The sequence below is a fragment of the Lactuca saligna genome, chromosome 8 (assembly GCF_052625555.1).
Source record: "Lactuca saligna cultivar CGN05327 chromosome 8, ASM5262555v1, whole genome shotgun sequence".
Taxonomy (NCBI): domain Eukaryota; kingdom Viridiplantae; phylum Streptophyta; class Magnoliopsida; order Asterales; family Asteraceae; genus Lactuca; species Lactuca saligna.
This window is the reverse complement of record NC_136424.1, coordinates 232,019,572-232,091,660: the sequence shown is the minus strand read 5'-3', so window position 1 is coordinate 232,091,660 and position 72,089 is coordinate 232,019,572. Positions and strand designations below refer to the sequence as shown.

Genomic DNA, 72,089 nt, shown 5'->3' with positions numbered 1-72,089 from the left:
ACACTATTGGTGGCCTAACATGAAGGCGGAAATCGCGACCTACGTTAGTAAGTGCCTTACGTGTGTAACAGCCCGGAATTTCAGGTATTGTGTTAAAACTATTTTTGGGGACAATTTAGGAAGGGACACGGCAAGTTGGTGCCTGACTCGCCGAGTAGGATTGCAGGCTTGGTCGCGGATGCGCGACTGGACTCGACGAGTCCAGATATGGACTCGGCGAGTCGACGCTGTTCAGCAGAAACCCTAGCCGTTTGATTCTGGATCGTATATAACGTCCTTAGGGCTGTCATTGCTCGTCTTTTGGCCGATTGAGGAGAACCTAAAACGTCTGTGGGCATCTGGAGCAGGAGTAAGGGCTAGTGGAAATTTGAAGGCTTTGTTAGACAAGAAGAGGCAAGGTTGTGGTCAAGAAGGATCAAGGGGATTGGGCTCTGAAGGTTGGGGACACAGAGAACACGATTCCAGGTAATACTCGGACCATTTCTGTCGTTTTGGTGTTGTACACGAATCTAGGGTTATGAGACCCATTTGGGGATTTGATAGATTATTGTGTGTTACCCAGTCGTTTATACCCCAGTGATAGGATACTTAGATGTCCAGAAAGTCCCATGGGTGCATGTCTCGGGACCATGCATATTTCAGGGAGCAGGTGATCGACTGCATGGCACGGACTCGCCGAGTCCAATGATCAGACTCGGCGAGTAGCTTGAAGATTTACAGGGACTCGCCGAATTGTTCTTCAGACTCGGCGAGTAGTTGAGGATTCATTGGAACTCATCGAGTCGCCTTCGGACTCGGCGAGTGGAGTCGGGGTGGCCCCACGATTCTTCCACGAGGACCTCGTCGAGTCAAGAGGGATACTCGACGAGTAGAAAGGGAAACAACAGGGGAAGTTGGGGAGGACGTCTAGACTCGTCGAGTCGCCTTTGTACTCGACGAGTCCGGTCAAGTTGACCGTTGACCAAAGTTGACCTGCATGTAAGTTCTTAGGGTCAGTTGTCTTGAATGATAAGAGTATTAATCAGGGTATATGGTATTATAGGGAGTCTGCAGATCGGCGGATCGAGTGCGAGTAGTTTCAAGAGTTGATAGCTTACATTACCACGAGGTGAGTCTTCTCACTATACTGTACCCGGAAGGGTTTGACTGTGTGACCGGAAGGTCGGATATGTTATGTGTTTATATATGCTATAGTTGAAAGGAATAGTTGCTATGCATGCTATGTATGTCTCTATGGGCCGGAAGGCAATGTATTATGTGACAGGAAAGTCAGTTATGATCTAAGATATATGTGATATATGTGTTAGAGTAGATGTATTATGTGTTATATATGTTTATGGGCCGGAAGGCAATCATGTATGGGCCGGAAGGCAATTATCTTATGGGCCGGAAGGCAAATATCTTATGGGCCGGAAGGCAATCATCTTATGGGCCGGAAGGCAATTATCTTATGGGCCGGAAGGCGATTATCATATGGGCCGAAAGGCATTGTACTGTGGACCGTAAGGTCCGGGCCTAGAAAGGCGTATATGTGTAAGTGGTATACTGGGGAACTCACTAAGCATTTATGCTTACCAGTTGTTATGAATATGTTGCAGGTACTAGCGAGGACCGTGGGAAGGCGCCGGCATGATGCATACACACTGCTGCTATTTGAGATCTTGGGGTTTTTACATATGTATTTGTTTTGAAACATAAAATAAATATTACCGGTTGAATGAAATCACTTTATTTTGAATGAAAAATTTATTTGAAAATTTGCGTTGTTACAATTGGTATCAGAGCCTTGGTTTGAGGGATTTGGGTGTACCTTCGGGTGTAACTGAACTCAAACCGAGGATTTGCGGAAAAATCTTTTAAAAATAATAAATACATAAACTTTTATAAATGGAAAAGTGGTAAACAAGAAAGACGCAGTGTGTACGATCAGCCAGCGCCCGAACGGTAAAGATCCCCAGAATACCTTACAATGTTATGTTATGCACTGAATTATGAATTGTTATGCATGCTAGTAGACTAGGTATACATGATAGGACTAGAATGGCCTGTTTTGTGATGCCTTAGTCTAGGGAAGTTGCTTGTATGAGATATTCGGTAGCGTGCAGGTAGATAGTGCATACGAGAAGTAGAGTACTCACTATTCGGGGTTTGGAGAGGAAGATTTGGGACGAATACTGACACGGTGTGGTCGGTAGTATTGGGCCCGTACTACCGAAGACACCGGGTAGGTGGAAGACCCAAGTAAGAATCCCCGAATATCGGAGACTGAGTAGGGTTGTGTTATCGAGTACGAATGTACTTGATGGAGTCTCTGATAATTTTATGTTGTATTTCATAGACATCATGGTTACGACACGCCACGGAGCGAGTTCGAGCAGTATGAGTGACGAGGAGATTCGTCAGATGATTCAAGAGGAGGTAGCTGCGGCAGTTCGGGCTGAGATCCCGGAGATGTTTGGGTCCATTAAGACCACCCTGATGGAGGAGTTTGAGGAGCGGTACGCCGCATTGACTGAAGCTGCAGTCGCTGCCGCTACCGCAGCTGTGGCCGCTGCTAGGCCGCAAGGGGGTGATTCGTTGCTATTCCGGGAATTCAGCAACACGAAACCCCCTGAGTTCGATGGGACGCAGGATCCGATTGCGGCGATGAGGTGGATCGCCGACATTGAGGGGTGCTTCTATACTTGCTCATGCCCGGAGCACTTGAGGGTACGGTTCGCCTTGAACCAGCTCCGTCTGGGAGCGAAAGATTGGTGGAAGTTCGTGACGGCGAACTTCACTCAGGCGGAGATTTCAGCGGTGACATGGGAGAGGTTTACTGAGATGTTCAGGGACGAGTACGTTCCCCCAGTGGAGAGGGAACGATTGATCCAGGAGTTCTTGACCCTTAAGCAGGGTACTGATTCCGTTGCGGTGGTTACACGGAAGTTTCATGAGAGGGCGATGTTCTGCCCCGAGCTAGTGTCTACAGAGTAGTCACGGATGAGCCGGTACTTGGGCGTGTTGAGGAGGGATATCCGGGAGTTTGTGTCAAACTCCACCTATCGTACTTTCACTGAGCTTCAGGCGAATGCCAGGAAGCGCGAGATCGAGTTGGAGACCCAGGCCAGGGAGGAGGCCGAATCTCGGCAGGTGGACCGGCGACCGGCTCAGTCTCAGCCGGCAGCCAAGCGGTTCAAGTCCGCTGATTCGAGGATGGGAGGTTCGAAGGGCCGCACTTGCGGAAAGTGCGGCAAGAGTCATGAGGGGGCGTGTAGAGCGGGTGGTTGCTACAAGTGTGGCAAGGAAGGACACATTGCCAGGGATTGTCCTAAGGGGTTTATGGTTTGCTTTCATTGCAACCAGACAGGCCATCAGAAGGCCGAGTGCCCGCAGCTTCGTCAGGGATCTACACCTACTACCAGGACTACCGAGACACGACCGGCGAAGGTCGAGGCTCCGAAGGCTCGCGGGAGAGCTTTTCAGCTGACTGCGGAGGAGGTTCGCGCTGCGCCCGATGTTGTAGCAGGTATGCTATCATTCACGTATTTACTTTAAAGTCGAAATGTTATGCTTATGTTGATGAATGTGTAGGTACTTTTCTTGTGAACTCTATGCCTGCTCTAGTGTTATTTGATTCAGGTGCGAGTAGATCCTTTGTATCGTTAGCTTTTAGTCAGCATATCGGCATTAGTCGTGAGCCGTTAAGTCGGCCTCTGAGCGTTTCTATTGCGGCCGAGAGGGTGGTTTGTGCCACGAAGGTTCTTCGGGGATGCGTGCTAGAGATTTTCGGGGTTGCGTTTCCGATTGACCTAATTCCTATTGCGATGGGTGATGTCTGTGTCATCGTGGGCATGGACTGGTTGAGCCGATTCAGCGTCGTCATCGACTGTGAGCGCCAGCTGGTGACTATACGAGACCCTAGTGGGGGAGTTCTTACGGTGTACGGCGAGGGTACCCGTTCGGGATCAGCTTTTTGTTCGGCCGCTAGGGCGAGGCAATGTCACAGCAGGGATGTAAAGGTTTTGTGGCGTATGTGATGGATATGCGGGAGGCTTCCGAGAGACCGAGGACAGTGGAGGAGGTACCAGTGGTGCGCGAGTTTCCAGATGTCTTTCCCGAGGATTTTCCGGGAGTACCTTCTGCGAGGCAAGTAGAGTTTGGTATCGATCTAGTTCCGGGGGCTGCGCCTATTGCGAAGGTGCCTTATCGTCTTGCACCTCCAGAGATGCAAGAGTTGTCCTCGCAACTCCAGGAGTTGCTGGGGAAGGGATTTATTCGGCCGAGTAGCTCGCCGTGGGGAGCACCGATTCTGTTCGTCAAGAAGAAGGATGGTTCACACCGGATGTGTATTGATTACCGGGAGTTGAACAAGGTGACGGTCAAGAACCGCTATCCGTTACCGAGGATCGATGATCTATTCGATCAGTTGCAAGGGGCATCTTGGTTTTCCAAGATCGATCTGAGATCAGGGTACCATCAGGTAAGAGTGCGGGATGAGGACGTCCAGAAGACAGCATTCAGGACGCGGTATGGGCATTACGAGTTCGTGGTGATGCCTTTTGGGCTCACCAATGCCCCGGCAGTGTTCATGGACCTCATGAACAGGGTATGCAGGCCGATGCTGGATCGGTCTGTGATTGTATTTATCGACAACATCCTAGTATATTCGCGAACTAGAGAGCAGCATGAGAGTCATTTGAGGGAGGTCCTTGAGGTACTGAGGTCGGAGAAGCTATATGCAAAATTCTCCAAATGTGACTTCTGGTTGCGGGAGGTCCAATTTCTTGGACATGTTTTTTAATCAGGCAGGGATATTGGTCGATCCGGCCAAGGTAGAAGCAGTGATGAGTTGGGAGGCACCGAAGTCACCTTCCGAGATCAGGAGTTTCCTTGGGTTGGCGGGGTACTATCGGAGGTTCATTAGGGACTTCTCCAAGATCGCAGTACCGCTCACCAGGTTGACCCGGAAGGGTGTTACATTCTCATGGGGACCCGAGCAGTAGATTTCCTTCGAGACACTTCGGCAGAGATTGTGCGAAGCCCCGGTGTTAGCTCTCCCGGAAGGGATGGAGGATTTTGTCGTATATTGCGACGCATCGATTTCGGGACTGGGTGCGGTGTTGATGCAGAGAGGTCATGTGATAGCTTATGCGTCGAGGCAGCTGAAGCCTCATGAGGCGAGATATCCCACACATGATTTAGAGTTGGGGGCAGTGGTGTTCGCTCTCAAGATATGGCGACACTACCTGTACGGGGTTCGTTGTACTATATACACGGACCATAAGAGTTTGAAATATTTGATGGATCAACCCAACCTAAATATGCGTCAGAGGAGATGGTTGGACGTGGTTAAGGATTATGACTGTGAGATCCTATACCACCCAGGCAAGGCTAATGTGGTAGCCGATGCATTGAGTCGTAGAGCGGAGAGCACTCCATTGCGAGACGTATGTTTGAGACTGACAGTGATGACCCCGATATTGGATGCTATTCGTGGGGCGCAGGCCGAGGCTGTGAGATCCGAAATGTAGAAGAAAGAGAGAGTCGTTGGGTTAATTTCAGAGTTCGTTAAGGATGGACGAGGACTTTTGACGTTTCAGGGTCGGATTTGGGTACCATTCGTGGGCGGTACGCGTACTATATTGATGGAGGAGGCTCATAGATCGAAATTCTCGATCCATCCCGGTGCTACAAAGATGTATTTGGACTTGAGGAAGGAATATTGGTGGTCTTGTATGAAGAGAGACGTCGCATGGTTCGTTGACAGGTGTTTGACTTGCCGTAGAGTTAAAGCCGAGCACCAGAGACCGCATGGTAAGTTGCAGCCTTTGGAGATTCCTGAGTGGAAGTGGGAGCAAATTTCGATGGATTTCATCACCAAATTGCCGAGAACTGCCAGAGGAGTCGATGCAATTTGGGTGATTGTGGATAGGTTGACAAAGAGTGCACACTTCCTTGCCATTAGCGAAAGTTCATCAGCAGAGAAGTTGGCGGAGTTATACGTGAGAGAGATAGTATCTCGGCATGGGGTGCCGATCTCGATTGTTTCAGACTGTGATGTACGTTTCACATCTAGGTTCTGGAAGAAATTTCATGAGGAGCTGGGTACTAAACTGCATTTTAGTACCGCATACCATCCCCAGACCAACGGGCAGAGCAAGCGGACGATTCAGACATTGGAGGACATGCTTCGAGCGTGTGTATTAGATTTCGAGGGTAGCTGGGATGCGTATTTACCCTTGGCAGAGTTTTCCTACAACAACAGTCATCATTCGAGCATTGGTATGCCACCTTTTGAGTTGTTGTATGGTAGGAGGTGTCGGACTCCCATCTGCTGGGGAGAGGTGGGACAGAGAGTGATGGGCAGTACAGAGATCGTACTTCAGACGACCGAGCAGATTCAGCAGGTTAGGCAGAGGTTATTGACCGCCCAGAGTCGACAGAAGAGTTATGCGGACAGATGCCGGTCCGAGCTGGAATTCCAGGTTGGTGATTTCGTTCTCCTGAAGGTTTCTCCCTGGAAGGGAGTGATCCGGTTCAGAAAGAGGGGCAAATTAGGGCCCCGGTTCATAGGTCCGTTTCGGGTAATTGCAAGAGTAGGTCGGGTATTTTATCGGTTGGAGTTGCCAGCAGAGTTGTGTCAGATTCACAACACCTTTCACGTATCACAGTTGAGGAAGTGTATAGCCGATGAATCGGCAGTGGTTCCGTTAGAGGATATTCAGGTAGATGCGAGTCTGAATTATGCCGAGAGACCAGTAGCTATCAGGGATCGGAAGATCAAGGTTCTGCGGAACAAGGAGATACCTCTGGTGTTGGTTCAGTGGCAACATCGGAAGGGATCGGAGATGACTTGGGAGCCGGAGCGTGAAATGCGGGAGCAACATCCTGAGTTATTCGCAGAGTGAGACTTCGAGGGCGAAGTCTAGTTCTAGTGGGGGAGAGTTGTAACAGCCCGGAATTTCAGGTATTGTGTTAAAACTATTTTTGGGGACAATTTAGGAAGGGACTCGGCGAGTTGGTGCCTGACTCGCCGAGTAGGACCGCAGGCTTGGTCGCGGATGCACGACTGGACTCGACGAGTCCAGATATGGACTCGGCGAGTCGACGCTGTTCAGCAGAAACCCTAGCCGTTTGATTCTGGATCGTATATAACGTCCTTAGGGCCGTCATTGCTCGTCTTTTGGCCGATTGAGGAGAACCTAAAACGTCTGTGGGCATCTGGAGCAGGAGTGAAGCCTAGTGGAAATTTGAAGGCTTTATTAGACAAGAAGAGGCAAGGTTGTGGTCAAGAAGGATCAAGGGGATTGGGCTCTGAAGGTTGGGGACACAGAGAACACGATTCCAGGTAATACTCGGACCATTTCTGTCGTTTTGGTGTTGTACACGAATCTAGGGTTATGAGACCCATTTGGGGATTTGATAGATTATTGTGTGTTACCCAGTCGTTTATACCCCAGTGATAGGATACTTAGATGTCCAGAAAGTCCCATGGGTGCATGTCTCGGGACCATGCATATTTCAGGGAGCAGGTGATCGACTGCATGGCACGGACTCGCCGAGTCCAATGATCAGACTCGGCGAGTAGCTTGAAGATTTACAGGGACTCGCCGAATTGTTCTTCAGACTCGGCGAGTAGTTGAGGATTCATTGGAACTCATCGAGTCGCCTTCGGACTCGGCGAGTGGAGTCGGGGTGACCCCGCGATTCTTCCACGAGGACCTCGTCGAGTCAAGAGGGATACTCGACGAGTAGAAAGGGAAACAACAGGGAAAGTTGGGGAGGACGTCTAGACTCGTCGAGTCGCCTTTGTACTCGACGAGTCCGGTCAAGTTGACCGTTGACCAAAGTTGACCTGCATGTAAGTTCTTAGGGTCAGTTGTCTTGAATGATAAGAGTATTAATCAGGGTATATGGTATTATAGGGAGTCTGCAGATCGGCGGATCGAGTGCGAGTAGTTTCAAGAGTTGATAGCTTACATTACCACGAGGTGAGTCTTCTCACTATACTGTACCCGGAAGGGTTTGACTGTGTGACCGGAAGGTCGGATATGTTATGTGTTTATATATGCTATAGTTGAAAGGAATAGTTGCTATGCATGCTATGTATGTCTCTATGGGCCGGAAGGCAATGTATTATGTGACAGGAAAGTCAGTTATGATCTATGATATATGTGATATATGTGTTAGAGTAGATGTATTATGTGTTATATATGTTTATGGGCCGGAAGGCAATCATGTATGGGCCGGAAGGCAATTATCTTATGGGCCGGAAGGCAAATATCTTATGGGCCGGAAGGCAATCATCTTATGGGCCGGAAGGCAATTATCTTATGGGCCGGAAGGCGATTATCATATGGGCCGGAAGGCATTGTACTGTGGACCGTAAGGTCCGGGCCTGGAAAGGCGTATATGTGTAAGTGGTATACTGGGGAACTCACTAAGCATTTATGCTTACCAGTTGTTATGAATATGTTGCAGGTACTAGCGAGGACCGTGGGAAGGCGCCGGCATGATGCATACACACTGCTGCTATTTGAGATCTTGGGGTTTTTACATATGTATTTGTTTTGAAACATAAAATAAATATTACCGGTTGAATGAAATCACTTTATTTTGAATGAAAATTTTATTTGAAAATTTGCGTTGTTACAATTGGTATCAGAGCCTTGGTTTGAGGGATTTGGGTGTACCTTCGGGTGTAACTGAACTCAAACCGAGGATTTGCGGAAAAATCTTTTAAAAATAATAAATACATAAACTTTTATAAATGGAAAAGTGGTAAACAAGAAAGACGCAGTGTGTACGATCAGCCAGCGCCCGAACGGTAAAGATCCCCAGAATACCTTACAATGTTATGTTATGCACTGAATTATGAATTGTTATGCATGCTAGTAGACTAGGTATACATGATAGGACTAGAATGGCCTGTTTTGTGATGCCTTAGTCTAGGGAAGTTGCTTGTATGAGATATTCGGTAGCGTGCAGGTAGATAGTGCATACGAGAAGTAGAGTACTCACTATTCGGGGTTTGGAGAGGAAGATTTGGGACGAATACTGACACGGTGTGGTCGGTAGTATTGGGCCCGTACTACCGAAGACACCGGGTAGGTGGAAGACCCAAGTAAGAATCCCCGAATATCGGAGACTGAGTAGGGTTGTGTTATCGAGTACGAATGTACTTGATGGAGTCTCTGATAATTTTATGTTGTATTTCATAGACATCATGGTTACGACACGCCACGGAGCGAGTTCGAGCAGTATGAGTGACGAGGAGATTCGTCAGATGATTCAAGAGGAGGTAGCTGCGGCAGTTCGGGCTGAGATCCCGGAGATGTTTGGGTCCATTAAGACCACCCTGATGGAGGAGTTTGAGGAGCGGTACGCCGCATTGACTGAAGCTGCAGTCGCTGCCGCTACCGCAGCTGTGGCCGCTGCTAGGCCGCAAGGGGGTGATTCGTTGCTATTCCGGGAATTCAGCAACACGAAACCCCCTGAGTTCGATGGGACGCAGGATCCGATTGCGGCGATGAGGTGGATCGCCGACATTGAGGGGTGCTTCTATACTTGCTCATGCCCGGAGCACTTGAGGGTACGGTTCGCCTTGAACCAGCTCCGTCTGGGAGCGAAAGATTGGTGGAAGTTCGTGACGGCGAACTTCACTCAGGCGGAGATTTCAGCGGTGACATGGGAGAGGTTTACTGAGATGTTCAGGGACGAGTACGTTCCCCCAGTGGAGAGGGAACGATTGATCCAGGAGTTCTTGACCCTTAAGCAGGGTACTGATTCCGTTGCGGTGGTTACACGGAAGTTTCATGAGAGGGCGATGTTCTGCCCCGAGCTAGTGTCTACAGAGTAGTCACGGATGAGCCGGTACTTGGGCGTGTTGAGGAGGGATATCCGGGAGTTTGTGTCAAACTCCACCTATCGTACTTTCACTGAGCTTCAGGCGAATGCCAGGAAGCGCGAGATCGAGTTGGAGACCCAGGCCAGGGAGGAGGCCGAATCTCGGCAGGTGGACCGGCGACCGGCTCAGTCTCAGCCGGCAGCCAAGCGGTTCAAGTCCGCTGATTCGAGGATGGGAGGTTCGAAGGGCCGCACTTGCGGAAAGTGCGGCAAGAGTCATGAGGGGGCGTGTAGAGCGGGTGGTTGCTACAAGTGTGGCAAGGAAGGACACATTGCCAGGGATTGTCCTAAGGGGTTTATGGTTTGCTTTCATTGCAACCAGACAGGCCATCAGAAGGCCGAGTGCCCGCAGCTTCGTCAGGGATCTACACCTACTACCAGGACTACCGAGACACGACCGGCGAAGGTCGAGGCTCCGAAGGCTCGCGGGAGAGCTTTTCAGCTGACTGCGGAGGAGGTTCGCGCTGCGCCCGATGTTGTAGCAGGTATGCTATCATTCACGTATTTACTTTAAAGTCGAAATGTTATGCTTATGTTGATGAATGTGTAGGTACTTTTCTTGTGAACTCTATGCCTGCTCTACTGCCCATTTCCTGCCAATTAAAGAATCTTACAAGATGGAGAGATTGACGCGTTTATACATTCGAGAGATCGTGAGACTCCACGGAATACCAACATCTATCATCTCGGATAGGGACAGTAGGTTCACGTCACGATTTTGGCAATCACTCCATAAGGCGATGGGAACAAACCTCGACATGAGCACCGCTTATCATCCACAAACAGATGGTCAAAGCGAGCGAACCATCCAAACGCTCGAAGACATGCTCCGTGCATGCGTGATAGACTTTGGAAAGTCTTGGGATACCCACCTACCCTTAGTCGAGTTCTCATATAACAATAGTTATCATTCGAGCATCAAGGTGGCTCCTTTCGAAGCACTGTACGGGCGTAAGTGTAGATCACCATTATGTTGGGCCAAGGTAGGTGACACCCAGCTAGCAAAAACACATACGTCGGACAAAGCACTAACAGGACCGGAGATCATCCGTGAAACCACGGAAAAGATCGTTCAAATCAGAGCTCGGTTGCAAGTATCGCGTGACCGACAAAAGAGCTACGCTGATAAACGGCGAAAGCCCTTAGAATTTCAGGTCGGTGATCGAGTACTGTTAAAAGTCTCGCCCTGGAAAGGAGTTATTCGTTTTGGGAAGCGGGGAAAACTAAACCCACGATACATTGGACCTTTCGAAATCGTCGCCCGAATAGGTCCGGTAGCATACAGACTGCAACTACCTGCAGAGCTAAACGGTGTACACCCTGTGTTTCATGTCTCTAATCTGAAGAAGTGCCTATCAGATGAAACCCTTGTCTTTCCTCTTGACGAAATCGAAATCAATGAGAATCTCCTGTTCGTTGAGGAACCAATCGAAATCATGGACAGGGAGGTGAAGCGTACTAAGCAAAGTCGCATCCCGATCGTGAAAGTACGGTGGAACGCAAAGCGTGGGCCAGAATTCATGTGGCAACGCGAAGACCAAATGAAGCAGAAGTACCCACACCTATTCTAGCATTCTCAAATCTAGCTTTCAAACAGAATTTCGGGACGAAATTCCCTCTAATGGGGGGATGATGTCACAACTAGAAATTTTGTGTCTTGTAATCACTACATTCAAGTAAAGGTTGAACCAAAAGCTTAAAAGCATGTGTGATACTAATTTAATGACATCAAAAACTTCAATCAAATACATCATGCAAGTGTTACAAATAGTCAACAACCAATTGGAAACCCTAGAAGTCCTCGTTTAAGTCCATTTTGGACTAGGACTTCCTTATTGGACCCAAATGGACCAATAAGCTTCCAATTTGACTATCATGGGCTCTAATTGGACCCACATTAATTTATTTTAACATTTTGGGCCATATTGGGCCTAGAATGAAATAAATTAAAAGTTTGGATCATGATTAACTTAAACTAGCCCAACCAAGTGTGAAGATCATATTATATTTCTTTTAGATCAAAACTCATCCAACTTAACTTCTATATGGGCTTGAGGGCTTTAAAGCCCAAATCTCTCCTTTTCCATCCAAATTCTCGGCCCAAGGCCCAAATCCAAGAAGAGAAGAGGAAGGGTTGACTAATGCATGCCACCTCTTTATTATATGGTGGTTATCCATACATTACCCTCCAAACCTCCATGCCATCTCATTTCTCCATGCAACTATATCTCTCTCCTTCCCTCTTCTTGTTCGGCCGTGAGTAACACATACACACACACCTCGCAAACTCTCTCTAGATTACTCAAAAATTCCTCCTTCCTCTCCACACAAAAATCTCGAAAAATTAGGAGGCTTTCAAGAGGATATTTCCACAAACTCTTCATTTAAGGTAAGGTTTGGCTTGGATCTATGACTTAGATTCTTTGTTTTATCAAAAACCTCTTCCTAATCCATGCAAAAATCATGATCTTGCATCCTAGAAAACTCCATAAACTCGAAAGCTTCATCAAGGGTGCTAGGGTCAAAAATCACCAAGCTTTCTTCCATCCTTTCTTCAAAAACCGAATCAACATCCAAAGGTGAGCTTCATACCCCCTTGTTTTCGTTTTTCTATAAGTTTTTGTGGGGTAGAATACAAGCAAAGGTGTAGATCTATCATTATGTGTATGCTTTGTATGATTTCTATGCTTATATGTATGTTTTGTATGATTATGATGCTAGATCTAGTTATGAATCACTAAAAACCGAGATATATTTTATGTTAAATGATACTATCATAAAATATACTACTACATGCAAAGTATACCAAGAAAAATAACTAAATGGCTTGACAACACTTACTTTGGGCTAAAAACTCATTTTTTTGACATAAAATGTTAAAAATACAAATTTGAAGGGCCTAAAATGAAATATTTCGAAATCTGATGGGTGAGATGAGTCAAAACAGTTTCCATAATGTGTTTTCTGAAAATATACTCTTTGGAGGATTAAAAACATAAATTTCAAGCTTAATGGGCTAAAAATGACAATTTCGGCCCAATAGGGCCCATTATGCGAAATTTTCTGTTTTGGAGGGCCAAAACTATGTTTTTCTGTAAAACAGTGGACTACTAGTGTTACAAGTACTTTTCAAAGGTTTAAAATGCTTTTCAAATTTAAAAAGGACCAAAGTTGCAAAAATTTTCCAATTGGGGCCAAAATTGTAAAAACTGCGAAAAGGGAGGGTTATAACCGAGAAAACTGCAATTTCAGGGACTTAAACTATTTTCAACGAAAAATATGCTGAAAAATATTAATTTCAATAATTTTTGGTGTTAAAATGTCAAGAAAAATAGTTTAAGGGCTAAACTGGAAATTAATTTACCTAAAGGGGTGAAAGAGTAAATTTACAAAATAAAGAGGGGTTGTAAACAGAAAATTTTCAATGATAATTCAGTACACTCGTTGTGAACAAAGACTGACACTACGACTCTCGATGAATTACAATACACAATGTCACCAACAATCGTTATCAAACGAATTCATTCGGTCTCGAATCAATAACAAATCCAAAACTACTAACACTACAACGCTCAATACACATATGGAACTCTCGGAACTCTATACTCTCGTGGAAATTACTCGATACGTCGATGTACACTCCTTAGGCCCAAAAGTTGCAAATCATGCTTGTTGAGCCTAGCTAGCCCGATGACATGATCTTTAGGCCCAAAGGATACTTGCTTACATGTAGTTGGGTCTAATACGACTTAACCGCGTGTGAAAGGACTTTCAATGGCAAATGTGTTGCTGGTCCCCAAGGGTCCTTCGGTGCTGCTAGTAAAGTCGGGAACTCACGATTGCGGGATGGGCTTCGGTCCCTTCGCAATTGCAATGGTCTTGAACGACGTAGGGAAATACCGAGGGTTTCGCACCTTCACTTTTTCTCCTCGGTCGTGGGACTACACAAGTCCGGGAGGATTGAGTTGTGTGAATAAGTGCGAGTGACGCCTAAGGGATCGCTAGTACGGTTGTCAACTGGACGTTTTCATTAACGTACGTTACAACAATTCACCACCCTCTGTATACTCAATGCCTCCGGAGCTCAACGAACACCTCTAACGTAACGAAATAACAACACATAAACTAAGTAAAGCAAAGTGATAGGAAAACGTCGGGTTTTCCTAGGGTTTTTCAACTAGTACACTTACGAACTACATGCCGAATTTCACAACTCGTACGCTTACATCTATAGAATTCAAACAAGCATACTCACGGATCTTCACATATTTTTACGCTATACTATTTTCAGAAAATAACGGATTTTCTGGTGGTTTTCAAAACAATACAAACATTGGATTTTAAACATTACTTATGAACTCACCAACATTTCATATGTTGACGTTTTCCAAAATACTTGTATTCTCATGTAACAGATAAGTGAAGAACGGACTGTACTCTATGATTGTTTTGTGGTTGTTTAAGTAACAATGAACAATGTATTTTGGGGAATGTGATATTTTGAAACAATGTAACGGATGTAAACGCTACCAGTTGTATTATTCCAATGCTTGGTGATGTATGATGTTATGTTTCATGTATATTCATTGTGATGGTATTCAATTGAGTCACAACAGCCCCCGGACGTTTCCGCCATCTGGTTCGGGGGTGTGACAGAGGAGACCGAAGTCATCAAGGTTCAGAACCTCCATGGGAGAACTGGTTGAAATCGTGGATTGAGAGAGTTAAAGTACGAAACAAAGACACATCCCGATAGTGAGGGTTCGCTAGAGCGCCCAGCGGAGACCCGATTCCACTTGAGAGCGTGAAGATCCGAGGCAACAAATCCATCCGTATCTCATTCCAATTCATGATGTATATCTTAATCTTTGAATTTCGGGACGAAATTCCCTCTAACGGGGGGATAATGTCACAACCCGAAGTTTTCCATCGTCGAAACCCGTTCTACCTGTAAAAATTCGTCGTTTATCAATTCGTTTCGTTTTCGTTTTGGGTTAAATTATTTAAACTTATATGTTTATTATAATCTAATGAGTGTCAAAACCCCTTAGGAACTCATGAAATTAGCCCAAAATGTTTATTTCAGAAATTATAGAAACGTCCCCGCTGGGTTTCGGAAACTTAATCGGGTGCGACCAAAAGCCCCGTTTAATGCCGGTATCGGGTAGAATTCCACCGTGTACAAGTTTTGAGACCTATTTAAACATGTTCAAGCTTTCATTTGAAGCTTTTGCTTCATCTCTCTACTCTCTCTCTCTCTCTCTAACCTCTCTCATAAATTCAAGTTTAAGGGTCCAAATCTCAAATTTAAGTCTTCTAATCACCAAGGTACCTTCCCTAACTTGTTATGCAACCTCTCTAGCCTTCAAATTCGAGTTAAAACCATGGATTAGGACCATTATCATGAGTTTACAGCCCTAGAACAGTCCTAGACCGTAAACTCATATAAATGGGGGTTTTTGGAGCAACAAAACCCTTCCAAACCACAATTGGACCTTAGATATGGCTAGATGACTTTTTGGGATGGACTTAGAATGCCTTAAACCATGATTTAGAGCATTGTTCATGTATTTACGGACCTGGAGCAGGCTTGGGCCGTAAACACATATAAATGGGGTTTTTATGCCTTTAAACTCTTCCAAAACACCAATAAGGCTATGATACGACTTGTAGAATATTGGAATTGGCCTTGGAACACCATGAACATCAAATTAGAGGAGTAAACTTGAGTTTACTGCCCAAGAACAAGCTTGGGCCGTAAACTCCTATTCTTGGGGAGTAAACTCCTCTAAATGTGTTAAAATGCCCTTTACACACACCATAAGCCTTGGAATAAATTCTAGAAACAAGATTTGGACCTTAAAACATATTATTTTCCCCATCTAAGGAGTTCACGGCCATGAGGGGGTTCATGGGCCGTAAAATCCAAAATCTAGGCTAAAAGTCCCTTAAAAATTCATACAAGGCTTAGGAAAAATCATTGGAATCACATGTGATTGTTTAAAGACCAAAACTTAAAGGATTTGAAGTAAGGGGGAGTTTACGGCTGTAAACTCCAAGTTTACAACCGTAAACTCCAATAAATGGTCCATAAGTGAAGTTAATCCATTCCAAGGCCTTAGATTTAATCCAAGCTAATTTTCCCAAGTCATATAAGGCCATTTAGCACCATAAATCCCACACCCATGAGTTCACGGTCGTGAACTCATATGGTTAGGGTCTTAGGGCTGTGAACTCCCTAAGGAGTTTACTCTTGAAGTCTCAACTCTATATCCAAGCCTTATGTGTCTTCAAATGCCACCAGGGTCCTTCCAAACACTTGTAAGGGAGTGTTTCCGCAACTACAAGAGTTGTCTCTTTAAATTAATTAATTCAAGTCCTAATTAGATACAAATATGTATATTTTCATAATTCATAGGAACCTCGTGCATTTGCAAACCCAGAAACGACATTTAGGATCCAAGCAGACACATTCTGTGATTGGTGAGTTCATACCCCTACCCTTTTTTAATGCTTTTTCATTGTTTTCAGGGGGGGAATACAAGCAAACTATAAATGTTTTCAATACATAACATTGATGTATTTCAAATAATATCTGACAAACTTATAAATACCTTTACCCCTTATGTATTATGTTGAGCATAAGGGATGATTTATCAACTACAACTATATGAATTTCAGTTAAGGAAATAACCAAACTAATCAAATTATTATGGGAATAATTTAGGGTTCTTTAGTTCTTGTTTCATCACATACCGATATGTATACAAAGTTATTAGATAAACTATGTCCGGTTCAGTTTATCTCCGTTTCATTTTGAATGTATTGTCAGATAGTTTCATTGTATGTATCTATATTTACTGTATTATGTTTCATAATCTTTTGTATGTTTGATATCGTATGAGAACCCTGTGAATTATTTAGTACTAGCTTGTGAGTTTTGTCATTACCCTCTGGGTCATCAGTAAATCCTCCCCGGAAGTGTAACCAAAGTCTCCTAGAGGGAGAGCGTGGAATTTGTGAATAGATCTATTCGGGACTGACAATCCCACACCTTAATTGCTAGCTACAGTTAGGCGGGCATGCCTGGGGTGACAAATTCTGGATATCGTCCGACGTCTGACAAGCATCAAGGAGGTCTCGTTGTCGTATCAGCATGGTTACCCGACTCACAATACGTATAAATATAAGATTATTCACGGCTTGGGTTTGCTTTTGGATTTAATTCAATTTCATATCTACTTTCTGTTGGGTTTTGAGCAATCTAACACTTCCTAAGTGTGCATGCAACCCTAATAAACCTTGGATCTATGTTTGTCTAAATACATGCAAAATAATAATTTTCCAAGGTTCATAACCTATCTAACATGGCATGGGGTACTTTTAAACATAAAAGAATTAGATGAGATTACATACCTTTTTGATGAGTTTGATTCTTAAGTAGTTTGAGTGCCAAGCACCAATAGTGTGAATGCCTCAAATGGAATCACAAATCACCACAAACTCTTGGAAAATTTTGAGAGAGTGTATACACACTACAATTTTCGGCCACACACAAACATACACACTAGTGGCTATTTCATGCAACATAAGCATGCTTATATAGTGTACATGATTAGGGTGAAACCCTAATAACCCATGACCTTTCCTTTTCCAAGGATCCATGGGATAAAAGCTCCATGGATCATCCATGGACTTCCATACAAGCCTAGCCCATTAACAAATGGGTGTTAGCCCACACCATATAAAATCAATAGCCCACAATCTAATTAGTCTTCCTTTTAATCTCTAAATTAATTCATAATTAATTTAAGACTAAGACTAATTAAATAACATGACTTCATATTAATATATTATAACTTATAATATATTAATAATCATATGTGTATAACTCTCATAAAATTATCCATAAATAGTTTGGATGAAATGCAACCCAAATGGACCATGCCGGGTCGGGTCAAGTATATACCAAATAAGTTATGGACTTAGACACCTTATCCAACAGACTCCCACTTGGATAAGTCTAATAACTGTATTTGCCTATTACTTCAGGAACCAACCAGCAATCGTAGCTCTCGAAAACTCTGTTGAACTATGAAGCGCCATTTTAAGATAAGTGATCATACAATCCTCTGTTCTCATGATATCATCCAGACAAACACATGGAACTATGCCTTACTTATTGTCTGGCAGTTGTTTCTCGATTTCCGATTTGTTTGACAAAGAACTCAACTGAACACATCAATTTAGTTCTGACCGGGCCCGGTACATGGGTCAACACAAAATCATCGAGTGGCCCAGATATCGCTTCTATTTCTAGAAGGAACAGATAAACTTCGACTCATATACTTGTTCTACTACTTGTTGAATTGTACAAAAAGGCACGTTTTATAACATCAAGTTATTGATGCGTTTACGTGCAATCAATGCACAACCAACTCATAGGTAACAACTGCTATCTCTAGGTTTGAAGACTTATATGATATTACCATCTCACGATCACTCGAGATAAATTCCATGAAGTGATACAAGTGAGCGTGGGTTTATTCCAATACTCATAACTTATGAGTACTCATGAACGTTGTATCAACCATTGCCATGTCTAAACACCTTTAGCCATCTACAAACCCAATTCATGACAATCTTGATTCATACCTACTTCCGACGTATGACCGATTGTGGAGGGTTGAATAAATTAATTATTCTGAAAGCCAAAACATGCAAAGCTGAAACAATTGTAAATAATTGACAATGATAGCAACTCCTTACTCATAAATAAATCACAATTTTATTCATCATCAAATGTCGATTACATTTTACAAGTTTCATAGAATCTATCTAATCTGTAAAACTAATATCGTCCCTCAGCCCGATGCGCCTTGCATGCTGAAAATGCTTAGCCCTCGTTAGTCCCTTTGTAAGGGGATCCGCAGGGTTCTCATCTGACGATATCCTCTTTGCCACGAGGAGTCCTTCTTCTATCTTATGTCTTATGAAGTGATATTTTATGTCCATGTGTCGGGATCTCCCATGATCTCTCGGTTCTTTAGCTAAAGCAACCGCACTATTGTTGTCACAGAAAATTTCCATAGGCTCCTTAATAGCTGGCATAACTCCAAGGTCTCCGATGAAGTTCTTCAGCCATATTGCCTCCTTCGCTGCTTCACTCGCTGCTATATACTCTGATTCACAAGTCGAATCAGCCACCATCTCCTGCTTGGAACTCTTCCTAGAGATTGCCCCTCCATTTAAGGTAAAGACCCAGCCAGACTGAGAGCGAAAGTTATCCCTATCAGTCTAAAAACTAGCATCACTATACCCTAATACTCTCAAGTCATCACTCCCACCAAGGGTAAGGATACAATCCTTAGTCCTCCGCAGGTACTTGAGAATGTTCTTTACCGCAGTCCAATGAGCCTTGCCAGGGTTCCCATGATACCTGCTAACCATGCTCAAAGCAAAGGCCACATCAGGGCGGGTACAAGTCAAAGCATACATGATCGAGCTAACAGCGGAAGCATATGGTAATTGGCTCATCTCAGCTATCTCTGCCTCTGTACTCGGACTCTGAGTCTTACTCAGCTTGGTATTGCTTTGGATCGGTAAATCTCCTTTCTTGGAATTCTGCATGTTGAACCTTTTCAACACCTTATCCAAGTAGGTACTCTGACTAAGTCCAATTAGTCTTTTACTCCTTTCTCTTAATATCCTTATCCTTAGGATATAGGCAGCTTCCCCTAGGTCCTTCATAGCAAAGCACTTCCCAAGCCAGGACTTAACCTCCTGCAAGGTTGGGATGTCATTTCCTATAAGTAATATGTCATCCACATACTGTACCAAGAAGCTAACTATACTCCCACTAGCTCTGACATACACGCAAGACTCATCTTCACTTCTCGAGAAGCCAGACTCTTTGACCTTCTCATCGAAACAAAGATTCCAGCTACGAGATGTTTGTTTTAATCCATAAATGGATTTCTCAAGCTTGCATACTCTATTAGGGTACTTTGCACTGACAACACCCTCTGGCTGATTCATGTACACATCCTCAGCCAACTTTCCATTAAGAAAAGCGGTTTTGACATCCATTTGCCATATTCCATAATCATGAAATGCAGCAATGGCTAGCATAGCCCTAATAGACTTAATCTTTGCTACCGACGAGAAGGTTTCATCATAATCAATACCCTGAGTCTGAGTAAAACCCTTCGCAACCAGTCGAGCCTTATAAGTATGCACTTTTCCTTCCATGTTGGTCTTCTTCTTGAAGATCCATTTGCACCCGACTGTTTTACGGCCTGGTACATTGTCAACCAAGTTCCAAACTTGATTGTCATACATGGACTGTATCTCGCTGTCCATAGCCTCCTTCCATTTAGCAGACTCCGGGCCTGCCATGGCTTCCTTAACACTGCTAGGTTCATCCAAATTTACCAGTGTACTATCACTGATAAATGTATCACCTTCCGTAGTAATATGAAAACCATAATAAAACGCAGGTGTGTTCCTAACCCGTGTGGAACGCCTTGGAGGTATAGACTCGTCAGCTGGCTCAATAGGAGTTTCCTCCTCGGGTTGATTGCTAGTGTCTGAGGTTCCTTCACCAATTGATTCTTGGATTTCTTCAAGATCAATTTTACTCCCACTGTCTCCTTGGCTTATAAATTCTCTCTCACGAAAGACCCTTCTTCTTGCTACAAAGACCACATTCTCATTGGATCTGTAAAAGAGGTAACCGAAGGATTTCTATGGGTAGCCGATGAAAATACACCTTTCACTTCGGGGTTCAAGCTTATCATGAGTTTCACGCCTCACGAAAGCTTCGCAACCCCAAATTTTGATGTGGTCCAAATTGGGAACCTTCCCAGTCCACATCTCATGAGGTGTTTTGGTAACCTTCTTTGTAGGGACTAGATTGAGGATATGGGCGGCAGTCTCTAAGGCATACCCCCAAAAAGAGATTGGCAGTGAAACTCGACTCATCATGGAGCAAACCATGTCTAACAAGGTTCGATTACGCCTCTCAGCTACACCATTTAGCTGTGGTGTCCTAGAAGGAGTCAATTGTGAGACAATCCCACACTCCTTAAGATAGTCAAGGAACTCGGTACAAAGATACTCACCACCTCGATCGGATCGAAGCATCTTAATGTTCCTGCCCAATTGATTTTCTACTTCCTATTTGAATTCCTTAAACCTTTCAAAGGCTTCTGACTTATGTTTGATTAAGTAGACATACCCATATCTACTAAAATCATCAATAAAAGTCACATAATACCGATTAGCATCCCTTGTGGCGGTTTTGAATGGTCCACATACATTAGTATGTATTAGGTCCAACAAACCCTCACCCCTTTCACAAGTTCCAGTGAAGGGTGATTTTGTCATCTTTCTAAGTAGACAAGATTCACAACTATCATCCAATTTAAGATCGAATGATTCCAAGACTCCACTCTTTTGGAGTTGGCCTATGTGTTTCTTGTTTACATGTCCAAAACGACAATACCACAATGATGCTTTATCTAGGCTAGTAGAAGAATCAATATACAACACATTATTTCCTAAGTTGTCTACAATCGACATAGTTTCATACACACCATCACAAGGTAATGCTTTAAAATAAAACACATTTTTAAAGAAAGCATTAATACCACCACATTCATTATCAAACGAAAAGCTAAAACCTTATTTCTACAAAGCATGAAAGGAAATAATATTCCTCGCCATTTCAGACGAGTACACACATTTATTTAAATCTAATTTTAACCCATTATTCAGCAACAAAGTATAAACTCCAATCTTGGAAATAGGTGAAGCCTTCCTATTCCCCATGATCAAGTTTATCTTCCCGTTCCCCACATCCTCACTTCTTCTTAGGCCCTGCAAATCAAAACATATGTGAATACCACATCCTGTATCAAGCACCCAAGAGTTAGAATATGCTGAGTTATTAGACAATATTGTGTAAATACCTGCGTAGGTGGGTTTCACTTTCCCATCCTTCAGATCCTGCAAGTATTTAGAGCAGTTTCGCTTCTAGTGCCCCTTGTCCTTGCAATAGTAGCAATCAGCATCCTTGGGAATGGCAAAAGGAGTGGCATAACCGCTCTTGGTCCTTGATGAGGAGCCTTCAAGAGACTTTCCCTTGGTACCCTTCGAAGGGTGCTTCCTCTTTTTCCCTTTGCCTTTCCTGATTGCAAAAACAGGGGTAGATGTTGGAGTAGGAGTAGTAGAGGTAACAACCGACTTGCCCTTAAGACCGGTTTCAGCGGTCTTCAAGAGTCCTTGAAGCTTGATAAGGGTAACTTCCTCCTTGTTCATATGATATGTCATACGAAAATGGTCATAACAAGAAGGTCAGGAGTGCAAAATGATGTCAATTGCCAACTCCTCAGGGAATTTTACATTCAGCTTCAGCAAACGGTCCACATACCTTTGCATCTTTTGCATGTGGGCCGTGATGGATTCACCGTCCTTCATGTTGGTTGTTATTATGGAGGAGATTATTTCATGCCGCTCTTGACGAGCACTCTAATGGTACCTTTCCATCAGGTCTTGGTGCATCTCAAAAGGGTAGAAGTCCTCGTAGGACTTTTGGAGCTCGGTTGTCATCATGGCCATCATGATGCATGCCACCTTAGTAGCATCTCTCTCATGTGTCCTAAATTCAGCGATCTCCTCAGGAGTAGCAGTAGACTCATCAAGCTCTTTTAACCCCTTATCGAGGACATATTCCTTGTCCTCATAACGAGTTACCATCCTGATGTTCCTTATCAGTCCATGAAGTTGGAACCATCAAAGATGACTCTCCCACAAAGATTCATGAGAGAGAAAGAACCAGTTGGGTTAGAGCCCGAAGCATTAGTGTTGGAAGACATCTAAAAGAAGAAAGTAAGTTTAGATTAGATATATAGAGTCCTTAATAAGACACCCAAATGTAATATTAACGCTAGGATCCAATCACAATATATTATACTTAGAAGAGGGATGTCGTAATCTAAGTAATAATATATTTGAAAGGTAGGTGAATGACGATTCACCAATTTCCACCACGAAAACGAAATGATTTATTAGGTTTTAATTGGATTTGAAATTCCTAAATTCTTTTGAGATTCATTTAACTTTTCAATGGCATGTTTGAATCTCGATTGTGTCCTTCAAGTTTTGTGACTGGGATGCTGAGGATCACAAAACAAGGTGTGAATAACCATGCCAATTCACTTGGTACCATTAATATTATCACCTAATAAATGTGCCGGTTAACCACACACGCTCCATTGATCTATGACAAACATTAAGTCACCCTTCGTTATCCTTACTAGTCCAAGTTAGTGTGCCGGTTAACCACACACGCTCCACCAACGACTTGGTAAGGTACAAAGTGTGAATTCCATGGATTAGCACCATGTTCACATTTTTCCTAAAGTAACTAAGATTGGGAATTGAATAAAAGATTTAGTTACTTTATAATATTCATCATACTTAATGAGAATTTATAAGTCTTTATCTTACCCGTTCGGCTAACAACCCTCCACCGGTCAAGCAAGCGGTGGGTGAGAGTATACACCCATTAAGTCGTCATTTTATAGGCAACAACCTTATACCCACCTTATAGACCGGCTTCGTGAATGAGGCCTACTAATGGTAAAACGACTTGTTCTTATACATATATATAATTAACCATTAATGTTATAAATAGTATAAGTGTTCAATTTTAACTTTTAAAATTCTAAGTGTTGGAATTAAAGTTTATTAAAGTGTGTGAAACTTTTCCAAATTCCAAAACTTGAGGACAAGTTTTGTAACTCTTCAAAACTTTTCATTTCATAACTTATGAATTAAAGGTTCATAAAATGAAGACTCTTCATTTTATGTAACTTATGTGTTTTTAATGTGTGTTAAAGAACTGTGACATTTAGATATCCATAACTTGAGGACAAATTATGGACTCCATTAAAACACATAAATGATCAAGAATTAATCCTAAGCAATTCAGCAAATAATTCCTATCATTTTCTAAATTCATATGAACATGAACACGATTATCAAAGTTTCAAAAATTATATGAACGCATACAAAGCATGAAATTTTGATATATGTCATTGTAAATAGATTATAACAACCATTACACCAACCAAAATATGTTTTAAAACATCAAAACAGTTTGGGGTAAAGTTTCTAATCCATTTCCAGCAGCAAAAGTCAAAAATCTGCATTCTGAACCTTCTACTCGCCGAGTGCACGAACCTACTCAGCGAGTAGGTTGAATTTTGACTTGGACTCGGCGAGTCCCCCCATGGACTCGGCGAGTCCATCATGCAGACAGCAAAGATTTCGACTTTTTTCACTATTTTGCATCAAGTATCAAACAAGCAAGCCTAGGCTCTGATACCACTGTTGGGTTTTGAGCAATCTAACACTTCCTAAGTGTGCATGAAACCCTAATAAACCTTGGATCTATGTTTGTCTAAATACATGCAAAATAACAATTTTCCAAGGTTCATAACCTATCTAACATGGCATGGGGTACTTTTAAACATAAAAGAATTAGATGAGATTACATACCTTTTGGATGAGTTTGATTCTTAAGGAGTTTGAGGGTCAAGCACCAATAGTGTGAATGCCTCAAATGGAATCACAAATCACCATAAACTCTTGGAAAACATTGAGAGAGTGTATACACACTACAATTTTCGGCCACACACAAACACACACACTAGTGGCTATTTCATGCAACATAAGCATGCTTATATAGTGTACATGATTAGGGTGAAACCCTAATAACCCATGACCTTTCCTTTTCCAAGGATCCATGGGATAAAAGCTCCATGGATCATCCATGGACTTCCATACAAGCCTAGCCCATTAACAAATGGGTGTTAGCCCACACCATATAAAATCAATAGCCCACAATCTAATTAGTCTTCCTTTTAATCTCTAAATTAATTCATAATTAATTTAAGACTAAGACTAATTAAATAACATGACTTCATATTAATATATTATAACTTATAATATATTAATAATCATATGTGTATAACTCTCATAAAATTATCCATAAATAGTTTAGATGAAATGCAACCCAAATGGACCATGACGGGTCGGGTCAAGTATATACCAAATAAGTTATGGACTTAGACACCTTATCCAACACTTTCTGTTTATAGTTTCTATATCTAGTATGGGAGGTTAGTCCCATGGTTTCCAGTCTATTGATCTTATATCTAGTACGGGATGATAGTCTCATGATTTCAATCTATATCTTGTACGGGATGGCAATCCCATGGTTTTGAAACTATATCTAATACGGGATGATAATCCCATGGCTTTTGAATCTATATCTAGTTCGGGATGGGAGTCCCATGGTTTTCAATCTATATTTCCATGAATATCAAACTATATTGTATCTAGTACGGGATGGTAGTCCCATGGTTTTCAATCTATATTTTCATGCATATCAAACTATCTTGTACTTAGTACGGGATGTGAGTCCCATGGTTTTCAAACTACTTTCCATCTATAGTTCATATATATCAAACTAATTTATATCTAGTTCGGGATAATAATCCCATGATTCTCAATAAATAGTTTTATGTATTAAACTATACTCTGTGATATTCAACTGATCTTTCATTTAGGAAAATATGGGATTTTCCTGGGGTAAAATACAACTCATAAACAAATTAGTAACAAGGGATAACTAAACTAACTTACATAAGAAAATATGGGATTTTCTTGGATAACAAACCTTTTTGGAAAACTAAAGGAAACTGGTACATTTTCAGAAAACAAACATCTTATGAACTCACCAGCTTTATGCTGATTTTCAAACTGCTTGTATTCTCAGGTCCGCATTAGACAGGTACCCGGTGATCTCTTTTGGTGAAGATGGAGTGCGTAGAAGACTCGTCTCATTTTGTTCGTATATACTATGTATTACACTTGTACAATTTACTTTTGGAACTATGTAAACTTTCATATATATGTAATGTAATGGTTGTTTACTTTGATTACTATGTGCATTGGATTTGATACTCAACGTGGAGTCAACCCCAGAAATGTTTCTGCCTTTGGTTTTCGGGGTGTGACATGCAACGTCTTGTTTTCCTTCCCAAATGAAAGTTAAACCCTTCTGTGTCAGGGTGGTGAGTGGTTTAGCAATCTTCGAGAAGTTTTGTATAAATATACGGTAATAGCCAGCAAGACTCAAGAATTGTCGAATTTCTGTTGGGGTTCTTGGAGCTGAGCAGTTCTCGATTGCTTTGATTTTGGAAGGGTCCACGTGTATTCCGTCTTTGCTAACCATGTGACCTAGCAAAATCTACCTTCCGAATCCAAAATTCGCACTTGGAGAGTTTCACGTATAGCTTCTCTTTTCTTAGCGTTTCCAAACCTTGTCGGAGGTGTTGACTACGCTCCTTTTTATTCTTCGAATAAATGAGTATATCATCTATGAACATGATCAAAAATTTATCCAAGAATGAATGAAACACTCTGTTCATTAAGTCCATGAACACCGCTGGTGCGTTTGTTAATCCAAAGGGCATCACTACAAACTCGTAGCGACCGTAACGAGTTCGAAAAGCTGTTTTGGGAACATCTCTTTCCAAGACTCATAGTTGGTGATACCCGGATCTTAAGTCGATCTTTGATAAATAACTCGCTCCTTGGAGTTGGTCGAATAAGTCATCAATGCGGGGTAGCAGGTATCAGTTCTTGATAGTAAGCTTGTTAAGTTTCGGGTAATCAATGCACATGTGGAAAGATCCACCCTTCTTCTTTATGAACAAGACCAGTGCTCCCCAAGGTGAGAAGCTTGGCCTGATGAACCCTTTGTTGAGCAGTTCCTTTAATTGGCTAGATAGTTCTTGCATCTCAGCGGGCGCCAGACGATACGGCGACTTAGCTACTGGGGTAGCTCCGGGAATTAAATCGATTCTGAACTCGACTTGTCGTTCTGGTGGGACTCTTGGGAGATCTTTAGGGAAGATATCGGGAAAATCGCGGACATCTTGAATGTCTTTGATGCTCTTTGTTTCTTTTTCCTTATCTACCATGTGGGCTAAGAAGGCATAGTACTCCTTATGTAGGTATTTCTGGGCTTTGACGCAAGAGATGATTTGTAAGTTGGTACCGGGTTTGTCGCCATAAATGACAAGAGTTTCGCCGCTTGGCAGGTTTAGGCGAACGACCCTTTCGTGACAAAGAATATCGACATGGTGAAGGCTTAACCAATCCATAAATCACATTAAAGCTCTTTATAGTAATCGGCATTAGATCGATTTGAAATGAATGTTCGTTTAGAGTTAGTGTGCAGCCTATGTACATATCATTCGTGCTTTCTGTTCTACCGTTTGCCATTTCTACTGTGAATATCATATTGAGTGTTTTAGGGTTTTGTTATAGTATATGCTTGAATTTATGTCTCACGAAACTCCTCTTCGCACCACAATCAAAGAGTATGCATGCATAAGCGTTATTGAGGAGAAACATACCCATAACCACCGTGGGATCAGCTATTGCTTCGTTCTGCCCTATTGCCAGCACTCTTCCAATGCCACCAGCATTCCTTGCCTTAGGGCAGTCTCTTTTATAGTGTCCAGCCTCACCGCATCCATAACATGCCCGACCTACACCGACTCCTTGGACTTGGGTGATCGGTTGTGCTGGTACTCTACAGAAACGGGCAGTGTGCCCCTTCTTGTTGCAATTGTTGCAATGCATCTCCCGGCAATTTCCATTGTGATGGAAATTGCATTTGCATTTCGGCAGGTTTCCAGCATATGGCTTTGCTGGTGTAGTGGTAATTGGTGAAGCAGTAGGGGCAGTGGCGGCATGGACTGCCACGATCTGTTGTTTCTTCGAAGGTTCCAAAACCTCTTGTTGTTGTTGTTGTTGGTAGTGTTGTTGTTGTTTTTGCTTCCTTTGAGTTGCTTCGGTGCGGTAGTTGTGAAGTTTTGGCAGACCCCATGGTCTACGAGAGCTTGTGCCATTTGTTTGGCGCTATCGAAGGTGATTGGCTTGGAAGCTAGAACACTCCCTCGAATCTGGGGTGATAGTCCCCAAATGTACCTTTCGATCTTCTTGCTCTCTAGAGCAACTATTCCAGGGCAAAGGATTGCCAAATCACTGAACCTGTTGGTATAGGTCATGATATCTGAGCCTATCATGGTAAGGCCCCAAAGTTCTTGTTCGAGCTTCCGCAATTCGCCCTGTGGATAGTACTCTTGCAGTAAGATTTGTTTTAGGTTCTCCCAGCCCATAGAGTTAGCCACTACTAGCGTTAGTGACTTGACATGGCCATTCCACCACATCAGAGCTCTTTCAGAGAAAGTACAGGCAGCGAACTTCACTTTGTTCCCTTTCGGACAAGAACAAATTTCAAAAACCGCTTCAGTTTTCTCTATCCACTAAGATAGAGCCATTATTCCTCCGGCCCCATTAAAAGTAATGGGCTATTCATGAAAATTTTGTATGTACAATCCCCTGGGCGACCTTGACGTTGGCCATTTGTAGAACTATTTACTCCCCCACCAGAACCATTGTTGCTTATTTGAACCATTGCCGATGTTACTGCAGCTGTTACCGCAGCTATCAATGCGGCATTTTCCGTTGTGGGTGGGGGTGATGGTGGAGGTGGTGCTTTGTTGACACGACGTGTAGATCTACGCGGCGACATTGTGCTGATAAAGAAATAGAATGAAGAACATAAGTTTTTATTGTGTTAATAAATTTGTCATTTTTATCAATTTATAAATTCAACTGAACTACCCATGGTTTAGAGTTTGACTCATAATAAAATTTTGCACAGTTCTAGATAACCTATGAATCTGAGTGGTAGTCAAAGAATTTATACACAACTGAATTTCTTCATATATATTAAACACGTGCCGAGTTACATTTGGAGTTAGGAAAATTTTCGAACCTTCTAAGGATCTCCGATACAGAAGTTAAAGAAAAGTAAGACTTTTAGCCGAGTTCCTAATCTATAACAAAGTTTTAGTTTTAGCAAGCACTACTTGCGGCCCAAAATAATATATTTAAATGAAACGAGGTATTAGGTGTAAAAACGTTTTGTCAGAGACTTTGAGTCCCTAAGCATTTATAGTTTGTATATCTGATGTGGTTCGATATACTTAGTTCACTATAAACAATGCTCTGATACCAATATGTCACACCCCCAAACCAGAACGGCGGAATCGTTCGAGGGTGGATGACTTCATGTAGTATCGTAACAATTGAATACATAGTAAAGAAAGCAATACAACCATCACATATATAATTTAAAAGTTTACATTGTTTAAGGTACTTGTTTCAAAAGAAATTACAACATGATGTTTAAAATGAAATTAAACTAACGCCGCAGCGTCCCTTTTTCAAAAGCTGCAGTTTACCTGTATTACTGAATCCCTGAGAAATACAAGTGGTTTTGAAAGAGTATGTCAACATTTAAGCTGGTGAGTTCATAAGTATTTAGTGACAATATTTATATGAAAAAGAATGAAAATGGTTTGTTCACGTTAAATGTTCTAAGAAAATCCCATATTTTCTACATAGTATATGGTTATTTGATTTGTTCCAAAACTGTTATGTAATAGTACTTTTCATGCCTAAAATAGTAGTTTTATGTGCAAATCGTTAAGCCATTTGAAAAATCTTGTAAATCAATGTGTTTTTAATACTCCATGTGAGTCTTATAACCATGCTACTTGACTATGATGCCTATATCAACGTTCTTCAGGCGTTAGAAAGTTATGACGTTTGTCACCCCAGGTCTGCCGGCCTAGCTGTAGCTAGCAGTTGAGGTGTGGGATTGTCAATCCTATATAGATCTATACACAAGTATCATGCTCCCCCCACAAGGGATTATGGTATATAATACAAGACTTAAAATGCATACTTAAAAGTACGTGAAATGTCTCACAAAATTTAGTATAAAACAGATTTACGTATGAAAATGTCCATTTGTTCTTGTACATGAAAATATCTTCTTTGATGTAGTGTACCTAGTATGTAAATGTTCATGATTTCCTCGTAAACTATACCTATTATAGATTTTCAAAGTGTGTTCCGTTCATATAGTAAACCCTAGTGTAATGCTCACTCTTTATGTAAAGTATAACATCTAAAGTGACTTAACTATTCACATATACCTAATGTAAAATGGAGCATTTGATTTATATATATATATATATATATATATATATATATATATATATATATATATATATACGTATTATTTCCACAAGACAAGGTGTCATTGAAAGTATATAATTCATACGAGAATACTCATGTAGTAGTTTATGAATCACATATGATTACTTAAATAAAAAGTTTATATAGTGAATCGTTAAGTTACACAAGATAATAACCGCATGTTTTACTTGCATTCTCACCCCCCCCCCCCATTAATATTGTATAAAAAGCATCTATAAAACATTTACAAACTTAGTTTATAGGGGTATTAACTCACTTGAAAGATCGAAGAAGGCAAGATAAAAACCGAGCGGAACTTCGACTCGAGAAAGCGGATTTCATCAGGAATCTCGGGAATCTTGGGAGCACAAACGACCTTCGGGGCTTGAGTATGGACACCGGGGCTTCGGGATATCACGTGCACGGAAAACGAGGCAAAAATGCAAGAAAGATGAGAGAAAAGGAGTAATTTCCCCGGAACCCTCACATCCCTTTTATAGGGGCTGGGAACCGCCTCGGTACGCTGGGCGTATGCGTGCGTCATACGTGACCGCATCCTCGACTGCCTCGGAGCTCAGATGGGACGGGGAATAGCCTCGCATAGGGGGCGACGTGGATGATCCGAGGCCTTGTCCTCGCGTACGCTGGGGGTACGCTGTTACGCCGGGTGTAACTTGGATTGGGCCGGTGACTCCCCCTTCGGGTAATACCAATTTTTGATTTAATTTTATATTTTTATTATTTAGTAAACTTCAAAAATTCATATCTTCTTCATACGAAATCTGTTTTCGATGTTCTTTATATCCACGTGTAGGTGAGACCACGCTCTACAACTTTCGTTTAGACTCCATTGGCAAATTTTGAAATTATTTTTATTATTTATTTTTAAAAGGTCGGGGTAAAAAAATTTCGTTAGAAATTAATAACTCCTTTATCCGATGTTTGTTTTTTTGCCAGACTTTTTACCGTTGAAATACTATTGTTGAGACCTTCGATCCTCATTTAGGTCATTCCGGCCAAAAGTCGCTCGATCTCTGTTTCGAGTTTTTAGTTGTCTACCGCTATACCGAATTTGGAAAAATCATAACTTCCTCATACGAAGTCAGATTTGGACGTTTTTTTTTATGTACGCTCATGGTTTGATGATATCTAACATAGTAAGTAACCAAAATAGAGACTTTTGTATATTTTATTTTCAAAGTTAATTTCATTATTTTCAAAAGTGGTTACAATACTTGACTTTTTAAGTCATTACATAGAACCAAAATATCGGGTTGTCACATGTTGCAATCAACCAAGTATTTGAAAGTTATTTGTCTTCTTTTCCTTATTTGAGACATCATATTCTATCTTGATTATTATTGTGTACCTGCATGTATGAACAATATCATAAGGAGGGGTTAGGCATGGGTTGGGTGCTATGAGTTTGGGTCCTTTCTTATTTTTTAATAACTAAAATATTAAAAAATATTTAAAAATTTTTAAAAAAAACATAATAATATATAATCGATTTACTATGGTGAAGAACTATTACCAAGACGATCTTCTTCATTTTTTTCACAAGTCCCTTACTAATAATGGACATCAAAAATTAATAGTTAAAATACACCTTTTCAAAGTATGTTGCTATTCATGTTTGTTATTTATTGTATTTAGTGTCTTAATAGATGTAAGAATGTTGCTTAATATTCCAGATCAATACTCGAGTATAATCATATATGTTACAACCTTTTAAATTCTTGATCATTTTGTCCCTGGCGCTGTATTATTGATTTTTGGCTTATTTTGTTGTTGATGTTGTTTTTCTGATATGATATTATATGTTGTAGTCTTTCATGTCTTAGACCAGTTACCCTGGTGTCCTATTGTTAATTTTTTTTTTTCGGCTTAATTTGGTTGTTGCTCTTTCTCTTGCTATGTGGAGAGAAGAAAAAACGTCAACATCAGTTTTTGTTTATGTGAGAAGTAAGATACATTAACTGAACTTGGGCATGTGGGATGTCTTTTCTCCTATTTTAATTTTACCTGCATTTTGAATGTAAATGTTTTTTAGTATAGTTTTTTTCTTTACGATTATTTAGATTTGGTACGAGATGCAAGGAAAGTGATCATATGTTTGCACCATATCTTTGAATTTTTACCCCCTCCTTTTTAAATGTACAATATGTAAAAGGATTGTTGGTTTCTTAAATTTTAGTAAGAGTTAATTAGTAACAATAGTTAAATAGCAGCAACAATAAGAAGGACTATAGATGTAGGTCATGAAAATAATTGAGTATCAGGTAGTATTTATGAGCAAAATTGTATGTTTAAAGATAAGTTTAGTGAATAACATATGTTTGTATGTTCAAGTAGAGTCGGACATGGTCTGAAATCTACTATGCTGTAATAATTATAACACAATATTTCTGTAAGTTATAAAAATCAATATGAATATCATCCCAAACAAAAAAGAAAATAGAGGCATCTTAGCATCTTACCATCTATTGAAGAAGGGTTTGAAACTGCAAAAACACACATGTATAGATAAATAATCAGTTCATTTTCTTTTAACTTTATAAAGGCATGATTTAAAATATGCCAATGTTAGCGCATTGTTGTATTTCGATATTTGACTTGTTTTTATAAGGTCAAATTGTTCTACAAATGATTCCTTTCATGATTCACTTATTTTATTATGTGGTTACACTTTTATCATGATAAGAAAATTTTGAACATTAGTAGTTTAAAGAAAAAAATTGTCTCAGTATACCTACCTAGTTTATAATTTTTAGAATCATAAGTCACGTTTTAGTACTAATTTGCTATTAAAATAATTAGACATTGAAAATTTTTCTTCATGAAGCAAATCAGTATATTATGCTAAGGATTTGGTAAACATGAATACAATTATCAAACAAAAATACCTACCTTACCCTAACCTGTTTAACTTAACCAAACCAATCAAATTTGAAAATAATTGTCTTTACCTTTTACAGAAAGTAACATTTACAAAGAGCTAACATTGTGTAGAGAGTAATCTTTTAACCATTTGTTGTTAAAGAGGCACTTATATTTATAAAAATTGACATAAAAGTGCATTAACTAATTTAACATCAAGATACCAAAAAAATATCATGAAACAAAATTTGTAAATAATCATCTGAATCGTATCTATTGTTCATTTTGTTTGGTTATGATCATTTCTATTTGATTTTTAAAGAATCAAATTACAGAACTTACATCATCTAGTCTTGAAGTGTAAAGTTCCATGGCTTTATCCAAAATGTCTGCATATAAGCAACCAAACATATTAGAACAATGGAAAGACTTTCTTAACTATATAAAAAAACATACCACTTTCAACGTATTTATCAACTAACATTCATCATTTCCTGTTTAGTACATACCCTAGTAGGTGCATACTAATAACCAATGTTGTAAAACTTGTCGAGTTAATCGATTACTCCTCCGAGTACTCACTACTCGGCCCCTTACCGAAGCGAGTTACAGAATCCCGAGTACTCCCCGATCGGCCCCTTACTGAACTGAGCAGTGTTTTAAAAGTCAATTAACTCAGTGATTAATATGTATAATATACTTAATGACTTATTATTTAACACAAACACATGTGATTATTACTACATATATATCTTAAATTTTTAGTAATTATTCACGAAGTGAAACCATTATGTGCTTTCAGTTTTTGTGTATTCACATGTATCTAATTTTGTTATATATTTCGATCAAAGTAAGATTTTAACTTATGATTTTGACATATATAAGGTCCCTAAAAGTATTTCTACATGAATTACCGAATCTGAGTACTCCCCGAGTACTCCCGAGTACTCGCTACTCGGTAGTCAGCCGAACAGGTACCGAGTAACGAGTTCTACAACCTTGCTAATAACAAAATACAACATATAAGAAAAAAATACATTTGTGCATCACAACAATTAACATTAATAAAACAAACTCTAATATTACTTGTGTGTTTAAGGCAGGGGAGTTTAGTCTCTTATGGTAATCATGCATAAAACAACTTGTTTCATTTTTTGGTATAAGATCCATAAACGGCTCCATCTAGAATACCCAGTTAGGAGTACATTGGTTATCATTCACCTGCAATTAGCCAACAATAAGGTCAAATATTTTACTAACGATATGATGGAGTAAAAATACAGAACTTAGCTACACCAACAAACTAAAACATTGACATATTGAGGTACAATTCCTCCCATTTATCTACAAAATGCTGATAAACAATCACACACATACATATGCTTTTGGTGAAAAACTAACAATTTCATGAGAAAATTGTCATTTCTCTAGACCTATTGTCCCAAATTAAGCACCTATGAAGGTAATTTAATTAAATTTAACAATCCAACAGGTGAAACATTACAACAAACAATTGGTGTGCATTGTAACATACCAAAAAACAGGAAACCATCTGTATTACACATAAATCAAAAGAAAGTATAGAGAAACAATAAAACATTTAGATTGGAGGAACACATGAACGTATCAGAAAGAAAGAACAAAAGATCAATATTTGTCACATGAAACAACAAATCAAACTCAAACCTTCATCGCATCACTAATCGTCACACCTAATTATAAAAACTGGAAGCAAATAGAGACAGGGAAAAAGTAGAACTTTTGATCAGCTGCAACACACATCCGTGTACAGACGATGGAATACATGTATCGACTTCTATCTCAGATTATACCTTCGAAGTTGTTAGTGTGACAACGACACCGACGATAGGTGATGAGCGTTCTATTAGTAGATGGGGATTAGGATCCGATTAGAAATAGTTCAGACCCTGTACTTAACCCCTAAATATGGAATGAACATGGAAGTAGTGGAGCTTGACTCGATTAATCGGTTGATGGGATAAAGTGTTGTGAATTTGGCGGCTACAATGGGCAAAAACAACGTAAGTAAACCCAATTGCCAGTTGGTACCAAGATGCAAACGAATCCATAGACCATAGAAAACAAAATTGAGGGTTGATTTTGGAAGGTGACTAAAAAAATTGTAAAAGGAAACATGGATTCGAGTTTTTCTACAATCTCTCTTGGTGTAATTGGAAGCGAAGCAGCGGAGCTAGAAGAAAGAACTTCGGAATAAGGATGGATTTAGTTGAGGGAGAAAGATAATGATTGATGTTCATGACGGTACAACATCTGGTTGGGTGGGAGAGGCGGTGGAGGGAGCAAACGGTTCAAAAACAAAAATAATGTGGCAAATAATAATAATAATAATAATAATAAGGGACAAAACATACAAAAAGCATAAATTATTGCGACCAATTTCAGAAATGAAAAAATTTACTGTATCTAAGCCTCCCCATAATTAATATTATATATAATAATCATATTAATTGTAATTGGACTTGGTTTTCAAAAGCCTTTTAGCCAGGCACAGCACAGCCCAGCCCAACCGAATGAAGTAATAGCTAATATGACTATCCAAATCCGTTCCTTTCTGCCGAATAAAGTCTGCGACTGCAACTGCCAAAGAATATCAGGATTCAGGACTCGGAGGAGGAGACCGCTGACCGCCACTTCCTCATCGTCTTCACACCCTTGTTTTCTATTGCTAAGATTCATTTCAATTCAACTGACTGGAATCTGAAAATCCATGACTGGGCATCATCACCACCATCATCATCCACCTCCACCTCATCATCATCATCATCCACCTCCACCTCCACCTCCAGGCAAGTAATAACATGTATTACTATAATTGGGATTTTTATGGTTAATAAGTTGCAGATTATATGTTTATACTTTCTAGGCCATCGATCACCACATCCACCGGGCCCGGGGCATCCGCCTATTGGTCTCCCACCGCCACCACATCTGCCGGGTCTCCCACCGCCACCACCAGCACATCGCCATCAGCATCCTCCACCTCCTCACGGTTATCAAGGTTACTTCATCCCTCCACCTACGTACCCCCACCGCCATGAATATTATTATGATTCTGGACCTGGTTGCTCTTCTGTGCTAAGGGGCTGGTATGTGCCTTTTGATTTTTCTTATTCTTTATTTTTTAGCCCGCCTTCCACATTACATTTTCAAAGTCGTTTATTCTTTATGAATATGTACTTTTCACTTTTCCCAAATATCCAAAAAACAGCATTTTCGACTATTGGTTGTTGACTTGGAAAAGGTAATCTGATTGAAAACGCACACCAGATCTAACAAAATAATAGGGAAACAAAAAAACACCTTTCAGGTGCCAATTTTTGTATTTCCACAGGTAAATTGGACGTTGATCTCAACTAGACATGTAAAATTGAATTGAACTTGATCTTGTTCTTGAATATGATTATTTCCCATTGCAATTAGAGAAAATACACAAGATTTTGTAATTTAAAAGAAAAATACCTTCTCTACATTTTCTTCTAATATATGTACACAACTAGGATTCCAGTTAGCAATTGGGTTTAGATAAACAGGTTGAAATTTTCCCAAACTAACCCAACATGTTAGATAATGGGTTGACCTCTTGACTCATTTATTTTTAATTTTCCAATCCAACTTGTTAGATAAACACATTAGACCCGGTTTGACCCAATTTATTTTCGAAGTTTACATATTATACAAAAATTGATTAGACTATAATATATAAATAGGTTACCCAAATAGTTGTTCATGACTTCAAGGTTAAAGATACACAACTACAATCACAAATCATTTGTTCAAACAACATTCTAAATAACATGCAAATTACAAAATTACAAAGTATTGAATAAGTCTTGAATTGGAAGTCAACTAAAAGCCGAAACTAGAAATCAGAATTGAACTAGTTTCAAAATAGAAGTTACTTATTAGTTGAAGCTGAAGTATCGTATAGATGGAGGTAGAAGGTTTTTTCACCAATGGAGACTCCAGGAAAGCTGAGGGTTTAGGAATTGGTTATATTATAAGAAACTAAAATTTAATATTGAATAAAATATAAATAAAATAGATGTATTTATTTAAACGGGTTGGAGGGTCAAATTATTAAAAGTAAATTACTGAAATACGTCTCTATGGTTTGGTCAAATTACACGTTTGGTCTTTAACTTCTTTTTTGCATTCGGATCGCCCCTATGATTTGATTTTGTTGCTTTTTTCGTCTCTATGGTTTGGTCAAAATTGCACGTTTGGTCCTAACTTTATGTATGTAAGGGACGAAAAGCGCAATAAAATCAAACCAAAAAAACGATTCGATTGCAAAAAAAAAAAAAAAAAAAAAAAAAAAAGTTAGAGACCAAACATATAATTTTGACCAAACCATAGGGACGATTGCAATAATTTACTCGATTATTAATTCACTCAAAGCCAACCTATTTAACGGTGGATCAAATTATTAATTTACTCTGGGTAATGAGCTATTTTAACTGGCCTATTCTAGGTAAGATAATTAAATGCGAATAAATAGACATAATATTCTAAGTATATACATGGCTGCAATATTAGAAAAATTCTTAATATTCTACCCATGACATTCACATAATATGTTGAGCAATTTACTCTTGACTTACACATGTTCCATTTTCTTCTGCATTTGAATTTGGATTTCTTTTGGATTTCAACTCTCTAGAATAAAAAGAAAGGCGAATGTGCACTAATATCTAAGATTCTAAGATCAAGTGTATAGTTTACTGTTTGAAATGAATTTGAAGAATTTAGTAAACTCTATTTAAAACGAATAACATGAAGGTCTAACATGAGTATCACATTTTTTGCTAAAATAAGACCGAATTGTGTATTGGTTTGTGCAGTTTGAGAGCTCTTTGCTGCTGCTGGTTGTTGGATCGTTGACTGTTGGATGATATGATGTGTGTTTATTTTATATATTTCTCTCTGTGTAAAAGAAATAAAACCTGCCTTAAGCCTTAGCTGCTAATTGCTATGTATATTTTGCTTATGCTTTCCAAACCATTTTAGCAAATGACTTGTTAATATTATGTTCCGTGTCACCATTGTTTTCACTACCATGTTGAGCAAACAAATATCCCCACAAGGACAAGTTGTATTTATTGTGTTTGGCATGCATCCATGACCGACCTTGATCAAAACATGTTATATTGTGTTTGTCATGCATCTGTGAGAGTGACATTGACTTGTGAAGTGAGGTGATGTAGGAGGTCTGACATTAACCTGTGATGGGTCACGAGACCAAATTACAAGTTTTTGCTCCAGCCAATAGATGCAACATGGGGCAAGGAGTTGCTTTAGATCTTCAGTCTATGCAAAAGTGTCATGCTTATGCTCTATTTTATTCTTATTCTTTAGATCAACCCTTAAAGCTATGTTTTATACTAATTTTCATTAAAGTTGTGTAAACAATAAATTCTTTCCAACCTAAGAAAACTAAAAAAATGGTTTTTGTGGTTCGTTGATTTCTTCGGATGGAGTCCATAAAGTTTTAAAATTGCAAGCAAAATTGTTTTTATAATGATTCGTGGTGGATTAGGTATCTCTTAAACATAAAATGAGTATTATCGCATTTAGTCAATTATGTTTCATTTTTATTTTTTTTCAAATAACTTTATTTTTTTTATTATTATTAAAAGAAAAATGGTAAATTTCATAATCTACATGCCCACATCACCCCACTCTATCTCTGTCGTACCATCTATTCCTTAAAAACATGTTAACCCATTTATCAAGTATTCTCTAACAAGGTTTTCTAGCAACTCTTTCAACCATCCACCATTCCACTCTCCCCTACTCTTTCCCTGTCTCTTCTTTGGTGACCATTGTCCGTTGTTTGCAATCTACATTGAAAATGAACACAAAAATTATAACCAAAAATATACAAGAATCCCAAAATAAAAGGGATAATGACATAAATACTCTTAAGTTTGGAAGAAATATGCAAATTTCTCATCTTGCGGATTTTAGGTTTATTAGAACCGTGCGTATGCAAAAAAATATTTTTAATTTACTGTTTTATGTTTTTCTGGTTCATCCCAAAATCAAATCACAATTGTAGATAAACACATACAAAACACAAGAGAAAGAAAGTATATTTTCTTTTTCTAGACAAAGTAGAAACAGTAAACATTAATATTAGGATGGTATAAATAGGACACATCCCCCTCCATCCTCCTCAACCTTTGTAAAAACACCTTGTTTTCCTACCGTCATATTCAATGAAAAACCATGTTTTGCTTACTAAACACTCTTTTGAAATCTTCCTTAAATTTTAGATTTTGTGAACAAAAGTTAAGTTTTTAGGTGCCATTGTTGATGACATGAAGAAAAAAAAAACAGTGATGGAGTAAAAGTTCTATTGGATTAAAAGGCATAGGAGTCATCAATATCCATTGTAGGGTAATCATTTTTTACCACAAATCAGTATTTTAAAAGCTGTGTCCTGACGTGCACCAAGGCATACCATGATTTGAGGTATGGCTCCGCCATTTAGAAAGTCTCATGGCAGTACTCCTAGGCGAGTCGTGGTTTGCCAATCATGCGCTATTTTTTTATTAGTTATTTTGTTCTTTGTTATGCTTTTTCTGATTGACATATAACCATTTAGTTTTTATAAACTTTATGCTATTAGTTGTTGATATATAATCCTAAATTACCACAAAATCTTCATCATGCATCACACCTCGTAAAAGTCATGGTCTTACCATGACCCGTAAAGTTTGAGGTCTGACTTTATTGTCATATCACGCTTCACACCTTTTAGAACCCATGGAAAAAATAAAGGAACTAAATCATGGTGGCAAGTTAACCATGATACAACAAAATAAGATCAAATAAAATCAAATAAATATAAAAAAAATCAAATTGTCTATTCAATTCAAGCAAAGGACTACAACAATTATCATTTTTTAATTTTTTTAGTAGAAAAAACAAAATTTAAAAGCTAAAACCACAATAAATATTAGTAGAAAAAACAAAATTTAAATGCTAAAAACATATTGGACTGCAACAATTATCATTTTTTAATTTTTTTACTATACTTAAAAATAAAAATAAAATATTATAAAGGGTGGGCTATTAAATAATGGATTATAAACCATAATACTAGTAGTTGGCATTAGTGGCGGAAGGGAGTTGGGTGAACACTAACTATTGATCAAAAGTCAACCGATGGATTCATTATCCATGTCCAAATAACATTCTTAATACCATTTTGAATCCATTCATACAAAACCATTACATAAAGTATATATAGATTTCACAATATAACATTCAAAACAACATGTTGTATCAGCTCATACCACCAAAAATAAAATAAAAAAAATAATAATACAAATCATATTTCACAGTATAAAATAACTTTATGAATAAGTTCATACATATTATAAATTCTAAATTAGTTCATAACATTCTGAATCAGTTTATAGTTCATAAACATTAAACAAGCAAACCCATTTTAATGGAACACAATCTAAATATGTAACACAAAATCAAAATCAGTTAGTGGAATAAACTTACAAAATTTCCACCTATTCATATGTCATAAACATGAAACAAAGCCAACCCATTTTAGTGAAACACATTCTGAATATGTAACACTAAATCAAAAACAATAAGTGGAATAAAATTACATATTTTCCAATGTTGTGTGGTGTTAGACGATGTCGATCAAATGGTGGTGAGCGACGTCAAGACTCAAGACTCACGTATCACTATGCCACTGCCTCAGGCGGCAGACAATGATGTTTTGTGTATGTGCTATGTTTCCGGCGATGGTGGTTGTGCTAAGTTCAAATGATCTATTCACCGGTTTAGTTATTTGGGTTAATGGTTTCCATTATTGCCTTATTGAGTTCTTGGAATTGGTAGTTAGGTAATGATAATATATGGTCCATTAGTATGGCCTAGACAGGTCTAGCGTGCCAGCCTCGCCTGATGCTCCCTTGCCAGCTTTGCTGGGACTCCCTTGCCAACCTTGTTGGGGACTCTCCTGTTGTCCCGGCCTGGCACTCCCTTGCCAGCCTTGTTGGGAACTCTCTTGTTGGCTCGGCCTGACACTCCCTTGCCAGCCTTGTTGGGGACTCTTCTGTTGACTCGGCCTGGCACTCCCTTGCCAACCATGTTGGGGACTCTTTTGCTGGCCCGACCTGGCGCTCCCTTGCCATCCTTTCCTAGTGCGCACCCACTAGCCTTGCCTAGTGTGCGCCCACCAACCTTGCTCGGTGCCTCCAGGCGGCCTTGCCTAGCTCCTTGCTAACTGGGCATGAATTGGGTTGGCCCAAGGCCTGACCTAATTCCCTTTGAAATAATTGTTCCCAATAAAGTGAATAGTTCCTCCTCCATCGAGGGGGGGGGGGGGGCTTCCCCCCGGCGGCTCAGCCGCCACCCTCTGCCATCATCCACCATACACCACCAGTACCAAGATGGTTCTCTCTAGATAAAGAGAACCATCTTAGATCTACCAGATGATCTAACTTGACCGTCGGAGCCCGCTCGTGGAGCACAGTCCCTGGGGCGGCTCTAACAGTCTTTTATGTTGTGACCTCGCAGATTTGTCTCTGGCATAGAAGCAAATCCTCAAAGCAGGTGCTCTGAGCCGAAGTCGCATCATTTGGCGCTGTCTCGGACTTAAACGAGCAGTTACTATCTCGCTTGGTTTCAAGCTCGTTCTTGCCTGGATATGTTCAGATTTGTTGCGTTTCAGCTCAAGTTTGCTCAAATATGTTCATTTCTAGCAACATTTGTTCAGATCCGTTTGGCTCTTGCTAAGATCTACTTCACCATCATTTAGATCTCAAGATCTACTTCATTTTCAGTTTAGATCTTTAGTTCTGTTTTCGCTCTTAAGCTCAAATCTCCGGATCCATTTTCATTTTTAAACTCAGAACTCAAGATCTGTTCAGTTTTTAGCTCATTTGAGCATTCATGAAGCTTGCAAAGATATTTTAGATATAGTTTCATCTTTATTTTTGGTGACCCATTCAGCAAGATGGGGAGAAAAGAAGTTTTTACAAGTTTTTATCCTTCTATCAAGTTTATATTACCATAAATTCATTTTTCAGTTAAGATTTTTTGTTTTCAACCCCATTCACTGCAACATTTGTTTGTAAACAAAGCTGTAGCACTTGTACTTTTTCAAAAAAAAAAAAAATTTGAGTTCTTAACTCACCTTTGTTCACATTTTTAGTGTTCTCTTTAGAAGTTTAAAGAAGAAAAATGAAAAAAATTTCAGTTCTATTTCTTGTTCATATTTGATTGCTTATTGAGCAAGCTGAAAAGAAAAGAAAGTTTATGAGAGGAAAACCCTACCAGATCCGTTTTGTGTTTATGTTTTAGGGTTTTTTCAGCAAGTTTGAGAAGAAAAAAAAATTGTTGGTTATTTGGTGTTTTCTTTTGAAATTCGGGAAAAAAGAGAAGAGGTTTTTATGGGTCTCCATCCCACCTTCAGTTCATATATTTTCAGAACATTACATTTAGTTTATGATTATCTATTTACAACGTTACTCAAGTTGTTTAGAAGTTTGGAGAAAGAAATAAGTTTTATGAAATTTTTACCTTCCTAAATTATTAGAAAACCCATTCTCCATTCGAGTATATATATATATATATATATATATATATATATATATATATATATATATATATATGCAAAAAAATTTCTATATTTTTTACCTTCCTTGCATTGACTGAGATTTTTGTTCATTTCTATATTTGCAAAAAAATTTCTCAAATCTATAATTTATTCATATTTTCGTGGTTTTATTAAACTTTGAGAAGAAAGAAAACTCTTAGAAGTTTTTGTCATTTTTCAGTTCGTATGTTTTGGAAAACTCATTTCCATGATGATTTTTATATATGTACAAGTTTTTTTAAGTCGTACATACTGCAGTTACTCTGGTACATTTTAAAACTCCTCAATGGCATTTTTACCTCAGAGATTTACCTTCCCTTAAGTTTACTGCTTAGTAAAAACAAACAAAAAAAAGAGGGTAAAAATGGAGTTATACAACAATTGTATTATAGTAATCAAAACAAACACAACCATTACATTGATAAAATATTGTATTTACATCTATTCATAACATAGTTTGTATGACATGAACAGTGTATAACAAAAGTATTAAAAGACGCAACTCTAAGATCTCTGTCATCTCAAAAACCTGCGGGTGTACCTATCTACCGATTCCCAGAGAATACAAGTGGTTTTGAAAGTGTATCAACATTTAAGTTTGTGAGTTCATAAGTATGTTTTATTGGTGGAAAATTTGTCTCTGTATTCAATATTTTCTAGTGTATGTGTTGTAGCCTTAGACCTTAAGATCAAAATGTATGCTGCTAATGTATTTTGTAGTAGTGTAAGTAGTCTTATTATTGAATAAAACCATCTCATGTATATTTTCCTTAAACTATATTTAATACTAGCATACTCCATACTAGGAAAATAGTGTATCGTAGTAGTATTTGTTATGAAACCATCATATAAAATCCTGGATACCATTAGTAGTAATGTATAGTAGTGTACTGTAGTTTCATTAGTTAAAATAAAACCAATGAAGAAATGTTAATCCCATAAACAAATGTCTTAGTTAATACTATTTTGAGTTTCGTATAACCATGCTAAACTAACTAGTGGCCTCTACGACGTTCTTCAGGCGTCGGAATGTTATGACGTTTGTCACCCCAGGCTTGCCATCCTAACTGTATATAACACCCGGAAATTTCAACCAAATTTGAATCTTTTTGAAAACATTACAACCATTTAAATCATTACAACTTTGTTTTCCAAAATGTAAAACATCAGAGTTTCCTAGAAATATAAACAAAACATGAGGAGCTGTACGATCAAACCTTTGCCTTGTTGCGATCCCCTGATGTACCTAAAACAAAAAAGTAAAACTGTAAGCCTGAAAACTTAGTGAGTTCCCCTAAAATACCGATACACTACACATAAAACAAATACCAATAACAACATGTACTGGGTCTATAGTTATATTGACTGGATTACCCTCTGGGCCCACAGTTGAGTCTGGATTACCCTCTGGGCCCACAGCTCACATCTAGCTTGCCATCGAGCCCACAGTACGAGTCTCCCTCAGCTCGTATCTGGAATGCTCCCGGGTCTGTTGGTTACTGCAACTAGCAGTATAACCTCAACCCATACCACATAATATGTCGACATTTAACAGATAAGTACAAAGACATATAAACAGACAATATCACAGGTAGTCCTACAGATCTACCCTCTAACATATTAAACTAGCATGCATAACTAACTCATACTCAACATAATACCAACTACTAGGATATCTATCTAATGGGTCGGCCTTGGTGCCTTAGACCCCTTAGCATAGTAAGGATAACTCACCTTGCAATTTATGCTGAAATACTGCAGGCCTTTGACTACAATCTCCCCCGGAAATCCCGAACTGTCACATAATAATAAATACTAGGCTAATACCTAGTATTACCCCCTTGACCAAGTGTCTTGAGAACTTACTAAACTCATTCCTTATATTGGGCATAAGTCCCACACCAAGTCCTTATCTTGAAGGTCCAAATACATAAGTCCACTATTGGCCCAATTTACTAAATTGGGCCCAATCTCCTAATTTACTAAATTGGGCTTAAACCCATGATCCACTACCACTAATTGGTCAATAGCATCTTATTTATTAAGTCCAGCAAAGGCCCAAGTCCCTTTAGTCCAAAAACAGACCAAAATTCGAAGCCCAAATGTCCATGGCCCAATAGAGGGCGTACGCGGGGCGTACTCCTCTAGTACGCGAGGCGTACGTTACCAGATGTTGACCACCATCAGGGTAGTTGACCCAATACACTGGGTGTAACACCCCGATTCTCAGGTATTGATTTATGTATGAATCCTTTTGGTTTTTGGGTCTACTCGACGAGTTGGACACCCTATCGTCGAGTAGTAGCGGGTTGGTCCGCGTGTTTTAAGTGATCTACTCGTCGAGTCCAAGAGCAAACTCGATGAGTAGGAGCTGGCAGATGAAACCCTAGATTTTGGGGATTTTCACCCTATTTAAAGGATTATTGTCCTCCCCCAGCCTCCCCTTTACTGCATCTTGTCCCTCTCAAACCCTAAATCGAGTGTGTGTGTTATTTTGGTGTGTTCAAGCTTGGAGGAGGAATTTTGGAGGAGGAAACACCTGGGGAAACAAGCAAGTAGAAGAAAGAACTCGTGGGATTCAAGATCTACCTCAGTGAACATTCTCTTGAAGGTATTAGACTGTTTTCCTTGGCTCAAGTTCATCAAGAATCTCTTTTGGATTGGTTTTATCAAAAGGCTTCTTATGTTTAAGCTAAGATATGAAGTTGTAACTTCAGATCTGGACTCCCTTTGGCCTCTAGATCCATAAAGTTATCAGCCTTGCTTAGTATGAGCCTTCCCCCAAGTGTGAGACTTCATTGTAAGCTTAGTTTTGTCATTCAAGGGCTTTAAAGCCTTCCATGCACGTAAAGTTTGCAACTTTACGTGATAAGCATGCCTAAGGAGGGTTGATCTGTAATTTGGGACCTTTGCATGGCTTAAAATGCATCTGTATGGATGAAGAGTTGAAGGGACTTGGCGAGTCGCATAGTCGACTCGGCGAGTCATATGAAGATGGTCCTGAACTCAACGAGTTGGATGAACAACTCATCGAGTCTGATGAAGATTGAAGGTGAACTCGACGAGTCGATGAACAACTCGGCGAGTCGGTTAGGGTTTATCCCAACCGTTGGATGTGTGTGAACTTGTCGAGTTGTAAGGGGAAAACTCGACGAGTGGCCATGGAGCTTCAACTGCGAGCGTTATGAACTCGACGAGTTGCTTCGGTGACTCGGTGAGCGGACGAGTATTGCAAGGAACTTGGCGAGTAGCTGAGGGTACTCGACGACTTGAGGTCAACAAAGATTGTTGACCTTGATAGTTGACTTTGACTTTGACCATGAGTTAACGAGTTGACTTTTGGAGGACATTTTGGAAAGATTGGAAATTAACAAGTATGGTTTACAATGAATATAGGTGGTGGAGTTCGTGGTAGTAATCCAAGAGTTTGAGCTTATCTTCGAGTCGACAGTACGAGGTGAGTTATCCTCACTATAGTAACAAGATCTGAGGCACCAAGGCCGACCCTTTATGGATTGTATCTGGTTATGGCATGATATGTTTATTGATTACATTCAGATAGTTAGGATGGTGTTGTGATTATGCGTAGTGACCTAATTAGGTCAATCTCCTAGTTATAGGATGATGCTATGTTAATGATCGGTTAGGTCTATACCCTGGTTACTGGGGATGTTTTCTATGACTAGGGATCTAATAGATCGATTTGATTGGTATATAATGTAAGCTAGCGTATGATATTTATGTGCACATGTTTGTTTGTTGATTGGGGGTTGGGTTGAGGTGGTCTTGCATTGTGTTGTAGGCCAACATACCCGGTGAGCGGTCCGGATAGGCTGTAGGCCCTACGAGGCGGTCTAGTCATGCCGAAGGCTCGGGAGTGGTCCAGATAGACTGTAGACCCTGCGAGGCAGTCCAATCAGGCTGAAGGATGATCTTGCATACTGTTATGTAATTGCTATATGTTGTGGTTATAATTGTATGGCGTTGGTATTTTGTGGGAACTCACTAAGCTTTCGGGCTTACAATTTTAGTTTATTGTTTCAGGCACATTAGGGGATCACGGCAAGGTGAAGGCATGATCGTACACTGGGCATACTGATGAATGGTTTTAAATGTTTTGAAAAAGTTTTAATTTGGCATGAAAATTTTGGGTGTTACACTGGGCATACTGCATTTACGTTGGGCGTACTCCATCTCTTGACAAATCCTTATTAAGTGCTTAATGGCTTAAGCACTTAAGCCCAGACCTCAAATCCAGAGTCCTAACATGCCTAGGATCCATAAAGTAGTGAACTTTATCACTTTGGACATCCATAACGTTCTTATTGCTTGGTCTTAATCCATTAAGACCTTATTCCTCTTGCATGGGATGAACACAACAAATGGGACCTTAATTTTATCATTCAATGTCCCTTCAAGATCCTGGAAGGACAAATCTTTTCGACCAAATCACAACATGCACCATTTATGGCTTTTGGGACAAGGAATTCTTCATATAAAGTAAAATGATGAGATCTAAGCATATATGCATAAATTTTGGAACTTTATACCTTCTGGAGCTTCTTGAACACAAGCTAACTTCAGATCTACAAGCTTGATCTCTTCATCCAATTGTTGATGCAATGATTTTCCTCTTTAAAACACTCAAGAACACCCCAAGTGAGCTTAACACACAAAAAGGGAGGCTAGGGTTTGAGATAGACGATTTTGATCAGTGGAGGTTGAGGTAAAAGAGGTGTGGGTGCTCAATATGTTGCTTATATAGGCCCCAAACCCTAAATATTAGGGTTTCATCCAGATGTTAGTACGCCCAGCGTACTAAGGCAGACCTTAATACGTTTAGCATACCCTAAAGTTCGTCTGACGTACTCTCTTTTTTCCCAAATTGCAAGTTTGGCCCTTAAACTTATCTTGGCTCTTCATTCTCAAACTCAAGGACCATAATTGACAAAGTAATGATAGAGGAGGGTTTGGAAATACCTGCGCAATCTCGGGACGTTACACTGTAGCTAACAGTTTAGGTGCGGCGTTGTCAATCTCGTATAGATCTATACACAAAGTCACGCTCTCTCTCCAGGAGACTCTGATTATATTGTATAGGACCTAGACCCATACCCCGATGTGTACAATTAATGTAATGTCTCACAACCCTGAATTTACTAGTTTACATATAGTGTAGTAGTGTTCTCTTGTGCTTGAAGCTGCATGTATACCCTTGTAGTAGGGTACTTTGTAATGTAAAATAATTATACTTCAATAATTGTTTAGTAATGTATCCTTGTATTAGGGAAATAGTGTAGTGTTCCATGAACTATATCTACCATAGTTTATATGTTTGCTTCTAAATAGTGTTCACGAATTTTTAAAATAGAGTAGTGTTCCCCAAACTATACCTATTATAGTTTAAATGTATGTACTTGTATCATTTCTTGTACTTAGTAAAATAGTGTAGTAGTTCCCAAACTATATCAATTATAGTTTAAATGTAATGTTCTGTAATGTACTGAAAACCTTTTCAATTTAACTACATGTAAACATAAGTAGTCGAAAAACTTGTAATAAACTCCCCTTTGCTCGACATGTTACAAAGGGTCAAAAATATATAAACATATATTTTTTATTAAATGTAGTGATAAATCGGTTTGAATCAATTACAAAATGGTTTTGAAATCGTTTGAATATTAACACAAAAGTCTTTGTGTTTAACTTGTACCCCCCCTTAAAACAATGAAAATAGTGAAAACGTAGGGGTATGAACTCACCTTGTATATGCGTTCGTCTTTGAATAGCGAGTTGTAGAAATGATCCTCGGTTTAGCGTACGTGCAAATAACGTTATCCTAAAAATAATTATATTCGACGTCGTATATAAATTAATAAGATATTAATTTAAATAATATGTTAAATAATGAATTAACTAATAACTAAAGTGTTAGACAACACCTTAATTATGTAAGGAATACTTACAAAATTATTTGGAATTATTTGAAGTTTTGAAGGACGTTTTTGGTGAGAAAATGTAGTTTTCGGTGGGCTTTAGAGTATTTTTAGTGTTCTTGGTGAAACTATAAAGATTTGAAGGAATCTTATGAAGATTTGAAGATTGGATGAAGATCTGGGCGAAAACACTTGAAGATTGAGAGAGTTTTCGGATGACTTTTAAGAGAAAAATGGGTGTGTATTCGGTGAGAAAAGTGGGAAATGAATTGAGTGTTCAGTTTTATATATATATATATATATATATATATATATATATATATATATATATATATATATATATATATATAAAGGGAGGTGTTCAGTCTCAATGGGCCAAAATTGACTGCTTTTGGTTGCTAAGGAGCCCAAATAAGAGACTGCAGTCTAAAAAGTAGCTCAAATAGTGAGTTTTCGGTCAAGAAGTAGGACCCTTGCAGGCTGTTCTTGGTGTGGACTGAAAACTGTTCTCAGTCCGAAGGAATGTGGTCCTCCTGCGAGATTTCGCGAGAGAAAAAGGGGTTTTCGGTTGAGCGGGGTTCGATGCGAATGTTCTCGGCCAAAGAGGTTTTAACCCCCAAATTTTATACATTTAAATATTAAGGGATTTCTATGCACTTATTTATTAATTTAACCTTGTTAAATTAACTACTCAAAAATTTTGACTTTTATTTTAGCAAGTTTGACTTTTATTGACCTTGGTTGACTTTCGTTGATTGGAAAATGACGGGTTGTTACATTATCCCCCGTTAGAGGGAAAAGATGCGGGTACTTTTGTTTGATTTGATCCTCTTCCTCCCAAGTGAATTTAGGTCCCCGCTTGGCATTCCATCGAACCTTCACTATTGGTATGTGACTTTGTTTTGTTCGTTTGACTTCCTTATCCATAATTTCTACTGGTTCTTCCACAAAGTTAAAGGTCTCATTTATCTCGATTTCATCGAATGGAATCACAAGAGTTTCATCGGATAGACACTTCTTTAGACTTGACACGTGGAAGATAGGGTGTACCTTGTTAAGTTCTTGTGGTAGACGGAGTTTGTAAGCTATGGGACTGATTCTAGTGGGAATCTTGAATGGTCCTATGTATCTTGGATTTAGTTTTCCACGCTTTCCGAAGTTTATCATGCCCTTCCAAGGTGAGACCTTTAATAGAACATGGACACCCACCTGGAATTACAAGGGTTTTCGTCTCTTGTCTGTGTAGCTTTTTTTCCTATCTCTAGAGGATTTCGGTCGTTCTTTGATTTGTACGATCTTTTCTGTGGTTTCTCGAATGATCTCCGGGCTAGTGAAAGTGCTGTTAGGAACTTGACCTCTAGCTAGTTGCGTGTCTCCTACTTCAGCCCATCATAAAGGGGATTTGCACTTGTGGCCATATAGGGCTTCGAACGGGGCAACCTTGATGCTAGAGTGGTAACTATTATTGTATGAAAAATCGACTAGTGGAAAATGGGTATCCCATGCTTTACCAAAGTCAATCGCACAGGCTCTCAACATGTCTTCTAGGTTTTGTATAGTTCTCTCACTCTGCCCGTCGGTTTGTGGATGGTAGGCTGTATTCATGTCGATCCTAGTCCCCAGAGATTTCTGTAGCGACTGTCAAAATATTGAGATGAATCTACTCTCTCTATCAGAGATAATAGAGATTGGCCCACCGTGGGTGAACATGGTTAATCTATCGACGATTACCCAAATGGTGTCATGACCGTCCAGGGTCTTGGGCAACTTGGTTATGAAATCCATTTTAATCTGCTCCCACTTCCGCTTAGGTATCTTTGGGTATTGAAGTAGACATGAGGGCTTTTGATATTCTACCTTGACTTTAGCACAATTTAGGCACTCTCCCACAAAGGTAGCAATCTCGGCTTTCAAATTTGGCCACCAATAAAGTGTCTTGAGATCCAGATACATCTTGTATGAACCTGGATGAACGGAGTATCGAGTTTTATGGGCTTCATTCATGACAACTTCTCTATAGCCACCAAACTTTGGTGTCCAGATCCGATTTATGAAGTAACGGACTCCGTCACCATTGGTTTCTAAGTTTTTCTCCATTCCTCTTAAGGCTTCATCTGCCACATTATCCGGTTTCAAGGCTTCTAGCCGAGCCTCCTTGATTTGAGTGGACAGATGTGAATGGATTGTCATGGTTAGTGCCTTCACTCTACGACCTGAGTACTCCTTTTGAATAAGGGCATCTACTACTACATTTGATTTGCCAAGATGATAGTGAATTTAAAATTCATAATCATTAAGTAGTTCTACCCATCGTCCCTATCTCATGTTAAGTTCTTTCTGATCAAATATGTGTTGAAGGCATTTATGGTCAGTGAAGATAGTGCACTTGGTAAGGTAGAGGTAGTGTCTCTAGATCTTCCGAGCAAATACTACTACTCCTAACTCAAGATTATGAGTGGTGTAGTTGACCTCGTGTGCCTTTACCTGCATCGAGGCATAAGCAATAACTTTTCCTCGCTGCATAAGCACACAACCTAGTCCTTGATTGGATGCATCGCAGTAAACCAAGAAATCTTCTGTCCCTTCGGGAAGAAATAATATAGGCGCACTACATAGGGCTTGCTTTAGTGTTTGGAATGCAGTGTCTTGCTTCTCTCCACATCTAAAAGCTACACCCTTCTGAGTCAAGGTGGTAAGCAGTTTAGCAATTTTGGAGAAGTTTTGTATGAACTTGCGGTAGTAGCCACCAAGTCCTAAGAATTGACGGATCTCAGAAGGCGTTCTGGGTGCTGACCAGTTCTCGATCGCCTTTATTTTAGAAGGCTCCATGTGTATTCCTTCTTCGTTGACCACGTGACCAAGGAAGTTTACCTTCCTAATCCAAAATTCACACTTTGAGAATTTCACATAAAGCTTTCTTCCCTCAATGTTTCTAAGACTTGTATTAGGTGATGGCTATGTTTTACCTTACTTCATGAATAGATGAGTATATCATCTATGAAAACTATCATGAATTTATCTAGGAAGGTTCGGCACACCCAATTCATTAGATCCATGAATATCATGGGTGCATTAGTTAACCGAAGGGCATTACTACAAACTCGTAGTGACCATAACGAGTTCGAAATGTTGTTTTTGGAACATCATTCTCATGGACTCGTAACTTGTGATACCCCAATCTTAGTTCTATCTTTGAAAAGTAATTGGTTCCTTGGAGTTGATCGCAGAGGTCATGTATTTGCGGGAGAGGTTATCGCTTCTTAATAATGAGCTTATTCAGTTCGCGATAGTCTATGCACATGCGGAACGATCCGTCTTTCTTTTTCACAAACAGGACCGGTGCTCCCCTGGGTAAAGAGCTCGGTCTGATGAATCCCTTATTGAGCAGTTCATTTAGCTGGATGGATAATTCTTGCATCTCTTCCGGTGCTAAGCGATACTGGGATTTGGCTACGGGGGTAGCTCCAGGAATCAATTCGATTTGAAAATCAACTTGGCATTCCGAAGGAACTCCTAGAAGATCTTCGGGAAAGATATTGGGGAAATTACAAACTTCCAGGATGCTCTCGAGGTCTTTTACTTCTTGGTTTTCGTTGACAACATGGACTAGGAATGTGTGACACTCTTTTGGTAGGTATTTTTGGGCTTTGATACAAGAGATAATGCGTAGGTTCGTACTGGGTTTGTCGCCATAGATAATGAGGGTTTCGCCACTTGGTAGATTGAGGCGAATGGCTTTTTCGTAACAAAGGATATCAGCACGATGGGGACTTAACTAGTCCATGCCGATAATGACATCGAAGCTTTTTATGAGGACCTACATAAGGTCGATTTGGAAAGAATAGTCATCTAAGGTGAGGGTACAACCTATGAATATGTCATTAGTACTTTCTTTCTTCCTATTAGCCCTCTCGACAGTGAATGTTTCATTTAGTGATTTTGGTTTGTGTTTGAGTAAGTGCTTAAATTTATGGCTAACAAAGCTCCTCTCCACACCACTATCAAATAGTATGCATGCATAAGAGTTATCGAGAAGGAGTGTACCGGTGACTATTGTGGGATCCACTACTACCTCCTCCTGACCCCTTGTTAGCACCCTTCCTGTGCTGTTAGAATTTCTTGCCTTCGGTTAATCCGTCTTGTAGTGCCCGGTTTCACCACACCCATAACAAGCTTGGCCTACTCCCGCTCCGAGGGTCTGGGCATTAGGTTGCGCGGGTTTCTTATAGAAGCGGGTTTTATGCCTTTTCTTGTTGCAGGTGGTGTATTGCAACTCTCGACATGGTCCATGATGATGGAAGTTACATTTGTTGCATTCCGGGAGGTTCCCAACATATCGATTGGGAGGCGTTTGAGTACTAGGAACAACAGCAGAAATAGTAGCAGCGTGAACTGCCACAGTTTACTGTTTCTTTGAGGGCTCTTGAGATGACTGCCCTTTTCTTTTGTTCCAGAATTTCTTCTTGCCACTACTTTCCTTGGACTGCTTAGGGATAGCTGTCACGAAGACTTGGTGATATCCATGATTTATTAGCGTCTGCAGCAGATGCTTTGCACTATCGAAAGTGAGTGGATTGGCATCTAGGAGATTTCCTTATGTCGGGGTGTCAATCCCCAGATGTATCTCTCCACCTTTATACTCTCCAGGATGACCATCCCGGGGCACAGGAGAGCCAGGTCACTGAACCTAGCGGTATAAGTTGCGATATCAGAGCCCTTCATCTTCAGGCTCCCAAGCTCCTGCTCTAGTTTTTGCATCTCCCCCCTCGGGAAATATTCTGCTAAAATGAGTTCTTTTAAATCGTCCCAACTCATAGCAATGGCTATCGGGAGAGTTAGGGACTTAACTTTGCTGTTCCACCAAGTGAGGGCTCGGTCAGTGAAAGTGCATGCTGCAAATTTCACTTTTCTCGCTTCAGGACATGCGCAAATTTTGAATATTGATTCGGTTTTCTCAAACCAACTGGTTAAAGCAATGACACCTACAGTGCCATCGAAGGATTTAGGTTTAGCATTCGTGAAATCCTTGTAGGAGCACTCCTTTGGGTGCCCGTGACTATCTCATTGATTAGAAGGGTTGGCATCACTACCCGCGCTGCTAGTACCACTTGTGTGGATGTATAACATAGCGGAAACCAAGGCGGCTGTCACTGCTACTTGGAAAACAGCAGGATCATACTAAGGAGGTGGTGGCGGTGGTGGATTTGTTGGAGGGTTGGTCTTCTTCCTGTTGGACTTCTTCGGAGGCATCTTTTCTAAAAAGATTCAAGAGGATATGACGATAAGTCCTCTATAGTGGTTATGAGTCAGTTGGCATTGAACAAGATATATGTTAATCCTAAACGTATCATAACCTAACTTTTATAGTGCTTTATCAGTGATTTACAATAGAGGTTTACTAAAATAAGCAATTAATCGCAGATCTTCAATTGTGAGAATTAGTAATACTTGTAATGAATTAGATTAGTAAGTTTTAGACTTGCTGCAACGCCACAATCACTCCCAAACTCATGTTGGTCGTATCTCAAATATATATAGCTGAACAAGCTATATTTATCCTAGATAAGATTACATAACTATCCAGTTTTAACCGTAGTGTCCAACATCTAAATACTTTTGTTTTGTTCTTCTTGTGATGTTGTTTCTGGTACGTATGTATACTTGTATACTTCTCATAAAATACTTAGATTTTTAAAAGTATACTTTAATTTTAGAGCACTATAGTGTTTATAGTAATATATCTTGTAAGATTTGATATACTTAGTTCACTATAAACAATGCTCTTATATCAATCTGTCACACCCCCAAATCGGAACGCCAGAAACGTTCGGGGGTGGAGGACGTCATATGTAGTATCACAACAATTGTATAATAGTAATCAAAGCAAACACAACCATTACATTGATAAAATATTGTATTTACATCTATTCATAACATAGTTTGTATGAAATAAAAAGTGTATAACAAAAGTATTAAAAGACACGACTCTAAGATCTCCGTCTTCTTAAAAACATGAGGGTGTACCTGTCTACCGGTTCCCCAAGAATACAAGTGGTTTTGAAAGTGTATCAACATTTAAGTTTGTGAGTTCATAAGTATGTTTTAGTGATGGAAAACTTGACTCTGTATTTTTGGAAATGATAGTATGTTTCTCCAGAAAATCCAATATTTTCTATAGTGTTTGTATTGTAGCCTTAGACCTTAAGACCAAAATGTATGTTGTTAATATTTCTGTAGTAGTGTAAGTAGTCTTATTATTGAATAAAACCATCTCATCTATATTTTCCTTAAACGGTATTTAATACTAGTGTACTCCATACTAGGAATAGTGTATCGTAGTAGTATTTGTTATGAAGCCATCATATGAAATCCAGGATACCACCAATAGTAATGTATAGTAGTGTACTGTAGTTTCATTAGTCAAAATAAAACCATTGAAGAAATGTTAATCCCGTAAACAAATGTTTTAGTTAATACTATTGTGAGTTTCGTATAACCATGTTAAACTGACTAGTGGCCTCCACGACGTTCTTCAGGTATCGGAATGTCACGACGTCCTCCACCCCCAGACGTTTCCGCTATTCCGGTTTGGGAGTGTGACAAGATGTGATATGCAGAAAGAAGTGTTGGATTAGTGTCTAAGTCCATAACTATTTTGGTATGTACTTGACCCGATGGTGCATGGTCCTTTTGGGTTGCCTTCACCAAAGCAACTTGATTGGAGAAATAAATAAAGAGAGAGAGGTTATTATGATTTATTAATATGTTATAAGAATAATATATTAAAGGAGAAATCATATTTGTTTAATTAATATTGGTCAATAATTAATTAGGAATTAATTTTGTGATCAAGTGTAATTAATTAAACTAGAGGGGCTGATTTGTAATTATGTGATAGTTACAAAATAAGGTAAGGATTATCTTATTGTTAGGTTGGACGAATTTGAGGTGATAAGGCCTTAGAATTCGACTATGATAAGGATTCAAGGATTATCTTATGGGTTGCTTTGTGGATAAGCAACTAGATAAGGATAATGACTGAAACCCTATCTCTACACCTATATAAACACCCCTTGGCTCATGAATTCGTAAATCCCTTCCCAAGGAGTCCTAAGGACGAATTCTAACCTCTCTCCTCTCTCTTTATACCTTCTCCATTTGCTCTTGGTGTTTGTAAGCCATTAGAGGAGTGACACTTGTGACTCTAAGCCTTCCAAAGTCAATTCAAGGAGGAATTGGGATTGTTATTGCTACATAACAATCAAGGTATGATCTTAAACCTAATTGCATATTAATATGATTACTTGAATGCTAGAATTAGGGTTTGTAGTCTTGGATTCAAAGCATGTACAATAGAGAAACCTAGATCCAAGCATTAGGGTTTGTATGAGCACATAGCATGTCTTATGACTAAAACCCATCAGTGGTATCAGAGCCTAGCTTGGTTTCAATTGTATTGATGCATTGCATATCTAAAAAAAATTCGATTTTTGGTGTTCTAGAGGCTGGACTCGCCGAGTCCAGGGTGACTCGACGAGTCAACTCGTCAGATAGTGCTTATCTCGGGATTTCTTGCTGTTTTTGCATATGGATAGTTACCTTATCATGTTAGATCAATATTAATCCGATTATATGATATATTTGACTATATTTTTGATCTAAATGAAGATATTTATCAATTAATAAGATAATTGTTTCCTTATAAGATAATTGATTAATTATTTTGACTAAATTGATAAATTGTTTTGCAAGAAATCATTAAATAAATCAAATATGGATAATTATGTGATTAAATGTTAATTTGAATTATTTGTTATTTGATCCTTGTTGTTATGAAAAGTTTCATATTTTCCCCTTTAGGTTTTATAGTTTAAATTTGAACCCAAAAGTTTTGAAGTTTTGAAATTTAAATAGTTAAAACCCTAATGTTTTGAAAAAGGTTTCAAAACTTTCCCTCAAGTTTTGGAATTTAAAAGTTGATCAAAAGCTAATTAGGAATGTTAAATTCTAAAACCCTAGTAATGTTTTGAAAAGTTCAAATACACCCTTATGACTTTCTTAATTAATTAAGGTGTATAATTAAAAGAGATTTAATAAATCCATAAAAGTTTAGGTTAACCATTTAATTGAATTAAAAGTGTAATTGTTAAAGTTAACCTCATAGTATTTTAAAAGTATAAAATGCACCCTATACTATATATAACAGTAAAAGTCTAACATTATATATATGTATGAGTAAAAGTCAGTCTTACCGTTAGTAGGCCTCATTCACGAAGCTGGTCTATAAGGGGTGTTTAAGGAAATTGCCTATAAAATGGCGATTGAATGGGTATCCACTCTTACCCACCGCACTCTTGACTAGTGGAGGGTCGTTAGCCGAACGGGTAGGATAGGACGAAACCTTCCATTATAAGTATAATGAAATACAAAGTAACTAAATGTTTTGCAAATTTCCAATCTTAGTTACTTAGGCAAAAGTGAATTGATGCAATTCCATGAAATTACACTTTGTGCCCTTGCGAAGACGTTAGTGGAGTGTGTGTGGTTTACCGGCACACTAAATGGTTCTAAGAAAAGGTTGCAAAGGGTGACTCAATGTTTGTCATAGTTCGGTGGAGCGTGTGTAGTTTACCGGCACATCGAATAGGTGACTGTAACATGTGAGGGCACCATGTAACTTTGCATGGTTATTCACACCCGCGTTGTGATCCTCGGCATCCCAGTCACAAACGAGAGGGGCATATCGAGATTTAAACATGCCATTGAAATGTTTAATGAATCTCAAAGGTTCTAGGAGTTTTCATAGATTTAAAACTTAAATTTCTTTTTCGTTTTTCATGGTGGAAATTAGTGAATCGTCATTCACTTACCTTCAAATATTTTGCAACTAGATTACAACATCCCTCTTCTAGGTTGTAGCGTATTGTGTTGGGTCCTAGCCTTAGTATCTCATTTGGGTGATTTACTAAGGACTCAATCGATCAACTAACTTGAATTTGTTTTCTCCCGTTTTGTAGATGTCAAAGTTTGACAACTATGGTCTTCCCAAATCCCGTGGAATAAGCATTCCACATGAAGATGATATTCCACGATTCGATCGAGGAACAAGAAATCATGCTTCACTTCCTCCTCCTCCTCTAATTATTCTCCCTAAACCACAAGATTGTAAAATTGAAAGGTTCAATATCACTCAATCCCTTTTGGCAAGTAAACATAAAAAAGGAAAGTCGGTGTGTGTGCACACGTCTTAGGGATGAAGTCACACATTGATAGGTTAAGAATGATGGGATCTGTTGTCGGTGAAGAGATGGCTATTGATTGGGTTCTTCAGTCACTTCCTAACTCGTATAGTGAGTTCATAAGAGAGTACTATATGATGAACCACGACGTGACCCTTATTGATCTCACCTATATGCTTATTGCTGCTGAATCAGCAATGGTTTGGCGCAATATAAAAGCAAAGTTGATTGGTGAATCTGCCTTCAAGACCTCTATGGATATAGACAATGGCAATAAAAGACATGCAATGATCAAAAAGTTTGATCATAAGATAAAGGCGATGTCTGAAGTAGTTCCATGTGTTGTTCCAAAAGAGTCAATTTGCTTTTATTGCCAAGAGAAGGGGCATTGGAGACGAAGTTGCCCTATTTACCTAAGAGATCTAAGAGATGGGAGAGTCAAAAGTATGACTACGCTTCAGGTAAAATCCACTATCTAACTCCGTTAAGTTCCTATTCATTGATTCTTAATACATGATGTGATAAGATTGCATTTGAATGTTTTGCAGGATCGGTGAAAAGAAAGGAAGCTTGATAAGAGAGCAAGATGAATCTAATCACAAGAGATGGATCTCGATCGCATGGACTTGAAGATTGGATTTTAAGCTTAGATAGTTATGATAGAAATTTTGCTTTTACATAGTTTTCAATAGATTTTGCATTGTAAGGATAAATGTTTTTCCGCTGCTTTTATAAATAAAATAAATTTTGACTTATTTGTTTATTTTTTTACTTCCTTGCAATGAAATCGTTATGAAAATTGATGTTTGCATATTTCTACAACGAATGGATATGATTTTTAGTTATGTTATTTATGGAAATGTCGAGAATTTACCAAATAGGGAGAGTTTCTCATCGCCCAAAGTTTCAATTGGACTGAAATTTGGAATCACGCAACTTGGTTGCATGATGAATGAGAAATTTCATATTTGGAAATTAGACAAATTCGTTGACAAAGTGTCAAGTGAAGGACTAGGAGATCGAGTACACAAAGTTGTGTGTTGATCAAGTTCACCATAAGAGTAACAAAGATATTCGTCATGATTTACTAAAGGCTTAGTAAATATGATTACACTTACAAGATTAAGTGTAATTCTGAATCGATTAAAGGGTTTAAATCAATAGTAGAACGAATAAGAAGAATCAAGTAGGCAGAAAGATAGAAGTCTCTCCATTCTAAGAAGAAGGGAGAGTAGCTTTTATGCTTTATAATGGGTCTTAATGATTAAGAACAATATCTCAATTGATCCTCTAAGTGAGTCTTTGTACAATTGTATGTTTAAGAAGAGGAATCAAGGATTGAAGAAATGGTTAAATCAAGAAGTCTATCATACTTTGCTCCAATAGCAAGTCTTAAAGTTAAGATTGTGACAATGAGTGAAAAGTATTAAAGGTTTATAACATTCATCAAATGTGGAAAGTTGTAATGTCTTGGATAAGACAAAGGCCAACTAGGACCAATTTATGAAGTGTTTTGATAAAAGCTACACTAACTCTTGACTATTTGGCTGTCAACAAATGTTTATTGACAAGAGAATCTTATATGTCAAGGAGTCAGTGGGAGTCTTAATGGTCTTGAAAGGTTTCAAGAACAAATCAAATAAACCTTATTGATCATCACTAGCACACGAGTTGAGGTTTACAACCTATCGTGTTGACATTATTTTGTTTTTGTGTTGTTTCCAATTGAGTTAATTATGCATGTGAGTTCTATGAGTTCTCATTTTGAACTCATAAAAGGCAAGGCACCTTAATCAATGAAAGGTACATTGATAGGAAAAGGTGAGCTGCTTAACTATTTGGAAGACCTGGTGGGCAGCTGTGCTACCATAAGGCAAGAAATCAAGATTAAGAAAGTTCGGTCCATATGAGTTTGAATTTGTCATAAACTTTGTTTTTAACAAATTCACATGGATAGGAACATATACACCATTAAAATCTAAGTGTCATAAGATTTCCTCCTTCATGAAAATGATTGTGAGGAAATGCTTTCACTAAGAAATATTTTAAGAAGATAGTGATTGTAAAGTTGCATTCTCGAATTCAATTATGGTTACGGTATCCCTTTCCATGATTTGAATTATGAGGTTTGGCAATTAGTCTTAATTGTTTAGACACACATATGAACTATCGAAGGCAAAGGTGTACAAGTTCAAGAAGCCTTGATAAAAGATTATCAAAGTACTAAGTATTAGAAACATTAACTTAAGAAATTCAATAGGTATTGTTTTCTGAAAGATAAGATGTTTATGAATACATGTCGAAGCTAGTGGGAGCATAAGTGTTATGTAATAATCATCATGATAGTGGGAGCATAAATGTTATGATTGTATGATTATTAAGGAAAGTATTGCAAGTTGGCAATATTAATTATAGAAAACAAGAGTTATACCTTGCAAAGTCGTAAAGGTTGTAAAGTTGTTTTGCTATAATTAAGGGAGAGAATATTATGCTTCATTTCAAATCTAAAGGATTTGGTTTAGAAATGTTAATAAACTTAGTCAAGGGTACATAGTATGTTCTTAAAATTTCGATTATGATTACGGCATTCCTCTTCACAATTCGAATTTTGAGAACATAGCAAATAAAACATTATGTGTCGTGTCCCATACGCTTCGGGTATAGGATCGATTGCAAATGCTTTAATATTTGACCATTCTAAAATTTTCCAAATGTCTAGCGCATTTAGAGGGAAAAGGGACTAGGATCGGTTTTGACTAAAACAACTATCATAGGACGATCCAAAGTTCGACGAGGATTGGTTGCTTGTGAGTAGTTGGAAGCATGGTATTGGATGGACCATATTGACATTATTATGAATAGATAAGATTCTATTAAGAATAAGTTGTCATATGGAAAATATGGAAGCGTATCCATATTGGGAATTGAAAATCTATGTCTAGATTAGAAACATTTATGCAAAAGGATGTTCAAAGGAATGTACTTTGAATGAGAGACATCATATCTAAGGAATTGTCTTGTAACAATCTCCGATAGAGGACTTTGTAATATCATTAGCAATAGTCTTTGTGACTTTGGTGCAGTGACATTACGAAACGATAATTGCATAAAATGTTAGAATCTAGCATATTCTATACGTAGCAAGAATTTGATATTCTTTCACTTATGGAAAAGGATTTGGAGTTGTGAAATGAGAATGATTGGAAATGTATTTAATTTGATCTATTTCACAAAGTAAAAACCATAGGTAAACATTGTGTGCATGCTAGGAGCATGGGACAAGTGTAATAATTCAAGTAAGAAGTTGATTACCCGAAACGACAAATAATGAGTAATCGATATGGTGATAAATAAAACGTGTTTTATTTATGCTCAAAGGGTTGAGGCCATATGGGATTAGTATTATTCTTGTTTTTCACTTTGCATGTTTTGACTTCTAGAATAATTGAGTTTATTAAGAATAATCAAATTATTCGAACGGGCCACAGTCGTTCATATGTTGGAAGTAGATATGAATGAAGACTGTCGTGAATTGGTGTGTGGATTGTCTAAAAGAGTATTAGACATAAGCAAATGTTTGCTGCAATGTTCATGAGTGCTTACGAATATGATTTGAGCATTGGATTAAACTCACGCTCACTTGGATCACTCCATGAATTGTATCACGAGTGATTGGTGAGACGATAACATCTTATATTCTTGAAACCGAGATGTGTGACTTGTATCTTGCTAATCGGTTGCACATTGATAATATGTAAACGCACTAGTAACTTGGTGTTATAAAACATATTGTTGTGTGTGATTTGGTTAGTGAGTGCAAGCAAGCATTGTATCAAAGTTTATCCGTTCCTTTTATCCAAGGTAGGATAAAAGCGACATCTTTGGGCCCCTCGATGGTTTAGTGATGACAAATGTAAATGCTCGGCCGGGCTAGGGCTAATTTGATTTGTTCAATTGGTCAGTCGTCATAAATCGGAAATCGAGACATAGTACAAAGAGAATGGTTTAAAATCATATCTCATATGATATCTAGAATGGAGGAATATATGATCCCTTATCTAAGGACACGCGTATCTGATAGGATTAGAGTTGACAGTGGCTTTGGAAAGCTACGATTGCAGATCAGGATCTGAAGTCATACACATAATAGTTATTAGACTTATCCAAGTGGGAGACTGTTGGATTAGTGTCTAAGTCCATAACTATTTTGGTATGTACTTGACCCGATGGTGCATGGTCCTTTTGAGTTGCCTTCACCAAAGTAACTTGATTGGAGAAATAAATAAAGAGAGAGAGGTTATTATGATTTATTAATATGTTATAAGAATAATATATTAAAGGAGAAATCATATTTGTTTAATTAATATTGGTCAATAATTAATTAGGAATTAATTTTGTGATCAAGTGTAATTAATTAAACTAGAGGGGCTGATTTGTAATTATGTGATAGTTACAAAATAAGGTAAGGATTATCTTATTATTAGGTTGGACGAATTTGAGGTGATAAGGCCTTAGAATTCGACTATGATAAGGATTTAAGGATTATCTTATGGGTTGCTTTGTGGATAAGCAACTAGATAAGGATAATGACTGAAACCCTATCTCTACACCTATATAAACACCCCTTGGCTCATGAATTCGTAAATCCCTTCCCAAGGAGTCCTAAGGACGAATTCTAACCTCTATCCTCTCTCTTTATACCTTCTCCATTTGCTCTTGGTGTTTGTAAGCCATTAGAGGAGTGACACTTGTGACTCTAAGCCTTCCAAAGTCAATTCAAGGAGGAATTGGGATTGTTATTGCTACATAACAAACAAGGTATGATCTTAAACCTAATTACATATTAATATGATTACTTGAATGCTAGAATTAGGGTTTATAGTCTTGGATTCAAAGCATGTACAATAGAGAAACCTAGATCCAAGCATTAGGGTTTGTATGAGCACATAGGATGTCTTATGACTAAAACCCATCAAGAAGCATATACGAAAAAGAAATATATTACAAGAATGGTATTTGATATCACCGTAAAAGCAAATACAAACAAAAGAAATGAGTAAAAAAAAAGAAGGGGGGGGGGGGGGGGGGAGGTTGTAGTACACCATAAACCAAAAGCACATGAAAATACAGAAAGCTAGCAGAAAAGTAAAGGATGGGCCCACCGACCATCTTTTTTCTTAGATCGTTGTGGTGGCTCCTAGTGAGACTAATCGACAATTATTCTGTTCAAAACCAACCCATCATTGTCATTAACCTCCAGATCACCACCGATGAAGCTTCTCCAACAGCGCCTGTCGGCCCCTATTGTCTCTCCTCCTCATAAATCACCATCAACTACTTGGAGACTCGCTTCGCCGGACCAACGGATCTCGACAGATGTGTAAACCACCATCACTAGTTATCTCCATCCTCCATGACACCTTCAACAATGACCTTCGCCACAACGAAGCCAAAGCAGCTCCACCGGTTGCTTCTGATTCCAATGAAGACCGCCAACAACAGCTATCACCTTGACCACCAATAGCTCTAATGCCATTGTCACCCTCTGTTCTATAAATTTGTTGCCACTGTCGACCAGTAGATCGATAGAGCTCAAGCATCACCAGCTACCTTCAACCGATGCCATCGGTGATAATAGATGCTATTGTGTTTCTCAATCCTACACCTGCTGCCCTGCATCCAAATCACCACAGGCTTCTTCCTGCTTTTTTCCTTCACCATAGTGACCTACAAACCTTTCCCTAGTCTCCAAAAAGAGGCTTCTATACCAAAAGCTTCCGCTGGGGAACTTTAATTGAATCCATACATCCGATGATATTTTGAGAGTAAGCATCGTCATCAACATCACCACCTGTCACAAGAGAATCGAGATCTGATCATCCGCTGCATTCGGCGAATTCCGACGAGAAACACAAAAACTGAATAATCATGACCAAAAACTTCAGATGTGAAGTCGATGGTGCTTTCCTTTTGGTTTCCTGCGATGGTGGATCGTGTGCATAAAGGGATGCTTTTTTTTCCCTAAATTGATAAAGAGATAACATGACAGGCCCACATTTTATTTGATCAATGCCCTAACATGGTGTACACAAAAAAGGAAACAATTTGGGCTTGCAGCTCCATAAACCCTAATCAGGCTGCATTCGTATGAGGGCTATAACATTAGATTTGGGCTTCCATATATTTTGGCATCCATGCTGTCTAAAAACAATTAAATGGCCCAGTTTGCTTTTTTTTGCAAGAATAAAGTGGTCTATTAGTCAACACTCAAGTAATATGATTCCGCTCAACTAAATATATTTTGCGATTGACACTGCAAAAAAAGGAGGAGAAGAGTAGTACTCTACTACTCATTACGCATTCTGAAAGACCCTCAGCAACTGCGTTGCCCGGCTATCAACAGTTATGTTGACCAGCTCTAGGAAGTCCCACTACTCATTTCTCACCATTCATGTTGACCATACCCCACTAGTGTCGCTGCTCAGATTTTAGCAGTCGCGCCGCCTGGACCTCGCTAGTCTCACAACCCGACCCTCAGCAACCATGCAACCTAGCTCAGCAGCCGCAAAACCTAGTAATCAGTAGTTACATTATCTGACTCCCAGTAGTCGCGTCGGCCGCGCTACTCAGTTTTTATCAGTACTAGAATCACCTAGCATTTCCAGCAGTTGTGTCGCCTAGTTTCCAGTAATTATGTATCCATCATTCCCTTTCCTCGCCTCCTCTAAAAAAAGGAGGGGAGTAGGGTTGTGCATTCCTGATGTGACATTAAGATTCTGGACCAAAGGAGCATCATATTGGTCCAACTCTCGGTAGCCTTATTGCCCAACTCTTAGTAGTTGTGCCGCTCATATGTGTTGGATTAGGTTTCTAAGACGATAACTATAATTGGTATGTACTTGACCCGATAGTAGCATGGTCTATTTTGGGTTGCCTTCACCAGAACAATTTGATAGGATGGATTTTGAGAAAGAGGTTATTTGTGATTTATTAATATACTATAAGTATAATATATTAATTGAGAAATCATTTTATTTAATTAGTATTGATCAAGATGACTTCCGTGTAGTTTTTAGGTTCATCCAAATTTACCAGTGTACTACCACTGATAAATGTATCACCTTCAGTAGTAATATGAAAACCATAAAACTCAGGTGTCATTCTAACTCTATTGTCAATAGGTTCAACAAGAGTTTCCTCCTTGGGTTGAGCGCTAGTGTTTGAGGTTCTTTTATCACTTAACTCTTGAAGCTCTTCAAGGTCAATTTTCCTCACACTATCCTCATGGCATATGAGTTCTCTTTCATGAAAAACCCTTATCCTCACAACGAAGACAACATTGTCATTCGGTCTATAGAAGAGATATCCAAAAGATTTATGTGGGTAGCCGATGAAAATACATCGCTTCCTACGGGGTTCGAGCTTGTCATGAGTCTCTCGTCTTACGAAAGCCTTGCAACCCTAAACCTTGATATGTGCTAATGTTAAGAGAAAAACTTTAAGACACACTTGAACAAAAGTTAGAACAAGTATATAGCGGAATAGTTAATCTCAAGGATCTGTTAGCTCAACAATAATATTAGAAGTTAGAAGTTAGTGAGTTAGATGCGGAAAGTAAAGAAATGTAAATGACAACAATTGTTATATCAAGTATACACATAAGTTGATTCATAGCAAGGAATGCATTCAAACCAAGTTAATAAGGAAGATCAAACTTAGTGATTAAGTCTCAAAGACTTGCTCCGGAGAGAGGTTATAATCAGATATGTTTCAGTAATAATTGAGAGTAAGAAGTGAGGAGTAGAGTGATAGAGAAGATAACTTTTGAGTCATGTATTCAGAATAGATCATAAGTTATCCGTTTTTGATACAATAGAATGATCTTTTATTTATAAAGACTCATGAAGAACACTAGATTACAACTCTATGATAGCCATGCAAGGCATACTGGACAATAGAGTGAATTACAATAAGACTAGTAAAGTAATCTAGCTATGATGACTGTTGTAGCAAAAGACTCTGATTGGGGTTGCTGTTGAAGAGACTGACTGCGGGTGCAGACGAGGTTGCGGTAGCTGAAGTTCAAGAGGGTCACCTTCATGATTCAACAATTTCCCCTTAAGTGACCTCTTTAACTTTGGTTTAGGTATCAAGTTTGAGGAACTTGATCAGAATCCACCAAAATTTCCTGACGTTTTCCAGCCATGTGATTCTTCTTGTGATCTCGAACTTGACTTCTGCGGTAGTATGCTTCGATTTTTCAACTGCAGTCCGGTAGATGTCAAGTTGTTTCTTGCTCAGGCGGTGCATGGCAGTCATAGGAATGAAATATTTGACATTGTTAGTCTTTCTTTTGAATATGACTCCAAGATCAGGAAAGTTTGTTGCGCCTAGACATCTTTCTTCGAAGCCTTCGGTAGGCATTAATACAGGTTCAAGAGGTGGGAGATCAAACTTCTTGAGGATGGTGGGGTAGATATCCGCATCTATGTTGGCAAAGTCACAGACCGTGTCCCTCAGAAAAGAATTGGATTTTTCAAGCGCAATCTTCATCTTGGGGTGCTTCTCAGACTTATTTTGAAACACCTTGGCAATGAGGAAGATTTCTTCCGGATTCATGCAAGGGAAGTTTGTCTGGCTTCGGATGTAGTCATGTTCCCTTCTTGTCAGAGTGTACTGGATGTATTCAGCCTTCATAAATTTCCGAAATTTGTAGTTCTTGACTTCCCCCTCTTGAGGGATGCAACGTAGGTGCTTCCTCAAGCCATTGCTTAAGTCCATCAACTTTGGCATAGACTTCTTGGAATTGAGCTTTGAGGGCTTCTGCCAGTTGGGAATTGTTAGGAGTAGAGGAGCTGAAGAGTAGTTTGTGGATTTCCTTTGTGAGTTGGAGGATCTTTGGACCGTGGAAGTTGGAGGACAGGGATTTCTGCAGTTTGTTGACGGTGGTGTGAAGAATAGAGATAGTGGACTCATAAGCAGTATGAGTCTCATCTATCAATTTCTGAGACTGAGAAGCTTGAACCGCGATGGCTACCTGGAGATTCATTTTGATTGCAGTTACCTCAGTAATGAGGCATTCTTGACGTGAATTCTTTGTGGTCAGCCTTGTGGTTGTTGTCAAGGGATCAGATCTCCATCTCTACTTTTAGAGAGATTCTCTCTGCAGCCATGCGTTCCCTTGTTTCTAGACGTTCTATTCTTTCAATCAGTGATTGTGGTCCTGGGGATTCTTCAGGTTGCGGTTGAGTAGGCGTGACCGCAGCCAGAATCTGATCAACTTTGGCTTGAAGGCTCATGAACTCCTTCCGGGTGACAACATTCTTCTTTTTCTTCTGCTTTTGAGGCTTGGAAGTCGAATGATGAGAACTGCTGGACTCCTCTTCTTCATCAAACATCATTAAGTCATCATCTGAAGGGTTTGTCTTGTTGACTTCTTGGATGTCTTCATCATCAAAACCGAATGTGGGAGTTGAACTGAGTTCGATTGCGGATCCTTCCTCTTGTGATGGATTGACTGTAGGAGTGTGAATTGGAGGGGGAGTTGAAGTAGGAGGGAGTTTAGAGGTACCTGCGGCTGTACCTGACGCTTGAGCTTTTAAGAGTGTTTCAGTCATCTCATCCATCCAGTTTTGAACTTTAAGAATGGTGGCTACGGTATGGGCATTGCTGATAGCATTTGCCCAATATTTGGCCACGGACTGGATTTCCTGATCCTTTTGTTGTTGTTGCTTTATCTGTTGTTCCTTATGGGCTTGAAATGCTCTTTTGAAAGCAACATACTTGTTTTTGTCTAACTTAGTAACCGGATTGTACTGTAACCAAGAGTCATTAGATGCATCACTGTTAAATCCTTCAAAGCGCACCGAAGTGTCCTTTGGGTCCACGGATCCTTGCACGTTTGTGCTCACCGTGCCTAAACCACCTGTAACAGATGTAAGTAGAGTATGATTTCCTGAGCTTCCTCGGTCTCCTTGACCCATGGTCAAGTCTGGCCTCGGCTCAATTCTAGCATGGGTGAAAGAAGTACCCTGCGGGTGGGAAGGTGTTTAAGGTGTTTGGGTGACATTCAAAAGGATGGAGCGCAACTCCTTGGGGGAAAAGAAATGCAGTCGGGAAGCCTTGGAGACCTTAATGCGAGAACCAGTATCATCCTCGTGGGAGTGAACTTGGGGGAATCTCCATGAAGTTGTGAATCAGACTCACTTTCCGAGTCTGACTGGAAAATGATGGCGGTGATGAATGGGTTTGCAGCTACCCCAAGGACTACTGGAGCCTTTTGATAGGCTTCAGCATCGGTCCGGTCATGCATATAGATAGTGGTATCGGTTGTTTTCATTTTCTTGAGGATAGAAATTGGTTGCCTATCCTCATTCGAATCATTGCTAGATACGGTTAGGGGAGGTTTTGTTTTGCGTTTCTTGGAGGGTGCAGTTGGTTTGGGAGTATCCTTCTTGGGTGTTCTTTGTTTCTTCATGGATACCAACTGCTTTTTTCTTTGAGAAAGATTGGATAGTGTAGTAGAGGAGGGGACTGCGGTACCCTTAGGGTTAATAGCTGCGGATGGGAGAAGTGGGGTAGAAGGGTATGGGGCAATACCCTTCATAGCCTCAATGTGGTCTGAGACATCAGCAGTCTCCAGACCAAGAGAAGAAAGAATGTGAGTAGGGAGTCTGCGGATCGGTCTAAAAATAGTTTGATCAGAAGAAGGGTGGTACCGTTTAAGATCCTTAGTGACGAAAAAGTTGATGTCACTACCCATGTCTATTCCCGCGTCCGCATGTAGGTATGATATGCAGAGAGACCATAATCTTGAAAATATGAGCTTGGTTAAGTTTTCCTTCGGGTGCTCCTTGGGAATGTACTGAATGAAATCGTCCCATAGGATCTGCCCATAGTTGACGTCATGTCCGGTGAAAAAGATCCATACTAATTCCAAAAGCTTTAGTCCCATGTTGTCAATGCCTCCGGTTCTGCCGGATAGGCAGCGATTGACAAAGTAACATACGAACTGCCAAAACCACAGGCAGTTGGTTCTTCTTGAACTCACCAATCCCTCGAATTGGTTTTTGATACCCCATCTGGTAGAGGGCTGATGTGACGTCAGCCATTGATGGTGAGAAGATTTTGATGGAGGGATGAACCAGAAGGTTAATGGCTGAGAGGAACTTTTCTTTGGACAAGATGACTAAAGAATCGTTAATGAGGTTGAGCTGAATTTCTTGAGGGATTTTCCAGTGGGCGATAAGCAGAAAAAGCACATTTAAAGAGAGTAGAAACTGGAACAACGTCTTTAAATGCATCGAATGGACCAAACAGAGGGTGGTTCTTGAGAAACTTGATCATAAGCTTGATGGAAGCATTATATGAAGGATGATCTTCAAACACTGCTCTGAAAGTGCTTGATGCGATTGTTGGAGAATCTGAACCTGTTGGATTCACTGAGCTTGAAGCCTTGGATTGTTTTTTTGATGCACCTGATTTCACCATTGTTGAAGTTTGAAGGAATTTAGAGAAGAAGTAGAACAAAGAGTTCTTGAAGGTTTTTTTTTTTTTTTGAGAGAGAATGATCGATATTCAGAAAGCGTAAAGTGAATTTGGGGAAGAAGATGGGTTTATAAAGGGGGGGTGAAAAATGTTTAACCCTAGGTAAATGATAAAGGTAGGGTAAAACGTCATTTGGATTTGGGAATCTTTGAATTTGGGATTAAATCTCAGTAAAAAAGATTTTGGAGATTTACTAAAACGAGTTTACATTTAATGAAAAGTCAGACGCATGTCAATACGTCAGGTGATCGTGGGGTGAAGGGAGAGGAAGTTGTAACGGATAGGATGTGCTGGGGAAAGGAAAAGACAGATTAAGGATGAGTTTATGGAAACACGTTCCTTTTGTCATTATCCCTAAAATAGGTCTGACACAAGGTTTTGGGAGAGAGGAATACAGTTTCTCAAAGGAATGTTTTTATTTAATGTTTTATTTAATGAAGGATCATTAAATAGCACACTATGTTTTTTTTGTTGTATTTCAAAAAGAATGACCCGTCTGGAAGGTAGTTAATGTGACTGCGAATGAGCATATCATTGTGGATGATTTCTTTGATATTGCGGATGACTGCAGTGAAAGAAACTGAGAAGAGCACTTGTTCAAAAGTTAGTAATCACAAAGAAGAAGGACCCGTGAAAGATAGATATAATATATGGTTTCGGTACATTGACTGCAGTACAGGGAATGTTCCAAAACCATCTATTATCAATAACTTTTAGTTAGAACGCAATGGAGACCAGGAAGGTCTGCGGTGCTTGTTAATTCAAGAAGAATTTAGGGTTCGGATTCATCATTCCCAACATTTGTAGGAACACATTGAGTTTTGTAGAGTCAAGTGCTTTTGTAAAAACGTCAGCAACCTCTTCATGAGTAGGAACAAAAATGAGTTCAATATTACCTTTCAGAATGTGGTTTTTGATGAAGTGATATCGTAGTTCAATATGTTTAGTCTTGGAGTTCTGAATAAGATTATGCGAAATCGCTATGGCACTTTCAGAGTCACAATAAATTGGTATCCACAGCATCTTGTATCCGTAGTCTAACAGTTGTGTCTTCATCCAAAAGACTTGGTAACAGCAGCTGGCTGCGGCCACGTATTCTGCTTCTGTGGTAGATAACGAAACACAACTTTGTTTTCTTGAGGACTGGCTGACAAGTCTACCTCCTAAAAGTTGACATCCACCAGATGTACTTTTTCGATCAAGTTTGCATCCAGCATGATCCGCATCAGTAAACGCTTGAAGACTGAAGTCATTTCCTGCAGGGTACCATAGACCAAGACATTTGCTTCCTTTTAGGTACCGAAGAATTTGTTTGGTTGCGGTCATGTGTGATACTTTTGGGTCAGCCTGATACCTTGCACACACACCAGTTGCAAAGACAATGTCTGATCGGCTTGCGATGAGATACATTAAAGAGCCAATGATACCTCTATAAGTCTTGTGATCCACAGATTCACCAGATGGATCAGTAGAGATCTTATATCCGAAGGCCATAGGAACCTTAGGCGAAGAACAATTGTCCATAGCGTATTTCTTCAGAAGTTCACTGGTGTATTTCTCCTGATGAATGAATATCCCTTGCTGAATTTGTTTGAATTGAAGGCCTAGAAATAAGTTAATCTCTCTATTCATGCTCATTTGAAATTTGTTTGTCATGAGCTTAGCAAATTCATCCACCATTCCTTGATCAAACGATCCGAAGATGATATCATCCACATATATTTGTACAAGCATAAGGTGAGACCTGTTTGCTTTTCTAGATAGTGTGGGATCAATCACTCCTCTTTTGTAGTCTGAAGAGACTAAGAATTCAGAAAGAGTCTCATACCAAGCTCTAGGGGCTTGCTTCAGACCATAGACAACTTTTTGAAGCTTGTAGTAGTGATCTGGGAACTCGATACTTTCAAAGATGGGAGGTTGTTGAAGATAAACCTCTTCTTTGAATTCCCCATTGAGAAAAGCACTCTTAACATCCATTTGGTGTATTTTTGATGTTTTTGTGATAAGCATATGCTAAGAAGACTCGATTTGCTTCCATTCTAGCCACCGGAGCATATGTTTCATCGTAGTCAACAACATCTAGTTGACTATAGCCTTTAGCAACTAGTCTTGCCTTATTTATGATAAACGCACCAGATTCATCTAGCTTGTTCTTGAATACCCATCTTGTACCAACAATAGTATGGCCTTGTGGAATAGGAACAAGTTGCCACACTTTGTTTCTTTCAAATTCTTCTAGTTCTTCTTGCATTATATAAATCCAATATGGTTCCAATAAAGCTTCATTGATAGATCAAGGCTCGACTACAGACATAAATGTTGCATAGTGACAATGATCAGATAAATCTTTGGCAGATCGAGTTTGGATACCTGCGGATGGGTTGCCAATAATTTGGCCTGGTGGGTGATCCTTCGTCCATACATGTAGACGAGGCATCAGATGATCATCAGCTGCGGTTGAAGGAATGTTTTCAATATCAGTGGTTGCTTCGGATAGGGAATGAAGTTGCCCCTGGATTTGTGAACAACCTGTTGAATCATCTTGGCTTGTTGGAGCGAGAGTGGCATTGTCTTTAGTTTGGAGAGGTTCCCCCTGGACTGCTGAAGGGTGTTCATCTGGAACCTGAGAAGGTTCCTCCTGGACTGCTGAAGGGTGTTCATCTGAGTCTGAAGATACACTCGATGAAATTGATTTTCTGAGAGTGGGAGCTTAAGCATCATCAAGTACTG

General features: G+C 39.4%; 1 protein-coding gene across 1 annotated transcript; it reads left to right on the top strand.

The window, feature by feature from the left end:
- The first annotated feature begins 35,572 nt into the window (after nucleotides 1–35,572).
- Nucleotides 35,573–38,057, top strand: LOC145007988 (uncharacterized). Its single transcript, XM_078966601.1, has 3 exons — nucleotides 35,573–35,792; nucleotides 35,870–36,092; nucleotides 37,848–38,057. The coding sequence occupies exons 1-3, from the start codon at nucleotides 35,714–35,716 to the stop codon at nucleotides 37,885–37,887; spliced, it is 342 nt and encodes a 113-aa protein (XP_078822727.1). The 5' UTR covers nucleotides 35,573–35,713; the 3' UTR covers nucleotides 37,888–38,057.
- The last annotated feature ends 34,032 nt before the right edge of the window (nucleotides 38,058–72,089 follow it).

Bases quoted from the DNA above. Each gene is read 5' to 3' on its own strand.
- LOC145007988 (XM_078966601.1), top strand. From the start codon at position 35,714: ATGACTGGGCATCATCACCACCATCATCATCCACCTCCACCTCATCAT. The intron at 35,793-35,869 runs GCAAGTAATAAC...TATACTTTCTAG, and splicing joins ACCTCCACCTCCACCTCCAG to GCCATCGATCACCACATCCA. The intron at 36,093-37,847 runs GTATGTGCCTTT...TGGTTTGTGCAG, and splicing joins TCTTCTGTGCTAAGGGGCTG to TTTGAGAGCTCTTTGCTGCT.